Source organism: Aristolochia californica, unplaced genomic scaffold (assembly GCF_029961685.1).
Source record: "Aristolochia californica isolate CCGP_79_NKW_82.1479 unplaced genomic scaffold, dmAriCali1.0.hap1 SCAF_2, whole genome shotgun sequence".
NCBI classification, from domain to species: Eukaryota; Viridiplantae; Streptophyta; class Magnoliopsida; order Piperales; family Aristolochiaceae; genus Aristolochia; species Aristolochia californica.
In genome coordinates, this window is record NW_027181881.1 from 33,030,570 (window position 1) to 33,102,658 (window position 72,089).

General features: G+C 38.1%; 2 protein-coding genes across 3 annotated transcripts; both read left to right on the plus strand.

Annotated features, from left to right (window-relative positions):
• Positions 1-10,608: 10,608 nt before the first annotated feature.
• On the plus strand, positions 10,609-28,296 carry LOC137956794 (exportin-T-like). 2 transcript variants are annotated; one of them, XR_011113270.1, is made up of 14 exons: positions 10,609-12,773; positions 12,864-12,953; positions 13,202-13,291; positions 13,484-13,588; positions 14,130-14,189; positions 14,553-14,615; positions 14,704-14,799; positions 25,122-25,286; positions 25,414-25,587; positions 25,672-25,737; positions 25,855-25,953; positions 27,495-27,641; positions 27,742-27,938; positions 28,059-28,296. XR_011113270.1 is itself a non-coding variant. In XM_068804418.1 (13 exons), exons 1-13 carry the CDS (start codon positions 11,052-11,054, stop codon positions 27,829-27,831), a joined length of 2,967 nt encoding a protein of 988 aa, XP_068660519.1. In that variant the 5' UTR covers positions 10,609-11,051; the 3' UTR covers positions 27,832-28,296. The 2 variants fall into 2 exon arrangements, 1 of the variants encoding a protein (XP_068660519.1); XM_068804418.1 differs by having other exon boundaries at positions 27,742-28,296.
• A 3,981-nt stretch (positions 28,297-32,277) lies between these two features.
• LOC137956795 (serine/threonine-protein kinase RIPK-like) lies at positions 32,278-34,782 on the plus strand. The gene is made up of 5 exons (XM_068804419.1): positions 32,278-32,664; positions 32,771-32,906; positions 33,408-33,544; positions 33,782-33,905; positions 34,014-34,782. Exons 1-5 carry the CDS (start codon positions 32,278-32,280, stop codon positions 34,601-34,603), a joined length of 1,374 nt encoding a protein of 457 aa, XP_068660520.1. The 3' UTR covers positions 34,604-34,782.
• Positions 34,783-72,089: the final 37,307 nt, after the last annotated feature.

Below are 72,089 nucleotides of genomic sequence, written 5' to 3' on the forward strand. Positions count from 1 at the left end.
TCAACTCTAAAATTCTCTCCAATTCATGTACCAAGTTGGGGATGTACAATGTTTTTTCACCACCAGCTTGAAGGTGTTACGGTCCTGGATCTGACACGTGAGGAAGACGATGGCGATGAATAGGAATGGGATGATTGAGCTTTGAAGGAAGCTCAACCTGGATCTCAAAGGGAGAATCCGACCTGTTTACTCTAAGCTTACTCTAAATTTACTTCAATACTCAATGTCTCTGTTTCTCATTACTCTTATCCCTAAAATAGGGTTCACCCGGTTAGGGTTTACAATAAAATATTCTAAAAATACCCCTATAAATAAAATATTAAAAAAATACCCCTATAAATAAAATATTCCTAAAATACCCTGTAACCTAAAACTGAAATAAAATAAAGTAAATTAAATAAAACAACTAAAATAATAATGTTATTGCATGCATAACATTTAATGTTATTGCATGCATAACATTACACCCCCCCTGGAAGACGAGCTTGTCCTCAAACTCGGAAGCAGTATCTGCGCAAGTGTCAACCGCGGTATCAGAGAGCCTCAAGCCATTTCACGGACTTGTCTATGCATCGCCAAATATGGGTCTTTGATGGGCATCATGTTCATGCTCTGATACCAGTTGTTATGGTCCCATATCTAACATGTGAGGAAGACGATGATGATGAATAGGAATGGGATGATTGAGCTTTGAAGGAAGCTCGACCTAGATCTCACAGGGAGAATTTGACCTGTTTACTCTAAGCTTACTCTAAATTAACTTCAATACTCGATGCATGTGTTTCTCATTACTCTTACCCCTTAAATAGGTTCACCTGTTAGGGTTTATAATAAAATATTTTAAAAATACCCCTATAAAGAAAATATTCATAAAATACCCCTGTAACCTAAAACTGAAATAAAATAAAGTAAATTAAAGAAAACAGCTAAAATAATAATGTTATTGCATGCATAACATTTAATGTTATTGCGTGCATAACATTGTTATTACGGTCCCGGATCTGACACATGAGGAAGACGATGACGATGAATAGGAATGGGATGATTGAACTTTGAAGGAAGTTCGACCTGGATCTCAAAGGGAGAATCCGACTTGTTTACTCTAAGCTTACTCTAAATTAACTTCAATACTCAATGCATGTGTTTCTCATTACTCTTACCCCTTAAATAGGGTTCACTCGGTTAGGGTTTACAATAAAATATTCTAAAAATACCCCTATAAATAAAATATTAAAAAAATACCCCTATAAATAAAATATTCCTAAAATACCCATGTAACCTAAAACTGAAATAAAATAAAGTAAATTAAAGAAAACATCTAAAATAATAATGTTATGGCATGCATAACATTGTTGTTACGGTCCCGAATCTGAAACGTGAGGAAGACGATGACGATGAATAGGAATGGGATGATTGAGCTTTGAAGGAAGCTTGACCTGGATCTCAAAGGGAGAATCCGACTTGTTTACTCTAAATTAATTTCAATACTCAATGTCTGTGTTTCTCATTACTCTTACCCCTTAAATAGGGTTCACCCGGTTAGGGTTTACAATAAAATATTCTAAAAATACCCCTATAAATAAAATATTAAAAAAATACCCCTATAAATAAAATATTCCTAAAATACCCCTGTAACCTAAAACCGAAATAAAATAAAGTAAATTAAAGAAAACAACTAAAATAATAATGTTATTGCGTGCATAATATTTAATGTTATTATGTGCATAACATTGTTGTTACGGTCCAAGATATGACACGTGAGGAAGACGATGACGATGAATAGGAATGGGATTATTGAGTTTTGAAGGAAGCTCGACCTGGATCTCAAAAGGAGAATCCGACTTGTTTACTCTAAGCATACTCTAAATTAACTTCAATACTCAATGCATGTGTTTCTCATTACTCTTACCCCTTAAATAGGGTTCACCCGGTTAGGGTTTATAATAAAATATTCTAAAAATACCCCTATAAATAAAATATTCCTAAAATACCCCTATAACCTAAAATTGAAATAAAATAAAGTAAATTAAAGAAAACAACTAAAATAATAATGTTACTGCGTGCATAACATTACACCCCCCTGGAAGACGAGCTTGTCCTCAAGCTCAGAAGCAGTGTCTGCGCAAGTGTCAATAGCCGTATCGGAGAGCTTCAAGCCCGCAAAAGATTTTTTTTTTCTTGAGTTGACCCGGTCCGAGTTGGCCTGGGTTGACCCGGTCCCGCGCGTGACTTAGCTTCCTGTGCTGATCAAATTTTCCTAGCTTAGGAAAATTTGAATCGGGAGTCATCTTCCTCCTTCGAGGGAAATTTCGCCATCGGGTCTTCTGGGGAAATCGGAAATCTTCCTCATCCTCATGTCAATCCCGAACAGAGCGGCTATCGGACATTGTAGGAACCTCGGCTCCTTCCCTCACGGCACCGACTAAGGCGGGCGATAGTCGTATGTCGTCCTCACGGCACCGCACAGTGCGAAAATTTCGCCAAGGGAGTCTCCTGCTGCTCCGACGGTGAACAACAGCCCTTGGAGGCTTCACCTCTTGGAAATTTTCCCTCTCCCGTTCGGAACGGAGTGTGGTTTGTCGTGAGCAGGGGAGGTTCGATTTCAGGATTTCGGAAATCTCTTCCGAAAGGGCAAGCTTTCGGACTTGAGGAGGGACCTGGCAACGGTCTTCCGTGGGTGTCGCTGAAGGGATTTCGTGATATCCTTCCGATTTGGGACATGTTGAGTCCCCAATTTTGGAGGTTGCCGTCACGGAATCGACGCTGGTGGTTGGCGCTGGTGGAGGTGAGGGTGGATGGTGGTGCTGAGGTGTTTGGGGTGAATCTGGATTTGAGGTTTCCCCCAAATCCTCTGCAGGAGTCTCGGCCGGTAGACGGAACGAAGCCGAAGCCTCGGCGTTACCCTTTTTCCCGTTAGAGACAGTTTTTCCACGGGATGCTTCTCTATACCTCTTCATTCGCCATAATTTCACTCCGTCGGAGATATCTTCTCCAAGGAATGCCTCTTTGTACTTCGTCGTCAGCCAATATTGCACCCAGCCAGCACGCCACATCTGTATACTTTCTGGTGTGTCACCATCTTTAGCCATTTCACAGACTTGTCTATGCATCGCCAAATATGGGTCTTCGATGGGCATCATGTTCCTGCTCTGATACTAGTTGTTACGGTCCCGTATCTGACACGTGAGGAAGACGATGATGATGAATAGGAATGGGATGATTGAGCTTTGAAGGAAGTTCGACCAGGATCTCAAAGGGAGAATCCGACCTGTTTACTCTAAGCTTACTTAACTTCAATATTCAATGTATGTATTTCTCATTACTCTTACCCTTTAAATAGGGTTCACCTAGTTAGGGTTTACAATAAAATATTCTAAAAATACCCCTATAAATAAAATATTAAAAAAATACCCCTATAAATAAAATATTCCTAAAATACCCCTATAACCTTAAACTGAAATAAAATAAAGTAAATTAAAGAAAAAATTAAAATAATAATGTTATTGCATGCATAACATTTAATGTTATTACCTGCATAACAAAAGAGGAGTGTTGAAAGACATAGACAAGCTTAGGTGGCATTATTATAAATATCTTATGTTCTTTGTTTCTTCTTCAATCTCTCTAGGGTGAAGGGTATACATGTAACTTATGTACTCTTGATATCTATAAATGTTATAATGTGGGACCCACCATGGTGCTCGAACTGGTGGGATCCACCATGAGGACGTGGGACACCAAGAAGAGTCCTCACCCAAGCTAGCACGAGTTAAGGAGTTAAGAAGCACAAGATGAAATGAGTTAGAAGACTTGAAGATCAAGTAGGACCCACAAATATCCCACGAGCTAGCAACCTTATCAAGATAAGTTGGAAGATCATGAGGAACCCACAAGGATAAGGCCACGAGCTGGCCTCCTCCCTTATATTCACGTGATTGAAGAAAGAGTTCTAGTTCAACTCATATTAGTCTTCTAGTAGATTGTTTTGAATAGACGTATCTTAGAAAGTTAGAGTTAGAATGTAATTAGGAGATTGAAAGGCTAATTGTATAAGGACTCTATCTCTTCCGCTACTATAAATAGAGGTGTTGTAATTCAGAATTAATCAAGTTACACATCTCCTTCTTGAGTTAATCTCTCTCTCTCTCTCTCTCTCTCTCTCTCTCTCTCTCTCTCTTTGCTTGGTGCATACCTCTTTTTCTCTTTTCTTTTTTTCTTCTCTCTACCTGAGAGCTCTTCTTCCCTTTTTCTTCTTTTTTTTCTTCTTTCTCTTGCTCGGAATATTGGAAAAGGGATCCTAAATTCAACAATAAACAAAGGTTAAGGGAGAGGGTTTGGATATCTTCCAAAACCCTAATTCACTTCTATCCTCTCTCTCTCTCTCTCTCTCTCTCTCTCTCTCTCTCTCTCTCTCTCTCTCTCTCTCTCTCTCTCTCTCTCTCTCTATCGTTCTCCTCGTCTCTTCTTCTTTTCTCTTCCTTCCTTCTTCTCTCCAACACTCTAGTTGAAGATCTTAATAGTATGGAATCTTGAAATCAATAGTCCAAATCTCATTTTTAGTTTCAAAAACCCCTCACTATGTCAAGAATTCGCAAATGTAAATGTGACGAAGAATAAATTTGAAATGAGTTTAATGAGTGAACTCACATTCTTCCTTGGACTTCAAGTTATGCAAATCGAGAAGAGAACTTTCATAAATCAATCCAAGTACACCATTAGATTGCTAAAAGGATTTGAACTTGAAAATCTAAAATTGATTAGCACACCCATGCATTCATCCTCAAAAGCTTGATTTAGACAACTCAGATAGGGTCAATAAAAAATTATATAGGTATGATAGGTTCCTTACTCTATTTATCGGCCAATAGATTGGATATTGTATTTTTGGTATGCGTATGTACTAGGTTTCAATTCAATCCTAGAGAATCTCAATTAGTGGCTGTGAAAAGAATTTTCCAATATCTACTTGGAACTCCAACCTTGGATTTTGGTACTCCAGCTCCTCCATCATTGATCTAGTTGGTTACACTAATGTTGATTTTGTCGGATGCAAAATTGTAGAAAGATTATAAGTGGTAGTTGCCAATAACTTAGAAATATGATTGTTTCTTGGTTTTCCAAGAAGCAACATTGAGTCGCATTATCTACCACTAAGGTTGGGTACATAGTTACTGGAAGTTGTTGTGTATAACTTATATGAATGAGACAACAACTAGAAGATTATGGTTTGGAGAAAAATGAGATTCCAATCCATTTATGACAACATGAGTGTCATAAGCCTAAGTAAGAACCCAGTTCACCACTCTCGTTCAACACACATTGAGATTAGGCATCACTTTATCTGAGAGCTGGTTCAAACCAAAATAATTAGAATAGAATCTATTTCCCCATGAAAATTGATTAGCGTATATTTTCACAAAGCCACTAGGACTTGACTGTTTCTCTAAGTTATGAGGAGATCTGGACATGTACACCATTCTACATCTAAATAGCTAGATAAACATTGAACTAAAAATGACATCCCATATGATTCATGCCATGAGAGTGAAGTGGAATCACAAAATCAATTTAAATGGCATGATCAATCAATGCATTGGCATGATTGATCAACTTAAAATGATAAAGCGATCAATCCAATTCGACCTGTTGATCAACCACAGTAGAAATTGGATTTAAACTTTATTTCCAATCATTCAAATTATTGGAAACCCTAACTCCAAAATCAACCAAAGCCCATACAAGGTTAAGATAAATGACTTAAGTATGGAGCTTCGGCTTTAAATGGATATTGTGACCCATATCCTCAATCCGAGGAAGGGCACCTTCTTGAGGTTTACCACCATAGAATTTCTAGTTAGGGAGTGTGACGCTATAGGTTGGGCTAGGTTTCGATTACTACACAGCGCTTCAGATGATGGATGTCACAAACAATGCAAGGCACAATGGTTTACCATATGGCCAACAGATCACCATCGTCCTCCAATGCTACATCATTGATCTCATCAGTGAAGAATGTGTGGACTTACAAAGAAGATGTCTATCGGTGAAGTCAAGGTTGATAAATTCCATTTTGCCAAGCTACATGGCCAATGGGTCTCCAAGGTCAACATTGGGAAGACCCCTACTACTAAATAAACCTCTGAAGATCAACTGAGCCCTGATTGGTCTCAAGCATAGGAATTCTACTTTGTGAAGACAAAGAGAACCTATGTGTTAAGCACCTAGCCAATACTACCCAAAAGATCGGCCAATTAGGAGCGGAAGACATAGGTACTTAACCTAGGACCACAACATCACACCCCTCCTTCGCGGGCTGACGACGGCGCAACAACACTGGCCCGACCGTGATAATACCTAGACGCGACCTACCGGTATTTTAATCCAACCTTTGCGCCTGCGCAATGACACTGGCCCGACCCAGGGCTTATCACAAGGACCTACCAGTATTTTAATCTAGCCTTTGCGCATCCCAGGACTCAAACTTGCGACGTGGGAGCCCGCTCTGATACCAAATGTTAAGAACCTAGCCAATACTACCCAAAAGACCAGCCTGTTAGGAGCGGAAGACATAGGTACTTAACCCAGGACCATAATATTATGCCTCCTCCTCCTCTGGATTTGACCGATTTTAGAGGCTTGAGGATGACTTGATTGGCTTGAAGACTTCTATGGCAGAAATCAAGGCTAGCTAGAAGATTCAAGGAGAAACAACTCGAGCTTCTATCACTTCCACACAATATAATCGACATGATGTAGCCTGTAGCCCCTCCTCAGTGTTAAGATCAGCCTTCCTACCTTTAGGTTGACCTAGAGTTGACTTTTTGCCATACATGTATCTCATGTTGTAATCAAATCAAAATTTTGTATGAAACATTTATTTATGAATGAAAGGCCTCGAACCACTCTTTGAGCAAATTTACATACTTCAGTTGCATATCTTTTTGGATTATGGCAAACAGGAGGAGAAAGAATGTTAAAATTTGTGAATCTTTTATACATTAATTTCAGGGGAGCTAATTCTAACTTGAAATTCAATTATTTGATAGTTTTGAAGCTCCAATGCATATGAATCATGTTATTTTAGTTTTTTATATGTTAGATTTTATCATCATAAAAAGGTGAAGATTGTTGACCTATAGTTCACTCCCATCTTTAGTTTGATGATAATAAAACTTCATAGTATTGATAATTGCAAATTTAGCATTTCATATGGTTTTCCTTCAAAAGACAAAAAATTCAAAGTCTATGCAAATGAACCGATAAATGCATCTCAAGACCTCAAGTTCAAAGACATGTCAAGTCATCTTGAAGAAAGCACCTACATGAAGAAAAAAGAGTTGAAGACTAGATTCGAGTACATAAATTCAAGAACTTTAGCTATGTAAGAGCACAACTAATCCAATACGAAAAACCATTTGGTGCGAAAAGAAAAGGGTATCTCATGATCAAACGGCTAAGATAGTCGTTTTGCATGTTTTGCACCAAATGACTTTTCGTTTTGGATCAACCCTCATGTAAGAGAACAACCAACAAGGCTTCAATTCGAGGTAAAACAAGTGTTTTTAGAGCTTTAGGATAAATGCTTTTTAAAACATTTTTTTTTCCGATGCATATTAATGTTTTTAACTTGGTGGAAACCATTATGATCCATTTTATCACGCTTAGAAATCTAGTTCAGAAAACTAGCAATTGGCATGATAAATCATACTACTGGTAATGCTCGATCATCCAGAGTGCAAATTGGCAAACAATATAAAGCATGATCGATCACCCAGGTTATGCCCGATTGAGATATAAAACATGATTGATTATCCCAGTGGATTGATCAATCATACCTAGTCCAAGCATTGAAAACTATAAGGCATAATTGATCATACCTATAGTATTGATCGATCAAACAGAAGTATGCCTTTAATGGACATAAAGCATGATCAATCAGACCTCTTATATTGATTGATCATACTTAGTTTTGTATAGTTAGAGCTTCATTGCGTGATTGATCTATCAACTTATTTTTATGAAGGCTTGAAATTGCATTGATCGATTATGTGATTGATCTTATGCCTAAGGACTCCAAATAATATAGTCGTTACACTTGATTGATCGAGTATAGATTTGACAGAGATTCTTATAAATACCACAACAAACATACTTTAGACAATTGATTGAGTATTAACTTGCAATTTTCAAAGCATTCAATAGCCATCTACTTGAAATCACTTTCCAAACCCACTTTTGAGGGAGAAACTCTATTTTTAGCAATTCTTCATCATCCCTCTCAAAACCGCACAATCCTAGTTAATTCAAGCTCCTCAACACTCTTTATTGTGCTAAAATATTTGGACATTTGATTCTCGCTAGGAGTAGGTTGATTATCCCTTATCTAAAAAGTATGTTTTTCTTTTATTTTTGTATTTTCATTCTTTCTTTTATAGGTTCATCTAGAAGTTGGAATGTAGATAGGAAGACTAGCTAAAGTTAGAATCTTTCTGTACAATATCAAGGGAGATTTTTAAAAACAGTGTATTGAGCATTACACGTGGCTTAAAAGAAAGCCGAAATCTCTTTGTGTAATCTTTTTAGTTAATAAAGTTTATTAGTGGAATTTTTCAAGCAAAAGTTATTAGGGGTGAATACTAATAGAGGAACATCGATAAAAAAAAAACTGTGTTCAAATCATGTGGTCTGTGCATTTTTATCTAATTTTTGCTTTAATTTTTATTTGAGCACTAAATTTTAAATTACAATATCTCAATTTACCCCCTCTTAAGAAACCACTAGGCCAACGTTGTTTAACTTGTTACATAGTGGATTGAACTCCAAAGTGTAGAGACACTTTGAGAGTGTATTAGCCCCACTTGAAATTAGTAAAAAACAGTTTTGGAGTCGTGGAAACAAGTATATTTTTGGCCCCTTTGTTCATAATTGTCCCTTTTATTTCAATACTTATATCAATTTCCTACTTATCACATTATACATTGCCCCCTCCTTTCCAATCTTTTGGCTCTATCACTATGCGTTAGAGTTATAAAACTACTATAAATATTTGAGCTCTCTAGGTGAAGTGAATTTCCAAAGGCTCCAAATGCCCCTTTTAATATCCTGCAATGTTTTTCCCATGTTACTAAAGCGCCTATTGGACGATATTTCGCGCATAACATCCGATATGCATTGGGGGGGGGGGGGGGGGGGGGGGTTAGTCCACAATAAACTTAAAATCAAGTGAAGATTTCAATTCATCTTAAATGAATTGATTCAACTTCAACCCATCCTTGGGTGTTAGTATAGACGAGTTCAAGTGCACTAGAAAACAAATTCCAGTGTTAGTGCCCTAAAATGAAAAATATGATATAAACAAGAGAATGAGTAATTTTTTGTAATATACTTAAATAGAACATATGCCTAAACAGCTAATTAACGAAAATAAATATGGTTACTACACTTATAAGTGATTTAATGTGTAGTATTAAAATATATTAATAAACTAATTAATGAAAGACTATATTATTTTACTTAATGATTATAGTTTATTATAAATTAATATAATAATTATGTGTGATTAGAATAAATTATAAAAAATTAAATAAAAGTAAAAAATAACATAAGCGAATATAATAAAGAAATAAATTATTTTTAATATAACATGAGATATATTTTAACATTAAAACCACTAATTTAATACAGTAATAAAAATTAATATAATAAATAAATATATATATATATATAATTTTATCAATAACATAATATATATTTTTAAGTATTATTAATTAATAATATATTGTCACAAAATTTAAAACCATTGGTTTAATTAATTATAGCAATGGGATAATTAAACCAAAAATATTTATCAAATATTTATTTTAATAATATTTTAATTATGACTATTAAATTACTAATTTAATACAATAATTATAAACTGAATATATTGAATAAATAAAAACATTTATTTTATAAATAAAAATATGGATTATTATTTTTATGATGCTAGTTTAAGTTTTCCTAATTTAAGAAAAATTAAACCACTTCGTCTTCCTCACGGCGTGTGTCGTCTTCCTCACAACGTCGATAATGGCGGGAGACTATGGCAGGCCAGTGGGCAACGGTGACAGAGGTGGCGCTCCGACGATATGTTAAGAGGGAGAAGAAAGGCCGGGAGGCGGAGAGGCTCTGCAACGGAGGTCGAGAGAGAGAAGATAGAGGCAAAAACAATTCAGGGGAGGAAGGTCGGGGGAGAATTTTTTGGGAGAGAAGCGAAATGTGGGACGTGCGGGGGAGATGGATGATTCACAAAATAGGTATAAAACCTAATTCCCCCGTTTTTGCCTAAGTACATTACTTGACATAATTCAAATGAAAAGAAAATCATTTAGGACTAAGGGCCTAATCGAATGAACTGAATAATAAGGTTTAGGGTTTAGCGGGTTTAACATCGTAATACGGGAGTAATTCATTTTGGACTAACCCGTCCCCCCCCCCCCTTTGGAGTTCCTCCTCTTTAAGTTCATAGTTTACCTTCAAACACGCCGAAGTAGGGTGAGATGCGTAATTTTTTTCTCCCTATAAATTCTTCTCATTAGCTTCACCACCTCTCCCCACATAATCCTTTAAACTGCGGTCTTTCGCCTCGACCAATCTGTGCTCTCCCGAAAGAGAGAAGAAAAGCAAAAACCCAAACCAAATTTAAGTTATAGAATTGTTTCCTCTGTATATTCAAATCAATCCTCGAACCCTAAAATAAAGATCATTTTACCGAACCTCTTCTTAATCGATCGAGGTAAGTTTCCGTCGATCTCACGCAGCATTCTTTCGCTATTACTACCCGTATTCGGCCACTCTTTCCATCTCTGCGGTTTTTGTTTTTGGTGTTTATTCATTAATTTTTTCTGCACTTTATTCGAGTCCTTGCCGAAGTAAATTTCTTAAATAAATCTCAAGTTGGAACTTTCTTCTCATTGATTCTTCAGTTTCGTACTGCTTGCTGTTGTTCGTTTAGGGTTTTAGTCCTGTTCCTGTGAGGGTTTTGAGCTTATTTTCAGTGTTCATCTGCCATCATGGATGACCTTGAGAAAGCTATACTTATCAGCTTTGATGAATCCGGCACTGTCGATCCTCTCTTAAAATCCCGGGCCATCTCGTATTGCCACCAAGCAAAAAATTCTAATTCAATAGCCCTTGTTTGTATAGAACGCCTCTCGCACACTAAATTTGTACAAGTTCAGTTCTGGTGCATACAGACTGTCCATGAAGTCCTTCGTCTCCACTACTCTTCAATAAACCCTGAAGAAGTATCCTATATCCGGAAATCTATCTTCTCGATCGCTTGCCATGATGTTCCTGATGGTAAAAGTTCTGCTAGGGTTTTGGAAGGACCAACCTTCATAAAAAACAAATTAGCTCAAGTGGTTGTCACGCTAATCTACTTTGAGTATCCTCTTATTTGGTCGTCTGTGTTTCTTGGTTTCCTCCAGCATCTCGGCTGTAGTCCACTTGTGATTGACATGTTCTGTAGGGTTTTGACTGCTTTAGACGATGAGCTTATCAGCCTAGACTACCCTAGAAATTCAGATGAAATCTCTATTGCCACACGGGTTAAGGACTCTATGAGACAACAGTGTATTCCTCAGATTGTCCGGGCGTGGTATGACATTGTTAGTTTATATAGGGAATCTGATCCAGACCTGGCTACATTGGTGTTAGATACAATGCGGAGGTATATTACTTGGATTGACATTGGATTAGTTGCAAATGATGCTTTTATCCCTTTGTTTTTTGAGCTTATTTTAGTTGATGGAAGCTCAGAACAGCTAAGAGGAGCTGCAGCGAGTTGTGTTTTATCTGTTATTTCTAAGCGGATGGATTCGGCTTCCAAGCTATCACTTCTCCGAAGCCTTCAGATTAGTCGGGTATTTAGATTGGTAGTTGGTGATAGTGATTCAGAGTTAGTTTCAAAATTGGGAGCGTTAATTACGGGCTATGCAATGGAGGCTCTGGAGTGTTCCAGGCGTTTGGATTCTGAGGATGTAAAAGGGCTTTCATTGGACCTCTTGGAGGAAGTGCTTCCTTCTGTCTTTTATGTTATGCAGAACTGTGAAGTGGACATTACATTCAATGTTGTCCAATTTTTTTCATGCTATGTTTCTACTATGAAGACTTTTTCTCCTTTGAGGGAGAAACAAATCATGCATGTGAGCCAGATGTTGGAGGTGGTTCGCACACGCATTTTGTTTGATCCAATGTACACTCAGAATCTTAATTTACCTGATAAAATTGGCATGGAAGAGGAAGATCGGATGGCTGAATATCGTAAGGATTTCTTTGTATTGCTTCGTACTGTGGGTCGGGTTGCCCCAGATGTCACCCAGATGTTTATCCGAAATTCATTAGCTAGTGCACTTGGGTCTCCAGAAAGTAATGTCGAAGATGTAGAGGCTGCTCTTTCACTTCTCTATGCTTTTGGGGAGTCCCTAAGTGAAGAAGGAATGAAAAATGGTGGTGGGGTTTTGAGAGAATTGGTTCCAATGCTCTTGTCTGCTCGCTTTTCTTGCCATTCACATCGATTGGTGGCACTTATCTACTTGGAGACAATAGCCCGATATATGAAATTTGTGCAAGAGAATACTCAGTATATACCTCTTGTGCTGGCAGCATTTCTAGATGAAAGAGGTATACATCACCCAAATCTCAATGTGAGCCGAAGGGCTAGCTATCTCTTCATGAGAGTCATAAAATTGATGAAAGCAAAGCTTGTTCCTTTTATTGAGATGATTCTGCAGGTACTCAGAGCATTTTGCTTTGATCATGTGCATGTAGCCTGTATGTTTAATTTTTTCATATTTTTCAAGTTTGCTTCTTATGTCTGTCAGAGTTTGCAAGATACAATTGCCAGATTCACCAGTGTAGATTGGAAGGAGCCTAAATACTTAGGATCTGAAGATGGCACTCATACATTTGAGGTATATTCCCATTTAATGATTGTGTCTGCAGTTTCATTCAGCTTGATTCCTCTTGATGTTTTCTGAAGCCTTATCTCAGCTATGTTGGTGTCAGTCATATAAATCTTCCTCTATTCTGCACTATCTCAGCATTTATACTAGTTACATCACAGTTTTAATTTTTCATATTGGTTTACTTTTTTCGCTGTTTGTTTATCTTGTTGAACCATCACATTTGGGTTATGGATTATTTACTTTGCATTTTTTAGGCAATCGGGTTACTGATAGGGATGGAGGACGTGCCCCCTGAAAAACAGTCGGAGTACCTATCAGCATTGCTTATTCCTCTGTGTCGACAGGTTAGGGTGTAAATTATCGTTTTCCTTGCATACAATGAATAATTATAGCCTGCTGATTTCAAGTGATTTCAATCAAGAAAGAAATCTCTGTTTTGTAAATTTTTGGTTTATGTGGGATTTTCTTTGAACTATTGACTAGATGCTGTTCAGTAATTGGTGATTGACCTAGTTTAAGTTGTTTGCTTTATTCAGGTTGAATTGCTGCTTTCTGAAGCCAAAGGTCAGAGTTCCGAGGACTCTAACTCAAGAATTGCAAATATCCAGCAAATAATCATGGCAATAAATGCATTAAGCAAGGTTCCAATCTTTCTATTCAATGGAATTGATTTTACTTCTTGATTTTTTTTTTTATCTCTAAGAGATTGGAAGGTTTGAAATTGGTTTCTCTTGGCCTTTCGATATGAAGGTTTCCTCTTGGGAGCTGGGCCCTCCTCTCTCTTTCGGTGGAGAGGGGGAGGGGGACCCTTTCTGTACTTCCCTGCCTAGCTCTCCCCCTTCCACTCGTCTCTCCCGCTAGAGACACTCTTAGAGGGTGGTGAGGAAGGGGCAAGGGCCTTTCCTATCCTTTTGTAAAGGGATTGGGATGGGGGGGGGGGGGGAGGCAATTATCCAAGTCAAAATTTTTAGTAATATGGTTATATTTGGAAATACACATTTAAGAGGCCATATTTGAAAATATGACATCCAGGGAGCTGTATTCCCTCTCCCCCCTCTCCTAATTGTTGGCCTATTAATTGTTGAGTTCTAAGACTGGTCATTTGATGTATTCTGATGTTACTCTTGACTTGCACTTTAAGAATATGAAGTTTGCAATTTTGTCTTTTTCACTGGGATTCAGGGTTTCAGTGAGCGGCTTGTCACTGCTACACGTCCTGCAATTGGTGTCATGTTCAAGCAGGTATGATTGTGCCACACCTTTTCTCTCAGAACAGCATTTATTCTAGATATATGTATGTATTATGAAAATATTGAATGTAACTTTAAATTTGAATAGTTTTTTTAAGTTCATGTGTATCAGTTCCTTTCAAATAAAAAAGTCCATATGCGTTAGCTATAACTATTCTTGGCAATTGAGGTTATCATCGTTGAACACTGTCAAGGTGGTCTGCTTTCAGCTTAAAATGTTTTAGTTTTTTTTATATTCCTGTTTGGCATCCCCTTTGAACTGAATTTTGAAGTGTGTTGAGAATCTGTTGCAACATTTTAGCAGTTTGTATCTACTGTTATAAAAGTTCTTAAATGGATTCATTTTGTTAAACAGACACTGGATGTTCTACTGCAAATTCTTGTGGTTTTTCCCAAGGTTGAACCTCTGCGAAATAAGGTAAATGGATAGTTTTTCACTTTTTTTTCCTTTTGTTGAGTAGGCTGCACTACCTATTACCATAATTATATACCTTTGGCAAATGCAGGTGACATCATTTTTGCACCGCATGGTTGACACTTTAGGAGTGTCTGTGTTTCCTTACCTTCCTAAGGCATTGGAGCAGTTGCTTGTAGAAAGTGAGGTAAATTAACTTCTGTCCTATAATATATATATTGGCTTGTTCCCTTATGCATCTTTAATCTCATGGATGTGATTTTTTTTTCTAATGTCAGATTTTGTCACTCCACTTTATTGTTGTTCTTCTATTGTTAGAAACTAGCAATGGTTTTGAACTCCGTTTTTTCCCATTTATTTATGATTGTGGGAATAGTTCCACATAGATAAATGTTAAAAAAACTTGTTAGTTTATAAGGTTGAACAATCGGTCTCCTAAGTGGCTAGTTATTTTTGAATTGAACCAGATTGAATCTAAACATGGTATGAAGTAAGACATCTGCCTAAACTTGTGCCCAGTTTCTGCTCTAGTGGATTTACTTCATTGATGTTGTCGACGTCTTAGGCCTGTTATCTGTATATATAAGCGTGGACGTGAGGGATAGTGTTAATGGGAATAGTTCCACATAGATAAATGTTAAGAGAAGTTGTTACTAAAATGTTTAGCAATAAGCCTCCTAACTGGTTAGTCTTGGGATGGAATTGGGCTCGATCTTAACGATCCGAAAATAGTCTCTATGTAAAAAAAGCAGAAGTAGGTGTTCCGTAATTCTTGCTTCTCCTCTATTGTCTTCATTATCTGTAATACAGTACTCAAATATAGTTTCTGTTTGATCATACTTCATTATTTTGGATAGAGCACAAATTAGGAAGCTTTATGAAAGAATGAGGTTGGTGAACCAACCTTTTGTATTTTGTTTCAAAATTTTCTTTTCTCTTAATTAGATGTAGATCAATTAAACAGCTATAGGGACTATTAAGATTATAAATGTGAGATTTGATGCTTAGATGTAGTTCAATTGATTTACTTTAGTATCATTCAAAAATAAAACATTTACTTATTCTAGATTTTGCAGATTTTATGAAAATTTAAACACGAAAGTAGTGCTGTTGGAACACTTGCTGTTATTGTTTTGATGGTTTCCATGTTGTCTGCTGAGAACAATGCACTCATTCAGCACTAGAGAGTTTCATTTTTTCTTTTTGTTTAATTTTGAAATATTGTTAAAAAGAATCAATAGACCAGCATTTGTGTGTTTCCAGTTTATATATATTTTTGAACTGCTTTTCAATATATATTTTTATTCTTGGAGATCCATGAATTATTATTATTATTATTATACTATCATTTGATTCGTGAGAAAGAAACTTTGCTATGGACAATCGAAAATGCAAGCCTTTGAAAAGAGAGGAAAATGCCATAATGGGGGGAAAATCCAGGAGAATACCCAGGAATCTTTGTGTGATTGGCATTTTGTAGGGTGCCAGTAGATGGTCAAAGGTTGATATAAATCCACAATTGAGGGGGGAGAGTAAGAGGTGTGCTCTTTGGCTATAATAAGGGCATGACTGCCTGCTTCTGTAAAGTCCTATTAATGCAGGCAGCAAAGTATGCTTGATCAATCTTTCCATTCTTGTTCCTCGTGGTGCCCTGGCACTGCAGTCAAATAATGCTTGAGCAAGCCCTGTAACAATTCTCCAATCCTAGCTGTTGATTGGGAGACTTGAGCAAGCTCTGCAAGCTTGTGCCCCATCTCAATCCATTAATATGCCAACTTTCATTTACTTGGGAAAAATGAAATTGATCATCTTCTTTAGGTTTAACATTCAGATAACTCATGAATCCTGATTTTCCTAATGATGAAATAGAGTTGGAACTTCTTGGTGATGAAATCATAATAGCAAGTTCCCACATATGTTTCATCTCATGGTCAAGATAATTTTCTTGCAAATTTATGACTAGGTATATATTGAGCTTCTTAGCTTGCTTTAATTTAGTGTGCCTTCTTAATAAAGCTTCTAAATATATATTTTTTTTCAGAATCTTTTTGGAGGAATAAATGTAAAATACTATTTCAGCAAAAAGATTGTCGTTCTTGTTTAACCCAAGTAGCAATTTGATGTTCTGATGGAAAAAAAATTATGTAGGCAGATCTTAGATACTATGTTGGAAAGAGAGTCAACCTCTCTAAAATTAATTACTTTGCTTTAGTGAGCAGCTTCAGTAGAATGTGAATCTGTTATAAGGTTTATCCCAGATGACACTTTGATGCCTCCTTTGATTAGCTAGGCCTATTACATGTAGACTTAGGCTTGGATCACAATTTTTCACAAGGTGGTTGAAGTGGAGGCAAAAATCTAGTGTGGTGGAGGCACAAGTAGACTTCCAACTGTTAGACCAACTATGCTTTATGGTTCTGAAGATGGTATAAAAATGAAAGTAGAGATAGGCCAGTGAGAAGTACTGAAGGACATATTAGATGGAAAGACGAGACAATTGAGATGGCATGGACATGCTGGATGCGGGCATACATTGGAAAGGTTTATAAGTCTCAGCTAGGGGCAGACAAAAACAAAGACAGGCGATGATTAACTTGTGATGATTTGAAAATTTAACAGGTATTAGAGAGAGAAGAACAGAAAACAAGAATAGAGATCAGAATGCATAATTCACAGCAGTTTCATTAATTGGGATTAGGGCAAATAGTTCCACCCCTCTTCTCCTTAAGTACAAGATAAAGGGCTAAAAGACATAAAATACGTTACACATATGCAGGAAATAAAATGACTTTAAGTGACTTGACTAAACTATGCTTACATATAATAAAGAACTCCGTAAAGAAACATAAAATTGCGGCCTTGCCTTTTTTTATACTTGTTATTCAACACTCTCCTATAAGCTGGAGTATATATTTCGAGTAAGCCTAGCTTCATACATGAGATAGCAAACTCTTTCCTCGATAAAGGCTTAGTGAAGACATCTCCCAATTCCTCCGATTATTTCGCATAAGTTCTAGCAATCTTTTGTGACAACAAAACATCTCTTATAAAGTGACATCAACTTCTATATTTGGATTGCTGGCAATAAAGTGGCTGCCTTCTTGTCACAAAACATTTCTATGCGCCTATAAATGGCAAACACAAATTTAGTGAAAAGTCATTAATCCACATCAATTCATAGGCAATATGGGTCATTGCCATATACTCTACTTAAGCACTATAGTGATCTACAACATTTTGCTTCTTGCTTTTCAAAGTCACTAAGTTGCCCCCTACAAATGTACAATAATCAGTTTTATACTTCCTATCCATTTAGAGCCAACACATTCAGCATCAGAATAGCCTACCACATCTAGCTGTCTATGTGAACGAAACTCAAACCTTTTGATGGGAACATCCCTTGTGTGCCACCGATTACACGAGTCTATACTCAGAGATGCGGGACTACGACAAGACCCACCACATTGTGGTTGGGGAGTGAGGTGTTTAGGATGGATTAATTGTTATTATATTTATTTTGTATTGTCCTTAGAAGTAATTGTTTTATTTTTTTAGGGGCATTTTTACTATTAGGGGTATTTTGGTCATTTTGAATTGTTCGGGGTTTTGGGTTGCTATTTAAATCCATTATGTGTGCAATTGAGGATTATTGAATGAATTGAAAATTTTCTTTCTCCCTGTTATTTTTCTTCTTCCTTCTCCTTCCTTTATTTTTTTGTTCTCCTTCACTGCAACCATACACGGCACTTGTTCTGTGTCAAATTTGGTTATCAGAGCGAAGGTTCACACCCTTGAGTAGCCTTCGATACTGTCAGACGTCCTTCAGTACAACCAAAGCGCTGAGTACCACAGACCACACCAAACAAAGGCCATCGCTGGAATCTTCCTCCGAACGGTTGCAGCACCGCTGCCATCCACAGTCAGGCCTCGTTGTCATTTCAAACACAGGCAGTTGTTGGCTGTCGTCTACTTCTGCTTTGCAGCCATCGGTCATCGTCTACATCCACTTTGCAGCCGTCTGCGCAGAACTTCTTGACCGCTGCCACCCACAGTCAGGCCTCGCTGTCATTTCAAACATCGGCAATTGTTGGCCGTCGTCTACTTCTGCTTTGCAGCCGTCGGTCATCGTCTGCATAGCCGATGTCCACTGTCAGACTACAACCACCTCTCATCCTCTTGTTTCCCCTCCTATCATTGGGTTTTAGACAACCCATTGACGACCTGTCTTTTGCCGTATGATCGGCCGCTGGTGCAACCCGAGCCCAGTCGACGCCCTCCAGTTTCCATCTCGCTACAACTCTTACTCAGCCACCCTCAAGCATCATTGTCGCCGTAGAAGACACTCACCACTGCTTTTGTCAGTTGACATTGCTTGTGATTCCCCTCTTTTTTCCCTTCTCTGTGTCGACTTCGATTATTCATTACCTTTCTGATTAACCGGGAGCTCTAAAGAGGGAGTCTGCGCATATTGGCAGTCAGGAGCTCAAAAAAAGGTTCCCCCAAAAAAAAACACCTCGCATTCGAAGACTACCTGCTTGCTGTTTTCAGTTCCAGCTCATTGCCAATTTTATGTATGTCGACTTGACCAGTTCCAGGTTGGTTTATGAGGTGATGCCGTTCTTACTTCTTGGTATTTCATTGTTTGTCTTAAATAGCATCAATTATTTGTTGTGTTGGTAGTTAGCTTCTTCATTATTAGGGCCCACTTGAGCCGAATTTGACCACGAAACCCGTGTAAAAAAACCCATTCGAGTGATTTTAGCTCTTGTGTGTCAATCCTTAGTGTTAATTTTAGAGCCCAACCTATCAAAGCCCACACCCGCATATATTTTCTCCTCTTAGGAACCACACACCCTATAATCCCCACCATGAGGAGTCTAAAGACAAAATGCTGAAACACATAAAGGTTGAGGCCCCCTACATTCGATGGTCGCTTAGACCCCGAAGTATTCTCTACATGGGTTCTTGAGATGGACCGATTTTTCGAGTGGTACGACCTATCTGAGAATAGAAAATTTAGGGTCGCAAAAATGAAATTGACAAGCACTGCTCAACTTTTTTAGGAAAATGTTGAAAGGGATATCGTGAGAGGACGCGAGCCCTATTACTAGGGGTGGTCTTGAACCGAGCCGGTTCGCGAGCGGCTCGAGCTTGGCTTGGTTCGATTAGGTATACCTGGATCTCGAAGTTCGAGATCCAGATAAAGCTCGTTTGTGTTAATGAGCCAAACTCGATCGAGTCATGATTCGGTTCGAAAGCTCGCAAGCCGGCTCGTTAACGGGCTCGAGAGTCGGGGACTCGGGAGCAGAAGAGCGAGGGAGGGGGGGGGGGGGGGGGGGGGGGGATGTTGTGGACTCAATAGCACACCGAGTCACACAACGAAGAAGACAACAACAACTCACTCAATAGGATTTAATTCTTATATTTCTTTGAGTAGGATTTATTTCTTATATTGTTTTAAGTAGGAGTTATTTCTAATTACTTTATATGTAAGGGCATTATGGGGAATTATTGTAACCCTAACCCTAAAACTCCCTATTTAAGGGACATGTATGAATGAAATAGGTAAGCTTTGAGATTTTAGAATAACCTAGTCTAAACAGGTTGAGATCACCTCTTGATCTCGAGTTTAGGGTTTACTCCAAAAATCCAACCTATCCTTCACCCTCCATTGCCATCCATCTTCACCCAAATTCATCCCTCATCATGCATACTAAGAAAAGGGGCTTCCTACCCCTTTTCCGAGCCCAAAGAGAGGATCTTCTCTCATCACCAGCGTCAACAAGAAGTTGGGTTCAATCCCCTCTTGACGAGCAGCAAAAGAGGAGTAATTCTGGTTCTTTCACGTGAGGGATTAGAGCAACTCTTCTTGCTGGGAATTCATCACAAAAATAGAGCAAGGACAGCCATCAACGTGAGCCAAGGCTGCCCCATCAAGCTAGGTCTTCAAGTCCTAGAACGAGCTGCATCAAATCAGGGTTGAAACCCTGATTAACGTGAGCAAAACAGGTATTTCTCCATTCTTTCTCCTCCTGAATTACTTCCATTCTAGCTATACTTTAGCACTAGAATGAGATCATAAAAAGGGAGACTGATCACTGGTGGAAGAGTACCCAAAGAAGGGACCTTTAACCCTATCCTGCAACTCAGTACCAGTGCTGGATTCACAACTCCCACGCTGTGTTACTCGATCCATGACCCGGGACCGTAACAGGGGAATTCTTCCTCCCCCCCCCCCCAGCTCGCGCGAAGACGATTTCGCTAGTGCGAGATCATAAACAAGTTAAAAAAAAACTCTTTCTTAAACTCCGATTGTCCCTTCCTCGTGGCTCTTGAAGAAATTGAAAAGATATTTTAGTAGAAATACATTTCGAGAGACTAGTAGTGGTTTTTTCAAAAATGTTGAAAATACATTTTTAGTAGAAATACATTTCTAGGGACTATTAGTGCATCATGTTTTTTGGAAACATTTTTCTAATTGAAAATTCTTATAAAAAAATCATATAATTTTCTAAGTAAGATTTTCCTGCCAAAATGGGCAAAATTTTTGAATAAGTATTTGACAGTTGATGTTGTAATACTTTTAGCATGAGGCAATTTTCATAGCAATTTTGTGTTTGACATTTTATTTGATTAAAAATTTATCAATAAGTATGGTAATATATTAGATTGATTATTAATTTTTATTTATTTTCCTAGAAGAGGCAATAAGAGGTCCATTTAACTTTCCTAAGAAAATTTTAAAACATTTCTTGTAATTTTCTAGTAAGTCACTAATAGTAATAGGATTTTATTTAAAAGACTATTTGGAAATATGTAACGTAGGAAAACATTTTTAGTTTTTCCTAGAATATAAATTTTCAACCAGGGGCACTAAGGAGGTCATAGTAAATTTATGGCCAGATTCAAAAATTACAAAATAAGCTAGACAACATTTGGGGTAAAAAAGATTAATATTGGTGCGTTCTAATCCAATATCGAGATTCAATCCTAAACCTCCTTATCATTCTTTTTTTAAAATGTATGCATAATTTTATATATAATTTATTTGATATATATTTTATCTTGAGTATTAAATGTAGGTTAAGATCGAACTCGGCTAGAGCTCAAGCTCGAGCTCGAGCTCGAACTTGAACTCGGTTAAAATTATTAGGCTCAAGCTCGAGTTCGAAATATTTAAATCAAGCTCGGCTTGCACATAGGAAGGTTCGGACTCAGCTGGATTTGATGCCACCCTTATGCCCAATTTTAAGTAGAGGTCATACCCAATTTTAAGTAGTGGTCATGCCTAATTTTATGTAAAATGTATGCCCAATTTTATGTAAAATGTATGCATAAATTTATATATAATTTATTTGACATGTATTTTTTGAAAAGTTTTAAATGTATGTTGGAGCTCGAACTCGAGACATGTATTTTTTGAAAAGTTTTAAATGAATGTTGAAGCTCGAGCTCGGTTAAAATTATTGGGCTCGAGCTCGATCACAATTTTAGGCTCGAGCTCGAGTTCGAAATATTTAAATCAAGCTTGGCTCAAACATAAGCAGGTTCGGGCTCGGCTCGGCTCGATGCCACCCCTACCTATTACTTACTGGGAGGAAATAAAACTCAAGCTCTAGACAAAATACTTTTCCCCTTCCTATAGAAGTACTCTTCTAGATAAGTGGCACAATCTTAGGTAGGTGAATAAATCAGTTGCCGAGTACCTTGCTCAATTTGATGAGTTCCAAATGCGGTTTTCTGTTATGGAAGACGAGGTCATCACTTTAAGCAGGTTTTGAAAGGGCCTAAATGATGACCTTAAACGAGAGCTGATGCTTCGGGGTGTCACCAGCATGGAGGATGTTTATGCAATTGCACATAATTACGAGTTAGTCTCCAAGTTCACACCCACATGAGAGTCAGACACCCGTACAATGCCTTTTAGGTCTTCCATCATTAGTCCTCAAGTCTCACAAAAGTCAATTTTAAGAACCCCCCCTTAGAAGCTGAGTTGCAATCTGGATACGCCTCCATTAGGGGCAGGAAAAGAATTGTCAAAATTCAATTCGAGGATTCAGTGTCATAAATGTCAAGGATTTGGGCATATCGCATCCAGTTGTAGCACTCGAGCTCCCCCTTAGAAACTGAGTTGCAATCTGGACACCCCTCCATTAGGGGCAGGAAAAAATTGTCAAAATTCAATTCGAGGATTCAGTGTCATAAGTGTCGAGGATTTAGGCACATTGCGTCTAATTGTAGCACTCGAGCCCTTCTTATCGAGGATAAATAATGCCCATAGGAAGACCGAGAAAAATGGAGCAGGAAAAGAATTGTCAAAATTCAATTCGAGGATTCAGTGTCATACGTATCGAGGATTTAGGCCCGCTCACATTCAACAACATGGTAAATGTTGTCCGATGTGTGTTGACTCAACCAAGGAGTCTGATGACTAGCGTCAGACTACTATCTTTCACACCTACGTCAAGTATGGAGATAAAGGCTGCAAGTTCATCATTGATAGCGGCAGTTGCATCAATGTTGTATCATCTTGCACCATTGCCCACCTCGGCCTAAAGACGGTTTCAGATCCCAGACCTTATCGAGTTTTGTAGGTCGATGACACTTCTATTTCAGTCGAAGGTGGATGTCGGGTTCTCATTCAATTCCCCGAATACAAGGAAGACATTTGGGAGGAGAAAAAAGAGAGTGCTTTAGGAAGAAAATACCTTTCCAAGAATAGTTATAGATCATAGAGAAGGTAGGCAGGCAGAAAATAGCAATTTTGAAACAAACACAAACCATTAGCCTTAGGTAACAGTACCAGAAGCACACCAAGAAGATGCAACTTAGAGTTGCTACAAAACTCTCCCCTGGACATGCTGCAGGTAAAAAAACAGGCAGTAGAAGAACAAACTTCACTCAGCTTAATTAGAAAACACCTTCACTGAATCCAGAAGCAGCAGAACACAGCCACAAGAGTACTGCACTGACTGAACCTGGCAGTATGAACCCTGTTGCACTCAGAAGTACTTTATAGACAAGGCAGACAGAAGAAGATATCATCCACAGGTGGGCGATAGGCAGCAATCCATCACCTGAGAGTGATAGAATAGGAAAAAATAGAACTTTTGAGGTCTGCTATAATGATCTATGGATATTTCTGTCCCAGATGAATTTAGAAATGGAAAATAAAGAAGAAGAAGAAAATAAGAGGGAAGAAAGGTTAAAGAACACCTATTCAGCCTACTGGTGCTCTGACACCCTGGTGATTTGAAAAACTAGAGGTATTAGAGAGAGAAGTGAGAACAAGAAGAGAAGCCAGAATAGATAATCTGCAGCAGTTCCATTACTCTGGATTAGGGCAAATAATTCCACTCCTCTCCTCTTTAAGTACAAGATAAAGGGCTAAAAGACATTAAAGCCCTTACACATGCAGGAAATAAACTGACTTTTAGTGACTTGACTGAACCACCAAAGTCGAGTGACAGCTTTGCCTTTTTGTATTGCGCCACTCAACAACTTGGAAGGAAAAAATGAGGAGGAACTTAGAGAGGCAAAACTAATGCTATATTTTGAAGATATAATTTAATATGGAGGAAAGGGATTACAGCCATTTTTAATATAGTTAGTTACCACGTCTGGTTGGAAGATGGTTGTTGATGATGATGATGTTGATGTTGTTGTTACCAAGTCTGGTTGGAAGATGGTTGTTCACATGTAACTTAGTGACATACTTAATTGTATGTAAAGTTGGTATTTCTTTTTTTACATAGATTATTATTTTCTTTAAACATCATTCAAACCAAGATTCATCTTTTCTGTTTTGAAAGTTATGATATATTCCTCGGCTGATAGATTAGTGTTTTGAAACCATTTCTTGTACTTGGAATCATATTCCTAGATCAGCCAATTCCTTGGCTGATAGATTAGCTAAACTTGGAACCTCCCTGCAAACTCTCATTGTATGAGACGGTCTCCCCACCTTGTAATTATGCTATTTGCAGCTTTATAATATAACTCAGCCCTATTTCAAAAAAAAAAGTGATGATTCATCATTCAGTGAGCCCACTCTTGGGTGCTTCATTATAATGCCAGTTTGTTGTTACCAGAGGTTGCTGGTCTTTATTCTTTTTCATACAAAATTGTTGCAGAATGTAATAAGGAAAGATGATCGATATGAGCATATCCTTCTTTTTAGGGGTATTGGATGCAGAGAAAGAGGAAATTCATTTGATATCAGCATTTTAAATCCTAGGTCTAGCAATTGTTGGTATGAAAGGAACCTTATTCTGATTCAAAAGTCTTATGAAACTTCACTTCTGATTTAAGCATATACATTTGACGAACCTATTGAACCCTGTAAAGCTATATTGTAGCTTATAATGAGTTTGTTATTCTAGATGATGAAGTTTTGAGTTTGATGGTTTGCTACATTAAATAATATTTCTTGCATTCCCATTATTTATGAGAAACAAGCTTGTGTTTCTGACTTTTTCTTCTGTTTTGATTCGATATCTATGAATTCAGCCAAAGGAAATGGTGGGCTTTCTAGTACTGATAAATCAACTGATATGCAAATTCAGTACATCGGTTCGTGATATACTTGAAGAGATCTTTCCTGCCATTGCTAGCAGAACATTTGACATTCTACCAAGAGATGCATTGCCTTCAGGTCCTGGGAGCAATACTGAGGTATGTTAATGGATTTTATTCTTCTAAGAAAATAAGGGCTTATTTTTGTCTAAAGAAAAAGTTGCAAAATGTGAACTGCATGAAAAGTCTCTTCTTCTTCTTCATCTTATTTGCACATTCTTGGCAGGAAATCCGTGAACTGCAAGAGCTACAGAAGACATTGTATACGTTTCTCCATGTAATGGCTACACATGATCTGTCCTCTGTGTTTCTTGCTCCTAAATGCAGTGGCTATTTGGATTCAATAATGCAGCTACTCTTGTACACTTCCTGCAACCATAAGGATATACTTGTACGGAAGGTATCGATAACAATTGCAACTGCTGTATTTCTATTATTAATTTCTGGCAGTGTTTTACCTTCTTACTAGTGAATAATTCTGCAGGCATGTGTACAAATATTTGTTAGACTTATCAAAGATTGGTGTAACATATCTAATGGTGAAGAGAAAGTAAGCAGATACTATCCTAGTTCTGTTATGTATTTCTTTTTTATACCATTTGAAAGATAAACACACCTTTCATGTTTCTAGCTTTTTTTACCGATATTCTTGTCAATGTTTGGTCAGGTGCCCGGTTTCCAGACCTTCATCATTGAGACATTTGCAACCAACTGTTGTCTGTATAGTGTACTTGATAAATCATTTGAGTTTCGGGATGCAAACACGGCAAGTTCCACACCTATAAACTGCTTTTGAATTTTTTATTGTAAAATATTTGTTACAGGCAATCAAAAGAACATTTGTTTGGGCAAAAAATATACTTTTACTTATGTAAGTGATGATATATCATTGCTAAATTCGTAGATAGGAGTACAATATGACTTTTGTTAAGTTGGGTCCGTGTCCCATCCCAAAATGACTAGCCAACTTAGGAAACCTCTTTCCTAACTAATAAACTCAAGACCTTTGTACCCACTAATCCATGTGGGACTATTCCTTAACACTACCCCTCGCATGTAGGCCCTATTTTGTGGCTCTACAAGTGGATAATTTAGGTGTAGGCCTTCTTTTGTGGCTCTACAAGTAGATAATTTTAGGTGTAGACCCTCTTTTGTGGCTCTACAAGTGGATAGTTTAGGTGCATGCCCTCTTTTGTGGCTCTACAAGTGGATAGTTTAGGTGTAGCCCCATATATGAGTACCTGCTCTGATGCCCAATTTAAGTTGGGTTGAAGGTCTATCCCAAAATGACTAGCCAACTTAGGAAAACTCTTTCCCAGTTAATAAATTCAAGATCTTTGTACTCACTAATCCATGTGGGACTATTCCTTAACAACTTTATTTATTTTTTCTAAGGTAGAAAGCTACTAACTGATTATTTGCAGTCTCCACCACCTTGAGTTTTTGTGCTTGCTGTTTTGTATTTTATATAAAACATGTTCAAGATATGTTTCTTCACAAGAGGGTGAGTGAAGCAGTGTATGCTTGTCATGTTTAAAATGGTTTTCTAGTGGTTGTGCCATTGGAATCACTTAAGTATCAGTATGCTATTTGGGCAAAAGAAGCGTTCGAATCTGATTCTGATCTCCACACATTGGAGTCAAATTACAGAAGAATCTCTGGTTCACTACCCCTTTTCTCTTGCACGTGTTCGACAAGATTGTTTGTTAGGGAAGCTGGTCTATGAAGTTGAACATTGAGTACAGTGATGAAATATCTCCAGAAGAAGTAGGTTGTAAGAGAAGGAAAATGTTGAGATGGATGTTCATATATTTTAGTGGGATAGAAATTATTGCTTGATGATCTTAGTAACCTTGCTGTTTTGTGTTCACAACTCATGAGTCGTCTAAGATGTTCATTTGAATCAGACAATTTAATGTAAATCCTGGTAAAGATACTTGGATTTAACTTGGTTGAGAATGCTTATTTTGCTCAAACTTTTATGCGCCCATGAATTTGTCTTTTTGCAAGTTGACAGACATAGGATTTCTAATAGAGTGCTCTAGATATGCACAATGTACTGGTAAGTAGTAATTCGTTTTTGAATAGAGTGCTCTAGATATGCATAATGTACTGGTAAGTAGTAATTCGTTTTTGAAGCTTAAGAAATATAATGGTGTGGTATGATGCACATTTTTTTGTTTAATTGCCAGTTCTTGTTTTTACTATAGAATTTTGCTCGGACCGTGATTTTGCCTAGTAGGAACTATAACTGCTGCTACTGTGGGTTCAATTATTTGCTGATGTTGTCTATATTCAATTGTGCAGCTTGTTTTATTTGGAGAGATTGTGATGGCTCAGAAAGTAATGTACGAAAAGTTTGGCAACAATTTTCTCATGCATTTCGTTTCTAAAGGTTTCCCTGCTGCACATTGCCCACAAGATTTAGCACAGCAGTACTGTCAAAAGTTGCAGGTATTTTCGTGTTATTAGCTGATAATTGTATTTTCGTAATTACTGCTTCAGTTGTCACATTGCTTGTGCTGAACTAGGAATTTCCTTTTGATGTGTCCAGGGTAGTGATATCAAGGCTCTGAAATCATTTTATCAGTCTCTCATTGAGAATCTAAGATGTCAACAGAATGGGAACCTCTTACTCAGATAGCATTCGAGTTCAACTCATTAGCTTTTAGCAAAGAGCAATTACAAGACTTTGAAGTGCTCTGGCTTCTGGATTTCTCGGGAATGGCTCCTTGTTTTTAATTGAAACAGGTAGTTCGAGATTCTTTTAATATTTTGCAACCATTTATTAGTTATTTTTATTTTTTAAAAGTGATAGTGATGGATGGTAAAAAATGATTCGTTATTTAGTTTAGCGTGTAATCTACGCAGGGTGCTCTTCTGCTGTATATAACATCTGCAAGTTGCTTGAGATGAGGTATTTTTATTCTTTGATATTTTATGGAGCATATGAAATGCTTCTCGATGTATATACTGAATTTCTGTGTTCTAAACGAGGTGTAAATTTTCGGCTATGATTTTATTAGACCTTGTTACAAGGGGGAGTGCACAGTGGAGTATAAATTTGAAATTGCAGAATAGAGAGTTTTGAGTGTTTGTTTATTTCTGGGGTTGGATAGACGGGTCTGGGTTTTTCTGTTGGTTGATGAATTGATTTATTTCTTTATAGGCAAGAGAGGCAAACCTCGTGCCTTGGTATTATGCTTAGTAAATTATTGCCTCTCCAATCTGGTCCTGGTTGAATTAGGGAGGCAATCCTCGTGATTAATCAATTTTAGGAAGTTTTGTGAATTAGGGCATTCATTTACTGAACAGCTTGAGCTCTATTGTGGACTAGAGGAAGTGGAATTCATCATGGGTCTTGCTTCCGTTTTTTTGTTTTTTTTTTGTTTCAGGAAGTAGGACAATGTACTATGGTCGATAGAATACTAGGGACTCTCACACACACTGGCATAGCACCTCTCACCCTGGATACGTTGTGGGGATTGTTATTGAGTCCGACTCCTGGCCCTGTACGTTGAGACTTCTTTCCTCCTTTTTATAACTTAGTGGACGTGATCCTGCAAAACCTTCCTCTCTGAGCGCTCCATCAAAATTGGGCACATGAGCTATTCGCTGTGGTTAATAGATGTTTATAACAAGAGTGCCTAAAATGTGGTATCTTGGGGGTGCGGCAATTAGTTTCCTTGGTGTTTATTCTGCATTCGCTTGAAAAACCAAAATTTTTTCTTTGGTTGAAAATGTCAAGATCATAAAACCCTATTGAGTGTCTACGTTTCGTAGAGAGAATTTTGTGCAAGTGGGATGGTGGAATTAGGTGGAAAAACCCGTCGTAATATTAAGCGGTGTATGAGTAAATGGTAGAAGACAGCTGGCTGGCTGGCTGCCAAATCTGATGCGTGTTGAACGAGTTCAGTTTCGTTTCGTTCCGTTCCCTATTCCCTTGCAAAGGACAGTTTCCTTGGGGCTGGGGTTGGTATTTGAATATAAAATTTTTAGTGTGCACAGGAATCCATCGTTTCTCCACAATTCCGTGGACCCGAAATCTGGAATTTCGTTCTTCCACACGTACTGGAAACGCCAGCAATGTCCGAAGAAAATTATAAGGATTGGGTCACAACTGCGTTGACTGGGGAAAAATCAAAGTTGGATCTCTATAGATGAACAAGTCCGAGCCTTGGACACCAAGTGATTGCGATGGAATCTGGCAATCTTTGCCTAGTCTACGGATGGATTTGTTACTCAACGAACTCTCTCAACTCGGAGCCGCTCGCCATTGGTTAAAATTTGCAACTATAGGGATGACGTTATCGCCTCGTTTGGCAAGGAATAAGCGGCACTCCAAATTGGTGAAGATAGCTACTTAACATGATTCTATACATCTCTCTCTAAAGGCTGCTTAACAGCTATTTCCACGTAGACAGTTAACTGAGAAACAAGCTTATCTCGTGACTCAAGCTTTAGTCCAGTTCCACTAGATCAGGGTGGGTATTTGTCAAGCTTGAATCCCATGAGATGACCAGTAGATTAGGTGATTCGCCCCCCACCTGGAAAAGAAAGGGTTTGATTAAAGGCGTGGAGGGTCGACTACAGTGGTTAGGTGAATGGTTCGGCGTCGCGCCTAACTTCATAACTTTGCTCTATAAGACTTATTTACGTATTATTAAGTCTGCTTCTGGATGTTTAGAAACAGGACAGGGATAAGAAAATGTAAAACTAAGACTATCCTGTATCTCGCAAGCGGCCATATTTGGTATTTTCCCAACGGAAAGAAGGTTCGGTGGTTGAGGGTTAGTTTAGGAAGACTTTGGGGCGTTTTGATGAGGTGGGAATTAGGAAAGTAGTCACGAGAAGAAGTATCAAAGGGAATCAGGCATCCGCTCTATGCTCAAAACAGATGAAAAAATATACGCTTCATCTGAGAAAAAAAGATGGATGGACAGGAAAATAAGGAGGAAGGAAAGAGAGGCGATAGTGCAGATTCTCAGGAATCCACGATCACATCGCCTATCAGCCGATGATATTGAGAATCTGGGAGTAGCGGTCCTGAAGAAGCCATGACTCAGCGACGTCTAACCCCCTTTTGTGTTTTTCTTCTGAAAACTGGTTCAGTCACCATGCCATCATGAATCATCATCATCGTCAGGGTGGTAAATCCAGTTACCTGAGTTAGTGTGATGGTGTGCCCACGGGGAAGGCCGGCGATGCAAAGTGAAAAACCCAAAGATGAAAGAAATTAAGGTTTCTAATTAATAAGAATTTTTTTATTTTATCTAACCTGCAAGTAAAATGGATAACAAAACGACTTCTCCCATATTATGGTCAAATCATGACCGACTTGCCCCCCATGTCCAGTCACCATGATTTTAATATGTTAAAATTTTAAATAATACTGAATTTTTTTTCAAATCATTGACACAAATAACAGTCTGAACGCCAAGAAATGTACATTGGATTTCATGAGTTTTCTTGCCAACGACATCCGATGGGTATTACCAGTTCACGTTTGTCACACTTTACCTACTGCACAAGTGGCAAGTTTTACCTCCCAGATCAAGATTCCGGCACCAGCAGTCTGCAGTTTGTGAGGTGGTCGGCCGGAGTGAGAAGAGAAAGGTTCCTGTGAAACGCGTTGACGCGGTCATCCTTAAGTTTGCCTCCTCCCTTCTTGACTTTGTCTCCATATCTGACCCACAGATTGAGCTGTCCCCTTCCTCCTTTTGTTTCTGCAAATGACTTTAGATTAGATTTTCTCAGACTATTTTGTTTTTTGTTTTGTTAAGAAGCACAACCTGTTCTGAGAACTGTCGTTGTTCTCTAGAAGCTTGCTTTATTTAATTCTCCTACATCACCTCTTGGCTCTAACAATACATGTTTGGCATTATCCGATCCTCTAAAGATGGGTCCTCTCGGATGAACTTGTAAAGAATCATTGCTGACGATCTACGACGTGGTGCCTTCTCCATAAATCATCTTCCACGACGGAGTCATTTCTGCAATCCTACCCTGCCTGCAATTTTATCATTACTAAACACGCAAGAACTGCACCCCAATTACGTTTATCATCTTTCAGATAAGCAAAGCTATATAATCCAAGGGCGATGTGATCGATGGAAGCATAAATGAATCCAGGTGCTTCTCTCTAATGGCTGCATGAATCAAAGATGGGAGCTGTGCAGAGTTGATTGTAATTCCTTTTTATATATGAATATAAAAGAAGACGAAAAGTCCACCTGGATTAATGGCTAAAACCTTGTTGTATGGGGATGCATTTAGGCTCATAATAGATACAGATCGGTTATGATTTCGATCTTTCTAAAATAAAAAAACAGAAACAGGATTGCCGGAGTCTCTTTTGGAGTCGAAAGAAGATTTCCGTGCATGCATTTATGATTAACGGTTTGTTTTCGTCTTCTCCAAAGAAGATGACTTCACAGACCTGTGTTGGTTTCTCCCCTTCATCTTGCCCTCCCTCCATTATTTCTGGGAAGGTTGCTGCCACTGGGATATTTTCCCTCTTCTTCTTCTTCCAGAAATAGACTTCCAAGGCTGCGTCATTGCGAAAGTCAAATGGACAACAGACGTCACTTCATTTTACCGAACTACCACAGTTTCTTTTCAGACTCGTGAGCTTTAATCTCCATCTTGAACAGTTCATAAGGACATGAAAAAGAAGACGATTAATGTTATTTTTTTTTACTCTTAGGTCAAGCATTATTTTAAAATCTAATTTCGTTTATATTTTAAGACAGAGTAGGAGGGATGAAGAAATTCTTTTGTGTCGGGTGTAGTTGGTGACGCTGCATTATTGACAATCTCGGCCACGATCGCCCTTATATATGTTTCCTCCATTTCTCCTCCCCATTTTATCTTTACATACTCGTCTTCTCTCGACGGGCTTCTTATTTTTTTTCCTTCCTCTCTTCAACTCGTCACAGAAACAAAACACGCCCCTATCAATCTGCTCTCTTCTCCTTAATTCAGATCACTTGGTAACTCCATCGCATATTCCTGGCAAGCCGAATATTGGGTTGTCCTACCTCAGATTCTCCATTTCTATCTGCAGATTAGCAGACGGACTTCCATCAACATGGTCTGCAAGATTGCATGGAGGTCGCTCTTACCTGACTGTCTCAATATTCCCAAGAACCCCTCATCGGTGGAGCCCAAGAAGCTGGTCACCAAACAGACCTCCTTTCAGAGGTTGTCTTTCTCCGACATCAGTAATCCGGTCTCCCCGCTCTCCCCCGAGGACTTATCCATCTCTCTCGTAGGCTCCAATCTCTATGTCTTCACGCTGGCGGAGCTCAGGGTGATCACCCAGAGCTTCTCTTCTAGTAATTTTCTCGGGGAAGGAGGGTTTGGACCCGTTCACAAGGGGAAGGTCGACGACAAGCTGAGACCTGGACTGAAAACCCAGCCCGTCGCGGTCAAGCTCTTGGACTTGGAAGGTGCACAGGGCCATAAGGAGTGGTTGGTGAGCATTCATGTTTACGATTACAGATTAGCTAAATTTGTATAATTTCTTCTAGAAATGCTTGTTATCATTGAAATGTGGTTCCGATTCTGCTGCCTTCTTGCAGGCGGAGGTTATTTTTCTGGGGCAGTTGCGGCATCCCCATCTGGTGAAGTTGATCGGTTATTGCTACGAGGACGAGCACCGGCTTCTTGTCTATGAATTCATGCCCAGAGGCAGCTTAGAGAATCATCTTTTCAAGAGTAAGCCTTCCTCATCTCTTTCACAGTTCTCTCCAATATTTATTGCTATAGAACCGTTAATTTGCAGCGAGTGAACGAATGCCGATTGGTTGACATCTTTTACATCTCCGAATTTCTCTAGTTTACTTGGTAGAACTTGAGAGAGTCGGCGACGGCTCATTTTTCAGAAAGACAATAAATGGGTGAATGAATCAGAACCAGATCTATCTTTTCCGATAGAAGTCCACCCAAAACAGAGAAAGAAAATGAAGAAAGAACGAGTCAAATAGGAAGTTGGGTTTTTAGTCTAAATTGAACTCAGTTAATTTCTTCTTCGAATTAGGTAGACCAGCACTAAACTAAGTTTTGATTTGAATAGACTGATCCACCATTGTTGGTATTGTTACTATTATTATTATTACTATTACCAGTAGTAGTTTTTTAAAGAAGAAAATATTCCTTGAACTTGCGCGTTGATTTCAATATCGAATGCGGGTAGCTGATAATCGTTTATGTACGCAGGGTTCTCAGGTTCTTTGCCATGGTTGACGAGATTGAAAATCGCGGTTGGTGCCGCTAAGGGTCTTCAATTTCTTCACGAAGCAGAAAAGCCCGTCATCTACCGCGATTTCAAGGCTTCCAACATCTTGCTGGACTCGGTAATCTTCTTCTCGTCTTCAACAAACTCCCGATACCTAAACTCCACACGTTCGTTTTGTTTTGTTTAGCACATATACAAGAAAGTCAAATTCTCATCACTTCTTACCAGAAACGTAATACCTTTCTCTTCAAGTTAAATCTGGGTAGAAAAATACGGGGAAACTGATCTAAGCCTGCATCTTACAATATTCCAGATCGCAAACCAATTGAACAGTTTCCGTTTTTTGAATTTGCAGGATTATGAAGCTAAGCTTTCCGATTTTGGGTTAGCTAAAGACGGCCCTGAAGGAGACGATACTCACGTATCCACACGAGTGATGGGAACACAGGGTTATGCCGCACCAGAATACGTCATGACTGGTAATTAATTAAACCGATGGGGCATCTGTAGCCATCTGTTGCTTGTTAATGGAGTCTTGGTTTAATTGATTTAAAACTAAAACTGGTGATCGGATGCCCAAATTTCAGGCCATTTAACAGCGAAGAGCGATGTGTACAGCTTCGGCGTGGTGCTACTGGAGATCCTTACGGGAAGACGATCCATGGACAAGACGCGGCCAAGCAGAGAGCAGAACCTGGTGGATTGGGCTCGGTCGAGTCTGAACGACCCTCGGAAGCTCACCAGGATAATCGACCCCAAATTGGAGGGGCAATACTCCCCCAAAGGAATTCAAAAGGCTGCCCAATTGGCATACCAATGCCTTCGTCACAACCCGAAATCTCGACCTCTCATGAGCGCCGTCGTTGAAACTCTCGAGTCCCTTTTGACCGTCACCGATGACATACCCATCACCCACTTCATCTATACTGCGCCCAACGAAGCTGTTAAAGACGAACAAATCAAGAAACCCAACGTTTTTAAAGAAGATGAAGCCAAGAAATCTTCTTTGCCTCGAGAGAAGGGCAGCCATTACCAGCATCGCCGGCCTGATCATCTGCGATCGCCCAGGTCCCCTAAAACCCTCACCAAGTTCAGCTTTTCGGACTCTAACCTTCGCAAGAAGGACTACGCTAGGGTGTACCAAAATGGGGCCAAGGAGAGGAGCAAGGGAGCTTGACCGCGCGCTCATAACTCAGTACATAAAAAAAAAAAAAACAAGGATTTTTGACACGAAGAAGATCGATGAGGAGCTCCACTACTTAAATTTTGTTCTCTCATTCTTTGCACATAATTTCAAAGATATCCATGTAAATGCTATTTCTTTTTACATTTTATCCACTTTTCTAGCTATACCAACTCAACTCCTGTAACTTATCTTTCTACCACTCACACGATTTAAGAAATCTCTCATGGCAGAAGCAGAAACCAGACTGGTCATAATTCTTAAACTTATAAAACCCTTTAAAAAAAGTTAAAATTCTTAAAAGTCGAAGTATAATAATGAGTCAAATGACATGTTGTGGCTAGGTAAAGTCAGGTAAAGGGGAGATAAAAACCGTTCCAGTTTCAGTGAGAACACAAGACACGGACAAACCTCCTCAAATTCATTAATGCATCCAAATTTATTGCTTCCATTGACATTTTGCAGACTGCTACCCGATGTTTAAGTGACAAGACAACAATTTAATGTATATATGGAAGGTCCGAAATGCATCAGCTTATGACATTTCCTTTTAATGTTTCATTTTGGTAAAAACGACAATGAGTAGGTCCAGTTGAAAACTCTGGTAAAATCGGTGTGACATCATACTGATATTATAGTTTTTTTTTTTTAAAATTAAGTTACATATCTTTAAATATTATATATTTTTTGCCCTAAAACTGATTCCATTGATTGGTCCAATCCTAGTTTTATAACATCAATATGAGGAGAATACTTAATGCATCGAAAAGTCACTTGTAGCAAATGGAACATTATTCGAGTTGTAATTGTATTTATTTGATTATTTTTATAATATTATTAAATGTAATTAAATATAATCAATTTTTAAAAAATGCAATTATAAAATATAAAAATTAATTTTACCACTGAATGTGGAGATTTGCTGGTAGAGGGTTTTACCCCTTTGCAAGCGAGTTTCAAAATTTTCTGGCAAAGGGTAAACTTATATATTTGATCAGATTTTATACTTTAATTAATTAATTTTATGTTATTATTAAATTTAATTTAAAAATTAACCATTTCCCAAAAATATATAATTAATTTTTTTAAATATTAATTACAATTTTCTTGCAAAATTTCAATATTCATGGGCATATAAATAGACTTTTTGCTAGCAGAGGTGTACAAACTTTAAAATTAGTTGACAAAGATTTTGATTTTTGCCAACGAATTTAAAAATTTGCTGGCAGAAGTTTTACCTGCGAAAACTTGTCAATGTCTTATGCTAGTGAATTTTTCTCTGGGAGAACTTCTATTAGTGAAATTTGGACTTTTGCCAATAAAAAATTTTGCTGGCAAAAATCCATTTTCATGTAGTCGATTTTAAAATTAGTGTTCTTAAAAAATAAAAGCAGTTTTATTGTTGATTTAAATCCTTAAAAGATTGAACCCATTTATACATTACCCAAATCTAACAATTGAATGGATAATCCATTCAACCAATAATGAATACCACTTGCTATTGGTTGGAGTTTGGGTATTATAATTATAAGTAGGGATGTAGATGGGTCCAAAGCTGATCCATAGTGGAAAAATAAACTCAACCCATTAAGAAACATGTATCCATGTAACACTCTTTATATGATATCAGTCAACCAAATTAAGCAAAGTTGAGTAATTGGGCTTAGTTGAGTCATAATTGATCCCAAGAGGTTAACAATTTAGTGAGGTAAAGTTTTTAAATAGAAAATTACAGACACAATGTTGTACTTTGAGTTTATAGAAAATCTCACACACAAATACACATGTATGGACATATATATGAATACTCACTCACACTCACACATACACGTGTGAGCCCATATGCTTGCACACATACACTCTCACACTCACACTCACACTCATGTTGACACATTAACACATACACATACACGAAATTGACACCCTCATGCACACACATACATACACATAAACAAGCAAGCCCCTCCCCTTCTTACACAAATAAAAGAAAAGTATAAAAAGTTATTTTATAAAGTCATTTATTAATAATATTAATAAGGAATTTATTAACATAATATTTATATGAAAAATAAAAAGAATTTATTCATGCTATCTAATCAATAGGTTTATGTTATTTAAGTTATTTTTTACATATCGATTTATGTAATAATGATAGTAGTATAATACCATGATAATATAAATATAAAGCATAACTTAAAGGGTAATATCATAATTTGATTTACGATATTGAATTTTATGATGAGATCTGTAACATTGTGTTTTAGATCTAAACTAAAAAAAATTTAAAAGTCGATATTATGATAAAATATTTATTACATACGAAGTTGAAACTATATGTTAAAAATAACTTTCTTAAAGACTTGGTAATTCCCACTAAGAACTCATTATTCTTATTGAGTTTTCAATGGTACCCACATCCGACCCCAATAAGCCTATTTGGGTCTTAATGGATGGAAATCCATTGGTAAACCCACCCCAGCTTATAAGGGCTAATGAGCTTATATTAAGCCTAATATGTTTGTTGGGTTCTTCATGGAAACCCATTAAGAACCTTTTAAGAAAGTTAATTTTAATATTAAAACAAATAGTATAATTTTATAATTCGAAATAAAACACCTTTGAAGCTCTCTTTTATGTTTTAATATGAGATGAATTAAAATATACACATAACATAGTCTTCGTAATGACTGAAACTTAACAAATCATATGTAATGAAATGGAATGCTGAAAATATGGTTGAAATTATATTTTTTATTTCTAATATCCAGTAAATTAAAAACTATACACTAAACCATAGTTGGAAACTTAGAACTCAAGATTTGATTGGCCAATTTAAAAACATTTCCTTGGATGACTTGGCTAATGTAAATTTTGACTTTATACAATACACACATGTACACACAATATATTATGTAATATAAAATTAGTTACATGTACTTTAATTTTAATATTATTGATAGTTTTATATCTAAATATTTCATTTGTATTTATTTCTCTTCTATATTAAATATTTAAATAATATTATTTTTGCTTATTTCAGGTTTTTAATCCTAAACTTTAAAAATTTGAATGATTAAATACATTTCCAAATATTTTTTATATTTTCTTGATATTATAAATTTCAAGAGTAAATAAACAATGCTTAGTTCACATGATTATAATTTGAATTTTTTATTTTAATTATTCAAAATATAAATTGTATCATTTATTGAATTTAAATAATTTTTATTAATGGAGAAACCAATAAATTGCCATTTCATTATATCTTGGTTGATCTAAAATATATAAAAAATGAAGAAAAAAGTAGTAAAATCTAAAAGCAATAAATGTTCTATACCATGTGGTTTATCATTGTGTGATGTGAATACGTGAATTACCGATAATAAAATTATTTTGTAAAGACTAAAAAGTGTAACAAATGTGGATAAAGGTGTTGGTCTCAAGATTCTCATCGAATATGGTTTTGATGATAACAAATATTTTCATCAAACATTTTTCAGAATAATTGTGTGCCTTGGAAGAATTTTGGATAGATAGTTTAAAGAATAAACAAGTGCTACAATATTTATGGTTTTCATACTAATTGTGTGCCTTGGAAGAATTTTGGATATATAGTTTAAAGATTTAAAAAGTTCTACATTATTTATGGTTCAGACATATTTTTTAACAAACAAATGCACTGGAGAAAAGATGGTCAAGTGTTGGAAGTGTTAGAAATTAGATACCCTAATTCCAAACTAACGAGAGCGATAATAATAATTTTGGAAGAAAGGAAAAACAAGCACGAAAACAAACAACAAGATTTATACAGGTTCGCCTCAAGGTGAGACTACGTCCTGTCTTTGGCTGCTGCAGTAATCCACTATAAAGATGAAATAGTTTACAAAAAAAATTGCACACAATTACAACTGTTTTCTCTAACCACTCTCGGGCTGCAACTCCAACTCCTTCTCGGTGATGATCAATGATAAAACCCTAATAGTGGCACCCCTCAATTATAAAGAGAAAATTAGGACAACCGCTTTATAAGAGTAAAATTTCCAAACTGCCCTTAATGAAACAACAATTAATATATCGTGGTCAGGGACAGGGGCTTCCTACCACCCTTCCAACCCTAAACCCTAAACCCTTACCTCAATGGTTGATCGGTGTATTGACTCAGCATAGGGCATTGATTAGGCTCCAAAACTTAACAAGAAGATGGGCCCAAGCCCACATGACCAAGGAAGGCCCACACGTCAGAGTGTGTGGAAGATGGGCTCAAGCCCATAGACCAAGGCGAAGGCCCACAGGCCCACAGGCCCACATAGTGGTGGCATGATGGTAAATAAAGATTTATCCCATCAAGATGGCATTGATGCAATTACTTTATGATTTACATCTCTTATTCACTCTTACTAGGGGGAAGGGTATTTTTGTAATATTATTACTTTTGATATTTATAAATACAACTTAAGGGGGAGGGTTTGGAGAAGTCCATTACCCTAATTTTCCAGCCTCTTCCTCCTCTTTTCTCTAAATTCATCACTCTTTCTCTCATCCTCCTAAAACCTTCTCTCCACAACTTTCTTTTTCTTTTCACCTCTTAATCCTCTTCTACTGTGATTATACATCATGAAATCCTAAGTTTCAATGTGGTATTAGAGTAGGAAATGATCGGAGATGTAAAAGTAGAAGAAGATGGAGAAAAATATGAACAAAAAAGGGAGGAAGAAGAAAAAAAGAAAAAAAATGAGTTTCTCGTTTTTCCTTAAGTCTTATTTTTCAAATTTCTTCATTTCATTGGATATTTCACTCTCTTGTAGTATTTTGTTTTGTTGAATTTATGGAAAAGTGAAATACTTCATTGACATCAACAACTTGTTGTAATCAGAGTACAAGTACCTTTATTTATAATAGAGGAAGGTAGTAAAGTCCAATTACAATAAAACTACTCTTGTCCCAATTACACCCAAACTCTAACACTTAAGGTAAGTCCTAACATAATTAGGTAACTCAATATTGATAAAAGACAAATATAACTTAAACTAAAACTCTTCTTGGTCGTGACCCTAAGATAAAGATACTTTTGTGAGTCCTTCTTGATCTTCCAACTGATGTGATAAGGATGCCAGCTCTTGGTAATCATTATGGGTCCTACTTCTTATGGGCATGGGCCCATATTGTGGGCCTTCCTTGGTCATGTGGCTCATCTTATAATAATCTTATATATGTGGGCCTTCCTTGGTTGTTTGGGCTTGATCTTATCTTCCAACATGTTTCGTATATAAAATATATACAGTTGGGAAAATATTTGAGTATAGTTTTCATCTAAAAAAGAATTGTTGAAATCAGATTTTTCTACAAAGAGAAATTGACATATGAAGCATCAAAGCTAAAGTAGTAGAAAAATTTTGTGCAGTGGCAGAAAGCTTCAACTTTCGAGCAACTTATGCCATAAAAAATGAGACTTTATATGGATAGATACATATCAAAAGAAATATATGTAACTCATTTGTCTTACCTATTCAACCAATTCCAATTCTTAATTTTTTATATGGAGATATCAATCTCGGAAGAGTCGATGGTCATTCAGGGCAAAGAAGAAAGTGTCATCAATTCGGCTCGATAACAGTCTCTAAAATCTATCAGATTATTTATATCAAATGAAGTATATTTCATGAAGAATAGTTATACTTTTTTGAAATTTATTTAAGTCTAGTTTCATAAGGTAAATTTTTTATGTCAACCTGATCTATATTTAAGGATATATTCACATTGGAAGAATCAAAGGTCATGCTGGTATACTTTTGTATACGGAGATCCAGATTTAAGTTGAATCTATTGCTTAACTTTTTGAGTTGTTGTTATTTATTAAAAATATCAGGAAAGTATCTCATGATCTACCCTTGGAAAGTTTTGTTTATTAACTTACAATATCTGGAAAGAATCTTAAGAAGATCGTATTATTTTTAGAAACTTTCCTTGATTTATTTATCAAAGATTGCCTTGCCTGAAGATTTCAAGGAAAAAAAAGGCAAGGAAAGGTGTCTTCTTTGATTGCTAAGCTGGCAAAAATTGAAGGAGGAAACTACCTTATTTAAAACATTTTTCCAACCAAGAATTTTGTGAGATTTTGTTGGTATTTTGAAAGATTACAAACAATTTGATTTTGTTTCCTTGCCTAAAGTTTTGAGGCAAGAAACGATTGAAATATTTGGATTGGCTTGAGTTACTTGGTTTACAATGTTTGAGTTAGTGAAGTTGTTGATATTAGCTTTCTTTTACTTGATCATACAAGAGGTAGATTAACACTTGAACTTGCAAAATATTTTTTGACTTCAAGTTGGGATCATTGACATTATCTCCCAACTTGAGGGGGAGAATAGAAGTAGAAGTATGAAGGATGAGTACATTGGAGATTGTTTAATTTATTGATTATCAAACAACACTTATTATTGGCAGTCTATTACTCGGCTTGATACACATAATCACTGTCAAAGCTACTATTTGTTATTTGCTATCTGCTTGACTCCGGCTTGATTATTACTTTGAATTATCCTCAACTTATTACTTGGTGCATAGCTTTCTTACTCAAGGATGGACTTGCTGTAGATTATCTTATGTGTCCTTATTGTTCTTAAAGACATTTACTACCTACTGGTTATCCACAACTATATAAATGCCTATTTGGTATGTGTTATTTGGGTCCATGCCCATTTCAGCTACTGCTAACGTGTCTCTCTGATTGAGACACTATTATTGAAGAATGACTTCTCGGTTGCTAATTGTTGTCAACATTGGTTATTTTTATGAAGAATAAAGCACATGGTGGCCCCATAATATTATCTTCCAGTGATTACTCTTTAACCCCTTTATTTGGTCTTTTTACTCATACCATCTGAGACTTGGTGCCCTGTGGAGGGACATTGTGATGAAGAAGTTTATTACTACACTTCTGAGCAATGCTTATAGACCCACTACCTACAGAGGATAAGATTGTACCCAATATCCAGTGTAAATCAAGTCTATTATTCACCCAAGAGGTGTTTTTTTTTAGCTACCCTGAGAAAATGGGTAGACTCTGTGCCCCACAGTAGGGCTACTTTTCTGCCTATGAAATTAAGCGAAAAATATTTTAGACTATGACCATTAGACTGGAGTATGGAGCGATGTCTTATGTCTAGAAGTGATTTTACTCTCTTTTATATTATGCTAGCTGGATCTCTTGGAAAAAAGAGACCACCAACTTGAGGGGGAGTGTTAGGAGACATGGTGAATTGCCATTTATACAGGTAGATATTATAAACCATTTGCAGCAAGCAAGGTGTTTATGATGTTCTCTCACCCCCAGCTTGAGGGGGAGTGTTGGAAGATGGGCCCAAGCCCACACGATTAAGGAAGGCTCACACATCAGAGTGTGTGGAATATGTGTTCAAACCCATAAACCAAGGAGAAGGCCCACAGGCCTACACAATGGTGGCATGATGGTAACTAAAGAGTCATCTCATCAAGATGGCTCTGGTGTAATTAGTTTATGATTTTTGTCTCTTATTCACTCTTACTAGAGTGCAGGGTATTCTTATAATATAAGTATTTTTGATATCTATAAATACAACTTAAGGGGGGAGGGTTTGGAGAAGTCCATTACCCTAATTCTCCAACCCATTTCTCCTTCTCCAAATTTTTCACTCTTCCTTTTCTTCTCCTAAAACCTTCTATCCACAACTCTTCTTCTTCTTCTTCTTCTCACCATTTAATCCTCTTCTATTGTGATTATACATCATGGAATCCTAAATTTCAACATCAAACAAAATAAATTTTTTGAACAAATTTTTGTATCTTGAAACCCTTGAAGAGAAGTGTGCAACCAACAAATTTAGGGAGCAAGAAGCCCTAGGAGAAAAACGTTTCCATGTTCAATCAAGTTCTGTTACAAAAGTCTAAAATGCTCTAATAAAACAATTTGTTAAAACAAATCCTAGAACAAAATGTTCAAGAAAAATATTTGTTTGAACAAACTTTAACATAGAAGCTATGTATAGAACAAAACAATCAAGCAAACCATGTTGTTTTAACTATGTGGTTTAGAAAGTTGGAAAGGGATTCCAAGCTTCCATGCAACTTTTGTGTCTTCAAAATTTGTTTGTTACTTATTGATATATTTAGCAACACAAGGAAATAAAGGTATTTTTTAAATTTTAATCTAGTTTTCATTGAGTTTCACTTGTGAACAAGACATCCCTTTTAGAATTCGATGATTCAATTTCTTAATATTGAGAATATTTTAGAATTTAGGATCCCATGTAGAGGACTTAGATCAACAAAGAAGAAGAAGAGGAAGGAGAAGAGAGGAAGAAGGGATCAACTACAAAAGGGAGAGAGCTTGGACTAGGAGGAAGGAGAGGTGTGCCGACCAAGGGAAGGAGGGAGGCTGGATTAATTTGGGAGAAAGAAGGAGAGAGCTTCAATGCTCTACCTCTTACTTAGCCAATGCCTTTATTTATAACTTTTACAATGGCATTAGGACTACCTCTTTATAAAAGAAGAGGCATAAAAAGGACATGTATTTACACCTTCATGCCATCTTTATGAGAAACATCCTATATTACCCATATGCCATCACGTAGACGTGTGGGCTTCCTTGTCTTGGACTTGTGGGCTTGATCCCATCATCTAACACTCCCCCACAAGTTGGAGGAGAAAAACATCATATAAAAGATAGGATTTAAGATGTAACTGGTTTAGTGAGGATATCTGCTACTTGTTCTTGTGATGAAACATGTTTGAGGGAGATTATACCTGCTTGAAATTTTTCCTATACAAAATGGCAATCCACCTCAATGTGTCTAGTCCTTTCATGGAAGACTGGATTTGAAGTAATATGAACGGCTACTTGATTATCATAGTGTAGATTCATGGGACCTCCTTTATAAAATCCTAATTTGTTAAGAAGGCTCCTGATCCATAGGAGTTCACTAACTGTGTGGGCCACAACTCTGTATTATGCTTCGATGCTAGATCTTGCAACCACATTTTGCTTCTTACTTCTCCATGTAACCAAGTTCCCTCCAACAAGAGTGCAATATCGAGTCATAGACTTCCAATCATCAGGTGATCCAGCCCAATCTGGGTCTGAGAAACCTTCTATGTTGAAGTGGCCATGTTTTTTTATAAAGTAATCCTCTTCCCGGAGCTCATTTTAAGTATTGTAATATTTTCTCCATGGCCTGGTAGTGGGTAAGTTGTGGTTTATGCATGTACTGACTCACCGCGCTTACATATATGATATGTCTAGTCTTGTTACCGTGAGGTAGATCAATTTTCCCACAAGTTTTTGATATTTACCAATATCAATATCTTTTCCAGTCATTGCACATTCGTATTTATAGGTGTGTCAACTGGTCGACACTCCTTCATTCCTGTTTCTTTGAGGAGGTCTAAAACATACTTCTGTTGAGACGATATTATCCCATATTTGTATTGAAGAACTTTTATGCCCAAAAAATAATTAACCAGTCCCAGATCTTTAGGTTTGAATTCCTGACATATCATATTTTTTACCTCTTGTATGTTATGTGCATCATTGCCGGTTAAGATAATGTCATCAACATATACAACCAATAATATTTTTCCTTTTGAGGTATCTTTAAAGTATACTAAATGATCTACCGTGCAACGTCGGCCAAACCGTAGTAGAGCTTGGCTAAAATTTTCAAACCAGGCTTGAGGGGACTGTTTTAGCCCATATAAGGATTTTTGCAACTGGCATTCAGGCTCCCCCTCAACCACATAACCAGGTGATTGAACCTAGGGGTGGCATCGAGCTGAGCCGAGCCGGAACCTGCCTATGTTCGAGCCGAACTTGATTTAAATATTTCAAACTCGAGTTGGAGCAGAGCCTAGGCTCGAGCCTAAAATTGTTATCAAACTCGAGCCTAATAGTTTTAACCGAGTTCGAGTTGAGTCGAGCTCCAGCATACATATAAAAGTTTTCAAAAAATATATGTCAAATAAATTGTATATAAAATTATGCATACATTTTAAGTAAAATTGGGAATGACTTCTACTTAAAATTGGGCATAAAGGTGGCATCGAATCCAGTTGAGTCCGAACCTTGTTCAAGTCGAGCTTGATTTAAATATTTTGAACTTGAGCTCGAGCCGACCCTAGCCTCAAACTTAAAATTGTAATTGAACTCGAGCCTGCTAATTTTAATTGAGTTCAAGCTCGAGCTCTACCTGAGTTCGAGCTTAACCTACATTTAAGACTCTATATAAAATATATGTCAAATAAATTATATAAAAAATTATGCATGCATTTTAAAAAAATAATGATAGAGGAGGTTCAGGATTGAATTTCAATAATGGATTAAAACACACCAATATTAATCGTTTTTCCTCTAAATGTTGTTTAGCTTGTTTTGTAGTTTTTGAATTTGGCTTAAATTTACTATGGCCTCCTTAGTGCCCCTGGTTGAAACTTATATTCTAAGAAAAACTAGAAATGTTTTTCTTATGATACATATTTCCAAAAACAACTTTAAATAAAATCCTATTACTATTAGTGACTTATTAGAAAATTACAAGAAATATTTTCAAATTTTCTTAGGAAAGTTAAATGGACCTCTTATTGCCTCTTCTAGGGAAATAAATAAAAATTAATAATCAATCTAATATATTACTATACTTATCGATAAATTTTTAATCAAATAAAATGTCAAACACAAAATTGCAATAAAAATTTCATCATGCTAAAAGTATTACAGCATAAATTGTCAAATACTTATTCAAAAAATTTCTATACGATTTTCTAGCCCATCTTGAGAGGAAAATCTTACTTAGAAAATTATAAGATTTTTTAATAAGAATTTACAATTAGAAAAATATTTACAAAAAACTTGAGACACTAATAGTCCCTAGAAACTTATTTCTATTAAAATATATTTCAATTTCTTCAAGAGCCATGAGGACGGAGAGTTTAAGGAATTTTTTTTTTCACTTTATGATCTTGCACGTGTGTAATCGCACGTACAAAATCATCTTCGCACGCGGGGAGGAGGGGGGGGGGGGGAAGAAATTATTTCTCCCCTAAACTTAGGTATTCTGTCGTGGACGATGCGGAGGAAGGGGGTTACGATGCCGGTGTCGTCGGGGATGACGGCGACAATGGATGCAACGGTGACGGAAGTGGCAATGATGTAAACAGAAGCAAAGGCGAGGGGAGGAAGAAATAAAACTTTCGACGACAGAGACGGCGACAACAGCGGACGGGAGGGCTCAACGGTGATGAGGGGAGGAAGAATGTTTCCTCCCCTCACTCTTGCTCTCACTGCCACTGCCGCTCCCCCACTCCTGCTCTCGAGTCAGCTCATTAACGAGCTGGCTCGCGAGTTGTCGAGTCGAACTTGGATTCATTCGAGCTCGGCTCGTTAATTTAAACGAGCCGATTCCTGAACTGGAGCTCGGCTCGAGCTCGAGAGATACCGAATCGAACCGAGCCGGCACCAAGCCGGCTCGTTTTGAGAAACATCCTCTATTACCCATATGCCATCACTTAGACGTGAGGGCTTCCTGGCCTTGGATTTGTGGCTTGAGCCCATCGTCTAACACTCCCCCACAAGTTGGAAGAGAAAAACATCATAGATACCCAGTTTGCAACATATAAAGGATAGGATTTTAGATGTAACTGGTTTGGTGAGGATATCTGTTACTTTCTCTTGTGATGAAACTTGTTTGAGGGAGATTATACCTGCTTGAAATTTTTCCCATATAAAGTGGAAATCCACCTCAATGTGTCTAGTCCTTTCATGGAAGACTAGGTTTGAAGTAATATGAACGACTAATTTGTTATCATAGTGTAGATTCATGGGACCTCCATTATAAAATCCTAATTCGCTAAGAAGGGTCCTGATCCATAGGAGTTCTAGTGTGGGCCACAACTCTGTATTATGCTTCGGTGCTAGATCTTGCAACCACATTTTGCTTCTTACTTATCCATGTAACCAAGTTCCCTCCAACAAGAGTGCAATATCGAGACATAGACTTCCAATCATCAGGTGATCCAGCCCAATCTGTGTTCGAGAAATCTTCTATGTTAAAGTGGCCATGTTTTTTTATAAAGTAATCCTCTTCCCAGAGCTCATTTTAAGTATTGTGATATTCTCTGCATGGCCTGCTAGTGGGTAAGTTGTGGTTTATGCATGTACTGACTCACCACGCTTACATATATGATATGTCTGGTCTAGTTACTGTGAGGTAGATTAGTTTTCCCACAAGTCTTTTATATTTACCAATATCAATATCTTCTCCTGTCATTGCACATAATTTTACATTCGTATCCATAGGTGTGTCAACTGGTTGGCACTCCTTCATTCCTGTTTCTTTGAGGAGGTCTAAAACATACTTCAGTTGAGACAATATTATCCCATGTTTGGATTGAAGAACTTCTATGCCCAAAAAATAATTAACCAGTCCCAGATCTTTAGGTTTGAATTCCTGACATATCATATTTTTTACCTCTTGTATGCTATGTGCATCATCGCCGGTTAAGAGAATGTCATCAACATATACAACCAATAATATTTTTCCTTTTGAGGTATCTTTAAAGTATACCGAATGATGCACCGTGCAACTTCGTAAACCAAACCGTAGTAGTGCTTGGTTAAAATTTTCAAACCAGGCCTGAGGGGACTATTTGAGCCCATATAAGGACTTTGGCAACCAGCATACAGACTCCCCCTCAACCACATAACCAGGTGGTTGAACGTAGGGTGGCATCGAGCCGAGCCGAGCCCGAACCTGCCTATGTTCGAGTTGAGCTTGATTTAAATATTTTGAACTCAAGCTTGAGCCGAGCCTAGGCTCGAGCTTAAAATTGTTATCGAGCTCGAGCCTAATAATTTTAACCGAGTTCGAGCCGCATCGAGCTCCAACATACATTTAAAACTTTTCAAAAAATATTTGTCAAATAAAGTGTATATAAAATTATGCATACATTTTACATAAAATTGGGAATGACTTCTACTTAAAATTGGGCATAAGATGGCATCGAATCCAGCTGAGTCCGAACCTTGTTCAAGCCGAGTTTGATTTAAATATTTTGAACTCGAGCTTAAGCCGACTCTAGCCTCGGACCTAAAATTGTAATCAAACTCGAGCCTGATAATTTTAACCGAGTTCAAGCTTGAGCTCTACCAAGTTTGAGCTTAACCTACATTTAATACTCTATATAAAATATATGTCAAATAAATTATATATAAAATTATGCATACATTTTAAAAAAATAATGATAGAGGAGGTTCATGATTGAATTTCAATAATGGATTAAAACACACCAATATTAATCTTTTTTACTCCAAATGTTGTTTAGCTTTTTTTGTAATTTTTGAATCTGGCTATAAATTTACTATGACCTCCTTAGTGCCCCTAGTTGAAACTTATATTCTAGGAAAAAATAGAAATATTTTTCCCATGATACATATTTCCAAAAAAAACTTTAAATAAAATCCTATTACTATTAGTGACATATTAGAAAATTACAAGAAATATTTTAAAATTTTCGTAGAAAAGTTAAATGGACCTCTTACCAAAAAGTGTTGGTAAAGACCGCGTCCCGATCACTAATAATAGATTTTGGAATGCCATGCAAGCAAACAATATGCTCTAGGAAGGTCTGTGCCACTCAAGATGCTGTATATGGGTGTGCCATAGGAATAAAATGTGCATACTTGGAGAACCTATCGACCACCACAAATAATACCAATTTACAGATGTCTAGGGAAGACCATCAATGAAGTCCGTAGAAATATCGGCCCAGACTTCGGTAGGGAGTGCGAGAGGTTGAAGAAGACCTGCTGGACTCAAGTGTTCAGCCTTGTTGTGTAGACAAACTGGGCATGCTGTGACATATCCTGCAATGGTTGTCTTCATGGCCTACGAATAGAAATCTGCTCGAATGCGATTCAAGGTTTTTTGGATGCCTTCATGAGTGTTGTCATGGTAGGCAGAGAGGATTGCTGAAACCAACTCGAAAGTGTGTGGTATATATAAGCGCAATTTATAGCAAATAAGAGAATCCTGAATTGACCACCTAGAGTCCATTGCCCCCTCTTTAATTTTTGTGTGCAACTCTTGGAGGACCTGATTGCTGGTATTTTTCTCCTTAATCAAGTCTAAGAGAAGAAAACGAGGTTGGCTGATGGCATAAATGAGTTGCTGATTCTCCAAACGTCATGACAAGGCATCTGCCGCCTTGTTTAACCGCCCGACGCAGTACTCCACTAAAAAGTTGAACCCCATCAATTTATTAATCCAGTGTTTTTGGGGAGAATTAGTGAGGTGCTGCTCAAGCAAATATTTAAGACTTTAATGATCAGTGCGAATGAGAAATGCACGACCCCTTAAGTAAGGTTGTTAGTGTTGGACAACCTTGGCCAAACCTATGAATTCGCGTTCATATGCTGCCAATTTGTGATGCCATGCTGCCAATTGCTTGTAGAAATATGCAATAGGATGGAAATTGTTAAACACCTAACCAATACAACCCAAAAGACCGGCCTGTTAGGAGCGAAGACATAGGTACTTAACCCTAGGACCATAGCAGTACACCTCACCTTTGTTAGCCAACATCCATGACGGCTTAACACTTAGCGACGGGAGCCAGGTCGGGATCCCATAATCCCTTACGGCCGCTGTGTCCGGGGTTTGTGATCACCCGTGCCGGGGAACTCCCTTCGGTGATTCGAACTCGCGACGTGGAACCCGCTCTGATACCAAATATAACGTACCTAACCAATACTACCCAAAAGACCAGCCTGTTAGGAGCGGAAGACATAGGTACTTAACCCCAGGACCATAACAGAAGTGCTGCTGTAGGACGGCCCCAATGCCCCCACCGGACACGTCGCACTCGACCACAAATAATTCCTTAGACTTTGGGTGTTGCAGAACTGGTGCGGATGCAAGAGCTATTTTGAGATCTGTGAAAGATTGTGTGGCCTGGTCATTCCAAATAATTTTTTTTTTCTTGAGGAGGCTTGTCAATGGTGCTGCTAATGGCCCATAATTTTTTATGAACTTTTTGTAGTATCCAGCTAATCCCAAAAACCCTCTCCAAGCGGAGTTATTCGTAGGTTGTGGCCAATCGAAAATGGCTTGAATCTTCTTGGAATCAACTGCGACCCCTTCATGAGAAATAATATGGCCGAAATAGGCTACATGTGACTTCGTAAAAAAGCATTTAGATTTATTTAAATATAACTGGTGCATGTGTAACAATTGAAATACTAACCGTAAATCATCTAAATGCTGATCGTCGAACTTGCTGTAAATGAGTATATCATAAAAAAACATGTACAAATTTGTGGAGATAGTTTCGGAATACCTCGTTCATTAACGCCTGAAAAGTGGATGGGGCATTTGATAACCCAAATGACATGACAAAAAATTCAAAATGGACGTGATGAGTGCAGAAGGCAGTTTTCTCGATGTCGGCTGGGTGCATACGAAGCTAATGATATCCGTAATGCAAGTCCAATTTGGTGAATACCCATGAACCATGTAATTCTTCTAGGAGCTCCTCCACCACATAAATATGGAACTTATCTTTACAGTTTAGGCATTCAAATCCCTATAATCGACACAAAATCTCGATGTACCATCATGTTTCTTTAAGAGGAGGACTGGTGAAGAAAATGGGGAATGACTGTTGCAAATAAGGCTCTGTTGCAGCATTGCTTTGTACTGTATTTCTATTTCATCTTTCTGGAGGTGTGGATACCGGTATGGTCTGACCACCACCTCATCTGAGCCAGATTTTAAATAGATCCAATGGTCACAATGCCTCAAAGGAGGCATTCCTGAAGGCTCTTGGAACAAGTCCAAGAATTATTCTATGAGTTTGTCTAAAGTGCTGTCCAGATGGTCCTGTTTGTGGAGTGTATAAATGTAATGTGGCTTGTCAACTTGATTGCCCTGTAACAACACTTGGTATCTGCTTATTGCAAAACTCATAGTTAAAGAAAAGAAGTCCCATAAAATGAGGCCCAAGGTTTGCAACCATTTAATATCCTATACCATATCGAACCCAGCTAAAGGTATGACAAAAAAATCTATATGAACGAAAGTTGTACCGATTGAAAATTGTACTGCTTTGCTGATGCCATAGCTAGGAACTTTCTCTCCCATAGACAACCAAAACTGTGGCTGTTGGGTGGGGAAGGATCTGCCGTTGAAGGTGTTGTGCAGTTGTTTAATTGAGAAAATTTTGTGTACTTCATGTATCCACGAGGCTGACAAGTTCCTGGTCCATCACCCTAGCCCAGACTTGCATAGTTTTGGCTGATTTCTGGTCGGTAATGGTGTTCAGAGAGATTTTTGGTGCATCCTCCTCTGTAGTATCATCACTCTATTATGGTTTTGTTACGTCATTGACTTCTAGCCTGAACAACCATTTACACTGATGGCCTACCCTGTATGGTTCATCACAAGTTCTTTGCCCTGAAGTCAACCATCTCCAAACTTGTTAATTTTTAGGTATAGTGGGCTGGTGGGTTGCTGGGGCGTGTATCTGCTGCAAGAGTAGTAATTTGATTATTTCTGGCCAGTTGCACTGCTGGAATAGTTATCTGAGGTGAATTGTTGCACCTCCCTTGCCAAGTAGTGGAAGTGTTCTGATCCCCTTGCCAAGTTGTCCTCTGATTTTGTACTCTTTGTCTTGTTTCCAGTGCCCGAGCCAAATCAGCAGGTGCGTGGAGCTCCACCTCTAACCTTAAGGACTCATTAAGGCTACCAGTAAATAAATTGACCTGCTGGTCTACGCGAACCATCCGGCTGGCTCGGGACAATTTTTCTTGGAACTGTTTTTGATATAGTTCCATTGGCCCCATATGTCATAACAACACCAAATCCCCCAACAGGTTACTGTGTGCTGGAGGTCGAACCGTATAGTGCATAATTCTTTGAACACTTCCCAATCTAACCCCAATCTGTCCTGCTCGACTTGATGAAACGAAAGTTGTGCTTCATCGAGCATGTGGAAGGCAGCCAATCCCACCTTATCCATTTATGTTGTTCTTTGATGGAGAAATTTTTTTCCGCACCTATGTAACCAAATCAAGGGGTCGTCTGACCCATTAAAAGTAGAAAATCAAATTTGTATACCTGGGTACGGTGCCTCCACCCTTGTTGAAATATCCAGTTTGCTCAGGGAAACCAGTGCGCCCTGCAAACTGGCCCCTCCCTCTGCTGTGCGAGTTGTCCTCTCCTCTTTTTTCTGGGGTTGAGTTCCTTCCAGCTGTAATATTTTGCATCATACCAAAGAGTCTATAGATCTTGAGATTTATATTTTAGATTTGTTCCAACTTCTGCATGATTACAACAAACCTTCTCTCATTCTCTGCCTATGTCGCTGCTTGCACATTCTACCCTCTGATCATCAACTCTTTTAACTCACCATTGCTGGGATACCCAGTGTTACCTTGCTCTGATACCATGTTGTTATGGTCCCATGACATAGATCTAGTAACTCGATGTGGGATTGGTGAATCCAGAATTTGAAGAACGAATTCAGCACTGGTAGGTGCTGCTCCTCTCGGTAAGAGGTATAGGAACCTCTTATTGAATTCCGAAAAGAGATTAATGGTTCCCTTGCTGCTTACGGAAGAGAGGTTGAGAAACCTCTTGCTATTCATGGAAAGAGAGGTTGAGAAACCTCTTTCTGTTCACGGAAAAGAAGATTAGGAACCTCTTTTTTCTCGGTAAGGGTTTAGAGAACAAGAGAGATAAAAAAGGGTAGGAGAGAAATCAGATTCAAGAGGAAACCTAGACCTAGACTTTGTCAAGGAGAATTCCAAACCCTAGAGCTCGTCAAGGAGAACTCTTAACCTTGTTTAACCTAAAATCAAACTTGTCTTTTCCTTCATTCCTCTTCCCTCTAAGTAGGGTTGACGTCAATAGAGTTTTGGGGGTTTAAAAATTACATTTTTGCCCCTACAACATCATGACTTATACAATTAATGAAAAATATAAAGTAAAACCAATATAAAATATGAAACTAAAAGCAATTAACTCAGGGAGTCAGTGGCACCTCCTTTGGATGACTTGATTACCTATTGAGTCCTCAACAATAGGTACCGATTTTAACTTGGCAACAAAAGAAAAGGTCTCTTCATAATCCACCCCATAACACTGAGTATATCCTTTAGCAATGAGTTGAGTTTTAAGATGAGCAACGAACCCATCCGGGTTATGTTTAACCAAAAAAGCCCATTTACAATAAACTGGTTTTTTCCCTTTTGGGAGCGGTGCTAAGTGCTTGGTTTGATTCTCTTATAAGGCATGCATTTCCTCATCCATAGCTGCTTCCATCTTGGATGCAGTAGGGCCGCATGATAGGATTGCGGAATTGAAGTAGAAGAAAGAAAAGCAAGGAACTGAGAGCAAGCGGAAGACAAACGATGGTGAGACATAAAAGTTGGATATAGAGTGAGAAGTAGTACATGAATGCCGTTCCTTTCTTAAAAAAATAGTCTGAGTATCAAATTCTGGACCAAAGATAGGAGGGGATGGACTTACCTCAGGTGGATCAGAAAACTCCACAGGTGAGGTGTCGGCCGGTGCATTAGGGGGTTGAGTAATATCGACATTGAAGGGCACAAGTGGACAAGGAGTGAAAGGAGGAAATGACAAACCTAGAAGAGCATCATTCGAGGAGTAGAATGAGGTGTCCTCAAAGAAGGTCACATTCCGAGATACAAACATCCTGCGAAGGATAGGATTGTAACAGACATACCCTTTTTGGGTGTGAGAGTACCTCAAGAAAATACACTTCATAGAACGAGGAACAAGTTTATTCTTTTTTGGAGACGTGACATGGACAAAGCATGTACATCTAAAAACCTTGAGGGGGAAGAGAAAATGGGTCTTCACCAGGAAATAATACAGAGTAAGGAGTTTTATGACTAAGAACAGATGAAGGTAACCTATTGATAAGAAAATAGGTCGTAAGTATAGCATGAGGCTAATAAAAGTAAGGTACCTTTATGGAGTAGAGGAGGCCCTGAGCAACTTCAAGAAGATGACGATTCATTCTTTCAGCAACACCATTCTGTTGAGGGGTATATTCACATGATGTTTGATGGATAAGCCCATTACCCTCACAAAATGATTGGAACTCACTAGACAAGTATTCCTTACCATTATCAAATCTAAGGATTTGAATTTTTTTGCCAAATTGAGTTAACACCCTAGCACGAAAAGTTTTAAAGATAGTAAGTATTTTAGATCATTCTTTAAAGTCCCAATTACACCCAACCTCTAACACTTAAAGATAAGTCCTAGCATAGTTAAATAACTCAATATAGGTAAAAGACAAACATAACGCAAACTAGAATTCTTCTGGGACGTGACCAGAAGATAAAGATGCCTTTGTGAGTCCTTCTTGATCTTCCAACTTATGTGATAAGGATGACAACTCGTTGTAATCATGGTGGGTCCTACTTCTTATGTGCTTGGGCCAATCTTGTGGGCCTTCCTTGGTCGTGTGGGCTTGGGCCTATCTTCCAACAAATATGTACTCCTATGATGTTCACTTAATTGACAAACCTCACAATTGAAAGTAGAAAGGATTTTAACTAAGGAAGTAAATGACGAAGGGAAGGTGTAGAAAGATGGCCAAGCCGGTTTTGCCAAAGTTGTGCCTCAGATGTAGTGAATGATAAGGCAGCTAATGGAGGAAGGTTGAAGTAGTACAATCCCCCTTTTTCATAGCTGCCACCAATCACCCATTTCGTAGTTAGATCCTAAAATGTACAAGAAGAGGGTGAGAAGGTGACAGAGCAATTCAATTTTTTTTGTGATTTGGCTAACCGAAAGCAAATTTAAAGGAAATTGAGGGACAAATAAGGCATCTTGAAGAGGGATAGAAGATGTTATAGATGAGGAACCCTTGCCAAGTACTTTGGTTTGGATACCATTAGCAATAGTAAAAAATTTATGGGGAAAACATGGAGATAAGGAATGAAGCATGTGTTTGTTACCTGACAAGTGTTCGGAGGCCCCAAAGTCTATGATCCAAGAGGAGGAAGAGGAAGTGGAAGAAAACATACTTGAAGCAATGGTGGTAGCAGCGGTAGGTACCGATGGAAGGGAAGACTGCATAAGGGACTTCATCTTCTAAAAACATGGCCTAATATTCAATAGTAAAAGTTATTTTTCCAGATTGGGAGTCAACCTTTTCTTCCCATTTATCAACATTAACGGAGGTTGGGGTAGCCGTGGCCCAATTAGGCTTGTCATGAAGCTTCCAATAGTTTTCACAAGGTGGTTCTGACCACCACAATAGGTGCATATGCGAGGATAAATGCGTGAATAGGTAGGACCTATTTTACCACCTCTTGTCTGACCCCCTCTAAAATGTCTGCCGCCTCCGTGGTTGGAGGATGATGTATACCTATTACAGAAGTACATAGCCAATGGAGCATCAATAAGGGAGCTAGTAGTAGAAGATGGGCCTAGGATCTGTAGCAACGTAGCACTGATTTCATCAAAGGATGGAAGTGAGGATGAGCTAAGGAGTTGGGTCTTAGCAACCTCAAGATATGACTTGATATTTGTCAAGCAAATGGCTGTTGCCAAGGCCTCCCGTTGGCTTTCTTGAAACACAATATCTGTTGAGTACGGTTGAGTGATATTCCATTCTTGAAGAAGTTCCCGAAACCGGGTCAAGAACTCATGAATATTATCCCCTTGATTATTATTCTACATATTTTGTAAGACATCTAATAATTTTTGCAAGGAGATTGTGCCAGAGAATAACTTAGCACATGTGTCCCAAATATCCTTGGCTATTTCCAAGTGAACCACATTGTTGGATACCTGTTCTTCCATGCTATTTATGAACCAACTAATAACTAGATTATCATTTTTAACATACTTGAGGTAGGCTACATCTACTTCATCAATTGGAGGAGAGGGTTTGTTTAAGTGACCAAGAAGATCATGAGTAATGAAAACCTATCGTACCGATTGTGACCAGCTAAGATAATTGAAGAGGCCCCTCATAGTAGTAATTTTGTGTATGTCACTCTTACTACTTTTATGTCCAATCTCCATGATGAAGGAAATAAAATTCTTAAATCACACCAAGATCAATTGTAACGGGCTTCTATAAAAAAAATCCACTAATGCAACTTGGAGATCCTCCGACCAAATCAGGCACTTACAAAAAGAGATATAGAATTTTTGCCACAAGAATAGGCACTAAATCATCAAAGAATTTGTGCTTATGTCAAGTGGAGACATCATCCACAAATCAATTTTTATGGTCCCTTGTCACGGATCGAGTAACTCGGCGTGGGATTGGTAAATCTAGAGTTGTATGAGAGCTGCTGCTCTCGGTTGGGAGGCAAAGAGCCTCCTTTTTGCAGCTAGGCTGCTGTTCTCGATAAGGGGGTTGGGAAGCCCTTGCTACTGCTCTGATTAGAAGGGAATGGCCTCTTGCTGCTCACGACTGAGAGGGGTTAGGACCCTTCTTGCTACTGTTTGTTATGATCCTGAGGTTAAGTTCGTATGCCTTCTGCTCCTAACAGGCCGGTTTTTGGGTAGTATTGGATAAGTGCTTAACATTTGGTATCAGAGCAGGCTCCCACGTCGTGAGTTCGAATCCCCAAGGGGAGTTCCCCGGCGCAGGTGTCGTGTGACCTGAATGCGGTGGGCGTAAGGGATTATGGGATCCTGACCCGTCCCCTGTTGCTAAGTGTTAAGCCACCGTGGATGTCGGCTCGCGAAGGTGGGGTGTGATGTTATGGTCCTGGGGTTAAGTACCTATTGCCTTCTTCTCCTAACAAGCCAGTCTTTTGGGTAGTATTAGCTAGGTGATTAACACTTTTCGAATTAGGGACTGAAAAGCCTCTAACTTGGACAATCCACGGATTGGAGGTTAGGAGTTCCTAACCTTGTTGATTGTTGGTTTAGAGGCTGAAGAACCTATGACCTTTGCTGCTCTCAGTATAGGGGCTGGAAAGCCTCTACCTTTTCTCGAAAAAGAGAGAGAGATAACCTCTTGCTGTTGTGCATGGATTAGATGCTAAAAAAGCCTGTTGTTGATCTCACAAAAGAGGAAGAAACCCTCATTGTTTTCGGAGAAGGGCAAGGTAAAACAGAAAATCAAAGAGAGAAGAAAGAAACTCAGATTCAATAGGGAACCTGGACCTAGAGCTCGTAAAGGAGACCTCAGAACCCTAGAGCTCATCAAGAAGAACTCCAAATCCTGTTTAACCTAATTCAAGACTTTCCTTTTCTTATTTTCTTCCCCCTCTAAGTAGGGTTGACGCAAACACAGTTTTAGGGTTTAAACTTTACAATTATGCCCCTACGACAATTTAACTTAAAATAATGCATAAAAACGAATTTAAAAAAATATGGAAAGAAAGCAATTAACTCAGTGCGCCTCCTTTGGATGACTCGGTTAGCTATTGAGTCCTCAACATCAGCACACCCCTCCCCCCCTCCACCCCCTCCTCCCCTTTGAGAAAGAGCTTGTCCTCAAGCTCATAAGCTGGGTAGACCTGTTTGAAGTTGTCAAACTGTTCCCATGTAGTTGTGGCGTGTTCAGTGGCTGTCCAATGGATAAGAATCTCCCATTGGTCATTAACCAATTTGGCTTGTAACACCATGGCTGGGGTAAGGATGACCCATTCGTTGTCCAATTGAGGAAGGAACGGAGTGGTCAGGGTTTAGGGTGGTGAGCCCTGACAGGGTTTCAGTAGGGATACATGAAACACATCATGCAGCTTGGCCGTGGCTGGGAGTTGTAGCTGATAAACCACTAGTCCCACATGCCGAATAATGGGGAAAGGGCCAAAGTACTTTGGTGAGAGTTTATGGCACTAGTGTCCTGCAATGGAGTGCTGTATGTATGGTTGGAGGCGTAGCCACATGTTGATTTTAAGGACTCCATGGATTTAGTTCATGGAGAAAAAGGGAGAGGTATCATTAAGAGAACACAAGAGGAAAAAGAGGTATGGACTTAATCCAAACCATCCCCCATAAGGTATATTTATAGATATCATAACTACCAATATTACAAGTATACCCTTCACCCTAATAAGAGTGAAGAAGAGACAGAAAACATAAACTAATTACATTAGTGCCACCCTAATTACATCATATATTCCAACACGCCCCCTCAAGCTGGGAGGTAATGGCAGTGATCCCAGCTTGAACCAAATAACATAAATGTAATAATAATCTCCTCCATCACGGTGTCCCAAGGATAAGTACGAAATTGGACACAAACTCTCAAAAAGTAAAAATGGGTGATAAAACATAAGTCAAAACCAAACTCGAAGGATTTCAAATGAATATGGAGATGATAATCACTAAAGTGGGTAATGCCTGTCATTCACAAGATGGAGATAAAAGACCCACGGGTACCAATAAAAAGACTCAATGGACTTAAAACACCCGTATGAATAAAAGGGACAATCAAAGCAATGCTTTAAAAAGGTTGGCCAATAAGGGTAAGTGAGAGTTAAATAAAGGATGGTAGGAGAAAGACTGCCAAAGGGAAATGGGTAATGAGTAAAGAGGAATATACAATGCTAGGGCCACCATGTGATTTATTTTTCTAAGAAATTCAAAATTTGCATCAAACGAACCAATGCCAATGACAGTCAGCAAATAATGAACCAAGGCAAGCAATCGAGGAGTTATTCTTCAGAAATAATGTCTCAATCAAAGAGACACAATAGCAGCAGCAGAAATGGGCCAATGCCCAGATAGCATGCACCATATGTACAGTTGTATAGTACCGGATAATCGGTAAATAATAGAGGTCCTTACAAATAATAAGGACACATGAAATAGTCTGCAACGAGTCCATCAGTAAATAAGGAAGTTGCACCAAATCCGAATAATAATCCAAGATAATAATTCAGCCGAAGACCGAGAACCGAATTGAACCGAGTCAAATAATAGACCAATATAGCCGAGTTGTGGGAGGAATCAGCATAGAACTCGGGATCCAGACATGAATAACGAGGCAAAAAATATAAGTGGCCATGGCTGAGTTGACTCACTGATTTGACCCAGACTGGGTTGACTCGGTTTGAGTTGATCCGAGTTGACTCGGTCAGGAACAAAACCAGTAACTACCTTCAGGTTGCGTCAGGCGCTGAATTGGCGCCACATTAATTTTTTCCTAACTTAGGAAAATTAAAATTTCCAACAGTGTCTTCTTCCCATGGCGCCGAAAAACTAGAGATCATGACGAATAGAGAAAATCAATCCAGGTAGCTAATCAAGCTCTAACCGAATTTACGGAGCAGATCAATACGGCTTCTAGAAAAATGGATAGTTGCGGAATATCTCATTCATCAACGTCTAAAAAATGGATGGGGCATTTTATAACCCAAACGACATGACCACAAATTCAAAATGGTTGTGATGTGTGTGGAAGGTAGTCTTCTCAATATCGGATGAGTGCATACGAATCTGATGATATCCTGAGCACAAGTCCAATTTGGTGAAGACCAATGAACCATGTAATTCATCCAAGAGCTCCTCCACGATCGGTATAGGAAATTTATCCTTCACAATTTGGGAATTTAATTCCCTATAATCGACACAAAATCTCCATGTGCTATCATGTTTCTTCACAAACAATTGCAGCATAGACTTGCATTGCCGTTCGATTTCATCCTTCTAGAGGTGTGGATACCGGTACGGCCTAACCACCACCACATCGGAACTTGGTTTTAAACAGATTCCATAGTCACAATGTGTTCTGCACATAATAAAATTATTATTTTAATTATTTTTCTTTAATTTACTTTATTTTATTTCAGTTTTAGGCCATAGGGGTATTTTTGGAATATTTTATTTATAGGGGTATTTTTAGAGTATTTTATTTACAGGGGTATTTTTGTTATATTTTATATTAAACCCTAATAGGGTGAACCCTATTTAAGGGGTAAGAGGAATGAGAAAGACAAGCATTGAGAATTAGGTTAAATCTAGTGTAAACAGGCTTAGAGTTCTCCTCAACGAGCTCTAGGGTTTTTAAGCTTCCTTTTGGCTTGATCTTGGTTCCTACGGCGGCATCGAGGTCCTCTCCTCTTTGTTCCGGATTTGTGTTCCTTCCGGTCCTAAGACCAATTATTAAGCTGTCCATCCTTCTATTGAAGCTCTCCTGAACTCTCTCCTGACCTCTGAGAATCTACTCCAACCACTCCAGTAATTCACTTTCGCTGATCTCTGTCGTGGAACCCTGCTCTGATATTAATGTGTTCTTGTTGTGATACCAGTTGTTACAGTCCTAGATCTGACACAAGGATTCGTTGTTGACTTTTCGGTTCGGCCATGGGGAATTGTAGAAAGACATGGTGGAATTGTAGGGAGAGATGGAGAACAAAGATCAAACCAAAACGAAGCTTGAAAACCCTAGAGCTCGTTGAGGAGAACTCTAAGACAGTTTACACTAGATTTAACCTAATTCTCAATTCTTATCTTTCTCATTACTCTTACCCCTTAAATATGGTTCAACCTATTAGGGTTTAATATAAAATATTACAAAAATACCCCTATAAATAAAATATTCTAAATATACCCCTATAAATAAAATATTCCAAAAATACCCATGTGGCCTAAAACTGAAATAAAATAAAGTAAATTAAAGAAAAATAATTAAAATAATAATATTATTGTGTGCATAACACAGTGCCTCAAGGGAGGCAATCCTGAAGGCTCGTGGAAGAGGTCCGACAATTTGTCGAGGAGTTTTTCCATAGTGCTGTCTAGTTGGTTCTATGTGTGGTGGTATTAAGGTTGTGGGGCTTGTTCACTTGACTGCCCTATAATTGCACTTGGCGTCCGCCCATTGTAAAACTCATAGTTAAAACAGAGAAGTCCCACAATATCAGTTCCCATGTTTGTAACCATTTAATGCTTAATACCATATCAAATCCTGCCAAGGGTATGACAAAAATTCCGATTCAAATAAAGTCTTACCAATTGAGAATTTTACCGCTTTGTTGATCCCATAGAAAGGGACTTTCTCCCCATTGGCCACTGAAACCGTGGCTATTGGGTGTAGATGGATCTGCAGTTGAAGATGCTGAGTAGCTGTTAAACTTGAACTCTGACTTGCATAGTTTTGGCAGATTTCTGCCTAGTAATGGCATTCAAAGAGATTTTTGGTGGGTCCTCCTCAATAGGACCATCACTGTAGTCTATTTCTTCGATTTCCTCTACTTCTAGCCTGAACATGCGTTTACATTGGTGGCCTGCCCTATATGGTTCATCACAGTTGTAGCACAGATTCTAGGACCTCCATTCCGCCATCATAAAACTTGTTAATTTTCTAATATACTGAGCTGGTGGATTACTAGGTTGTGTATAAGCTGCTGGAGTAGTTATCAGATTATTTTTGGGCAGAGGTAATGCTGGATGTGCCACCTGAGGGGAAGTATTTCGCCTCCCTTTCCAATGCATGGAAGTATTCTGGTCCCCTTGCCAAACTGGTCTTTGATGTTGAAGTTGTTGCCTTTGTTCCATTGCACGAGCCAAATCTGAAGGTGAGTGAAGTTCCATCTCTAACCTCAGAGATTCATTGAGGCCTGTTGTAAATAAGTTGACCTGTTGGTTGACTCGCGCCACTCAGCCAGCTCGAGCCAATATTTCTTGGAACTATTTTTTATACAGTTCAATCAACACCGTTTGTCTCAACAACACCAAATCTCCCAAGGGGTTGCTGTGGGCTGGAGGGCTAAATCTAATTGTGCATAACTCTTTGAATTCCTCTCAATCCAGCACTAATCTTTCTAGTTCCACTTGATGAAACAATAGTTGTACCTCATCTAGCTTGTGGAAGGCGACTAGTCCCACCTTGTCAAACTCATCAGTCCCTTGATTTGAAAAAAAATTCTCACATCTATGCAACCAAATTAAGGGATTGACTAACCTAATAAATGTAGAAAAATCCAATTTTGTATACCTGGGTATTGTGCCTCCACCCTGCGGTGCGCCCAACAAACTGCTCCTTCCTTCGGCTGTGGAAATTATTTCTCCCCCTTGGGTTTTGGGTAGTGTGTCTCTCTTCCATGATATTAGACATCATGCTAGAGAGTTGTTGTAGTTACAAGTTAATTGCCAGGAAGTTGTCGTAGCTGCTCTCATTGTTCTTCTTGTGCATCCTGCACTTCTTGGATTATGCTTCTCAGTTCTTCATTGCTGGATGTATCCCCCATGTTACCTTGCTTTGATACCACATTGGTAAATCCAGTGTTGTAAGAGACCTTCTGCTCTCGGTTAGGAGGAAAAGAGCCTTCTTTTTGTAGCTAGGCTACTGTTCTCCGTAAAGGGGTTGGGAAGCCCTTGATGCTGCTCGGATTAGAGGGGAGTGACCCCTTTATGCTCACGGTTGAGAGGGGTTAGGACCCTTCCTACTACTATCCAGATTAGGGGCTGAAAAACCTCTAACTTGGACAGTCCACGGATTGGAGGTTGGGAGTTCCTAACCTTGCTGCTTGCTGGCTTAGAGGTTGAAGAACCTCTGGCCTTTGCTGCTCTCCGTATAGGGGTTGGAAAGCCTCTACCTTTGCTTGGAAAAGAGAGAGAGATCCACTCTTGCTGCTGTGAAATGATTAGAGGCTAAAAACGCCTCTTGTTGATCTCGGAAAAGAGGAAGAAACCCTCCTTGTTTTCTATAAAGGGCAAGGTAAAACATAAAATCAAAGAGAGAAGAAAGAAACTCAGATTCAAGAGGGAACCTGGAGCTAGAGCTCGTCAAGGAGACCTCCAAACCCTAGAGCTCGTAAAGGAGAACTCGAAACCTTATTTAACCTAATTCAAGACTTTCCTTTTCTTATTTTCCTCCCCCTCTAAGCAGGGTTGATGCCAACATAGTTTTATGGTTTAAATTTACAATTTTGCCCCTGCCACAATTTAACTTAAAATAATGCTTAAAAACGAATTTAAAACAATATGGAAATAAAGAAATTAACTCAGTGACTCAATGTGCCTCCTTTGGATGACTCGGTTAGCTATTGAGTCCTCAACATCAATCAATTCTTCTTATATTCTTTAAAAAAGAGGATAGATTTGAACCCTTATGCCTTAATCCAAACTCAAAAAAACTGTGGTCAAACACTTAAGAATCACAATCTTCTTTTGAGATCCTTAGTAACAAGTTTATAACTCCTTAACTCATGAGAACAATCCAACTTGAAAGAAACAAGTGTTGGAGTTCAAGGACGTAGAAGGGGCAGCAGAATAATAGAGACAAGTTGACGCTAGAATTTGAACCTTATGACGATTATCCAGCAAAATAAAAAGACCCCATGAATAGAATCAAGTGTGAGAGAACTTATATCAACATGTGCTGGAATTACAACTCATAGAAAATTGATCCAAGTTACATGTAGGTAACCAAATGGCAAATCATTTTCATCAAGACATCAATCTTGATGAAACAATAGCAACAACCAATCTTAATCAAGATTGCAATTTAGCTACTAGACGATCAAGATTATAACATCACAAGAGCTTAATCTTCATAACTTCTCGTATGAAGATCATTTTGTCTTGATGTAAATCAGAAATCAAGACCTCAACTTATAGAAGGAGAATATGTAAATAATGACTAGAATTGACTTATCTCCATGGTTAGACTCCTTTCATGATTAAGTTCTTGTATAGATCTTCATAAATATTTTCTTGTATACTTCATCAAGGGGGATCCTAAGCTCCTTGTTCTGATACCATGTAGAATTTAGGATCCCATGTAGAGGACTAAGATCAATCGAGAAGAAGAAGAGGAAGGAGAAGAGAGGAAAAAGGGATCAACTACAAAAGGGAGAGAGCTAGGAGGAAGGAGAGGTGCGCCGACCAAGGGAAGGAGGGAGGCTGGACGAATTTTGGAGAAAGGAGGAGAGAGCTTCAATGCTGTAACCAATGCCTTTATATATAACTTCTACAATGCCCTTAGGGTTACAACTTTATAAAAGAAGAGACATAGAAAGGACAAGTATTCACACCTTCATGCCATCTTTACGAGAAACATCCTATATTACCCATATGCCATCACTTAGACATGTGGGCTTCCCTACCTTGGACTTGTGGCCTTGAGCCCATCTTCTAAAAAATATTAAGATCCACAATAGTAAACTAATTTTTTTTTTTTTTGGGGGGGGGGGGGGGGGTGGACGGGTTTTGGGATTTACTTATAAAAAGGCAATTCTATTACAAATGATTCAACAATTAAAATCAAGCTCTATAGATATCCATGCACGATGACCACATAACGAATTTATAGTGGTTCAGAAGTCAAACTTAGGTTGTTACACCACTCCCAAGGTGTTTTCACCTTAGAGTTCAATTTACTATATAAGCCAAACAACATCTACAATTAAAAGACATCAATGGTCAAACTATAATAATTGCCCTTACCAAGACTTGCAACTACTATGTGAACTAGCTTAGGCATACAAAGAGATTAAAAACTTTCAATAAGCTCATATAAGTGAGTCTAATGATTGTAACGAATTCTTGCTTTACAAGGGATGTACAAGTCTACGTCTCAACAAGTTGACATTACAATACAAATAGCATAGATTCCTTACATTGTAAAATCATTAAATTAGCAATTTAATCTATTTATTTGATCTTTTCTACTCTAATACATTTACATTACAAAAGAAAAAAGAAAAATTACAATTTAGGGACAACCAAACTGTTAAGCCAAGAACTAAAATCATATTGGTCTCCATTATTTTGATGGTAACAAAATGTGTAGCTTAAAAGTGTGTTACTAAGGGTGTTATTAGTCTTTGTAGACAAAAAAATATTATGTTACAAATATACATGGTCTGCTAAAAGTAGTCTTGTAATTAGTCTAAATTATTGAGTTCATATTTATTTCATTGATAGGCTAGGGAAAAATTGTAATTATTGTTGATTTTCAGGACTCCATGGATTTAGCTCATGGAGAAAAAGAGAAAGGCACCCATTGGGAGAAAACCAAAGGAAGAAGAGGTTATGGACTTGATGTTCCTAACCCTTCTCCTGAAGCTCAATTTATAGATTAATCAAACTATATTATTACAATAATACCCCTGAAACTTAAACTAATTACATATGTGCCATCTCTATTAGATTACTCTTTTTTTACCTTTTTGCCATCATTGTATGGGCCTGTGGGCCTTCTCGTTGATATGTGGACTTAGGGCCCATCTTCCACATCTCTTGGAGGTGTGGGTCTTCCTTGGTCTTATGGGCTTGGGCCCATCTTCCAACACACTTGGATATGTGGGCCTTCTTTGGTCCTATGGGCTTGAGCCCATCTTCCTATACTCCCCCTCAAGCTGGGGGTGAGAGAACATCATGAACTCCCACCTTGCTGCAAATGGTGTATAAAATATTTTTGTATAAAATGGCAATCCTCCCATCTGCCAAGACTCCCCCTCACATTGGTGGTCACTTCCATTAGGCTCAGCTGACATAAGATAAGTGAGAGTAAAATCAGTCCAAGCCATATGACATTACTCCATACTCCAGTCTTATTCCATGTTGGATGTAGGGCACACTCCTATCTTCTGTAGGTAGTGGGTTTATACACAATGCTCAAAAGTGTAATAAAACTCCTCCATCATAGTGTCTAAACCCTAAATATCGACTCTCAAGTGGTAGGAGTAATAAATGCCAATTAAAGGGGGTAGTGGGTCCATTGATACTGAGGCCACTTCTTCTTCAATAATAATGTCTCGTCCAAAGAGATACAATAACAACAGATGAAATGGGCCTTGGCTCATATAACACGAAACAAAATAATCCTTGTAAAATGACCCATGAAATAATCCAATGCAAGTATTTGTACCAAATAATATACTGACCAAGGAATAAGCTGTCAATATTTCAAAATAATAATCCAACCAGAGAAAAGTACCAAGTCGCGGCATAAATATGTATAAAACTTGGACACATATACCGAGGCAAAAAATAAGTGGGCCATGTTTGAGTTGACTAACTGAGTTGACCCAGACCGGGTTGACTCGGTCTGAGTTGGTCTGACCCGCTGGATGAGCGGACAAAATGAGTCTTGGCGCCTGCCCACTGGGTTAACTCAACCCGGTCCAGATTGTGCAGAATAGGCCCCGCCTGGCACTGGATCAAATAAGTAACTTAGGAAACATCTAATTTGGCAACAGTGACTTCTTCCTCCTCTCGGTGCTGAACAGAGCGGAAAACCAGAGCTCTTCAGAATGCAACTTGCCAGAGAACAACTAAGGATCTTACAAAAACAAAACACTGAGATCAATTAACGATGATAATCTGCTATCGGCGCCTCGTGAGAGATTCAAAATAATGGCAAATATCGTGTTGTTGATGGCAGCCAGACCAGCAGAGAGACAACAACTTTGGACGACAATTACAACCACATTTTGAAAGAAACTTTCAGAAAATAGCTCGATCTTGTAGAGAGAGGATTAAACAACAACTTAACTCAAAAATATCGTCTAGATTGATCTGCATAAATATGTGGGACTTCCTTGGTCTAATACCATGTTGATTTTTAGGACTCCACAGATTTAGTTCGTGGAGAAAAAGAGAAAGATTCCCATTAGAAGAACACCAGAGGAAGAAGAGGTTATGGACTTGATCATCCTAACCCTTCCCTAAGCTCAATTTATACATTAATTAAACTACATTATTACAATAATACCCCTAAAACTTAAACTAATTACATATGTGCCATCTCTATTAGATTATTCTTTATTTACCATCCTGCCATCATTGTATGGGCTTGTGGGTCTTCTCCTTGATATGTGGGCTTGGGTCCATCTTCCACATCTCTTGGATGTGTGGGTCTTTCTTGGTCTTATGGGTTTGGGCCCATCTTCCAACACACTTGGATATGTGGGCCTTCCTTGGTTGTGTGGGTTAGGGCCCATCTTCCAACAATTATATTTAAAAGTTTTATTATAAATGGGAACATTAAGAGGATCTCGTGTATGCCCTAAGAGGGAGCTCTCTCTGTCTTTCTCGTTCACTTAACTCTTCTCTTGTGAACCCCAACTTCCTAAGCCTTCTCTCTTGCTTCTTCATCTTCTTCATTCTTATTGATTTTCAGGACTCCATTAATTTAGCTCATGGAGAAAAAGGGAAAGAAACTCATTGGGAGAAAGCATGAGGAAGAAGGGTTATGAAATTGATTATTCCTAACCTTCCCTTTGAAGATCTATTTATAGATTTATGAAACTAAAATATTACAATAATACCCCTGAACTTAGGGTTTAGGGTTTTAACGCAGGAACTTTAACATAATACATCAATGTCATTTATATGAGATGTATATTGAGGTAGAAAATAAGTGGCCTGAGTCAGGTTGACCAGGACCTGAGTTGACTCGGTCGAGTTGGTTGACTCGGTCGGCTGGGAACTCGGTCGCTGGCTTGACTCGGGCACACTGAGTTGACTCGGCCCAACTTTAATAAATCATGTTTCCTAACTTAGGAAACATGAAATTTGCAGTCCTCTTCTTCCTCACTTCGGGGCTGAACAGATCGTTGTTTTGTTCATAAAAAAAATTTGGATTTTGGATTCTCTAAAGGTAAAAGAAAAATGGAAAGAACGTTGATCCTGGCTTCTAAAAAGAGCAGAAAAACAATGGGACACTTTTCGGAATAGACTAGCCGACAAAGACGATAACAGCTCCCGAAAAGGCAACGTATATCTCTTCTTCCGAAATGGCAACACGACTTGAGATCACGGAGAAGCAGTGGACGAAAGATCTATCAGTAGAGGAATTTTCGGAAATAGAAATAGAGATCTTGTTTAACGCAACAACAGCATGAGCACTTCCAGAAATAAACTAATTCGGGAGATACAATCTCAGAGAGGAAATAAACTAATTCGGGAGATACAATCTCAGAGAGGCAGCAGTGAAAAATAAATAAGCAGCAGAAATCAGGAGGATGACTGAACTTCGAAACAACAGCGAAAGAGACTTTTCGATCAATGATAAACTCCTGATAAACAGAGACGGGACTCGCTGAAGGGCAGCAATGCCGGGGAAGACGAGCACTACTGGAAGGGAAGAATCTTCTCTGTTCTATGGTAGCACAAATAGTGGCCACTTGCATTCTCTGACAGCGTGGCAAAAAATTGACAAGATGCCAATCTCTGTTTCCTATCCGACGGTGCAGGGTGATCCAGAAAGAAGGAACCGTAATGAAACCAGACATCACAAAGAGCAGAGCAGCTCTGGTGGTGAGATTCCAATGGAAGGAAACCGAGACACAAAGGAGGTCTTGTAAAAAAAAACTAATTAAAGAACCAATCAAAACTAATAAGATGACGGGAAAAAACAAATCAAAGAATCAATAAAAAACTAACAGCAAGATGATGAGAAAAAAAATTAAGCACCAGTAGAACAAAGAAAATATGGGTTTTTTAATCCAAAATCCATAGATATGAATCCTGAAAATCAAAACTCTGATACCATGTTGATTTTCAGGATTCTATGAATTTATCTCATGGAGAAAAAGAGAAAAAAACCCATTGGGAGAAAACAGGAGGAAAAAGGGTTTTGGAATTGATTATTCTTAACCCTCCCCCTGAAGCTCTATTTATAGATTTATAAAATTATAATATTACAATAATACCTCTGAACTTAGGGTTTAGGGTTTTAACCCTTAAACTTTAACATAATTACTTCAATGCCATCTCTATGAGATGACCCTTTATTTACCATCTTGCCATCACTGTATGTGGGCCTATAGGCCTTTTCCTTGATTTGTGGGTCTTGATCCCGTCTTCTATTTTTCTTGGATCCATGGGTCTTCCTTTGTCTTATGGGCTTGGGCCCATCTTCTAATACACTTTTATATGTGGGCTTTCCTTGGTCGTATGGGTTTGGGCCTTATTTTCCAACAATTCTTCTCTTCTTCCTTCTTCTTTCCTCTTTCTCTACTTAACTTAAATCATAATATAAAAAGGTCATAGAATTCAACATAGTATTAGAGTAGGGCCTCTAGGACCTGGATTTTACATCTCAAATTAATATTTTTGGTCCATGGGAGAACAATATTTGATGGCTAAAATAAGCAGAGAATTCGATTTGTTTGTTTGCTACCAATCAATAATTGGTGTTTTTTTATATGTCCAAGTTTTTTATATTCCAAGTAGTATTTTATTCTCCCACGCATCTTCATACTCAACATACATGTCATGTCCTCTAGCCTATGAAATTTTTTGTTCCCTATTCGTACTATGCAAACCATCGCGGAGTTGACATCCTTAGCTTCCATTTGATTTTCGAAAATTCCAATCAAGTTTCTGACGTTGACATTGAGTATCTTAGTTGTTTTTATCTTTTTTTTTGGAGTCAAAACCCTAATTTAAGGTTTGAAGTTTCTGAATTTCAAAAATTTCAGTTGCATTGAAACTATACCATTTCATCCTTTTATGTGGATAAAGAGTAAAATTTTGTAAGCTGTTTCTCCATCCTTTAGGGATCACAACCAATAAATTATGGTTCTTTCTCATGACCTTTCTCTCTGTTGACTTCTGAAGGCTGGTTTGGCTCCTCCTTTTTTTTTTAAAAATTTATTTGAAACATTTTACAATTGTTATATAGTTTTATATGTGCTGTAGAGTTCCTACTTGATTTGGTGCCTTATAACTCAATTCTTCTTAAAGTTTAGTTAGTCATTGACTATCACGAATACTGTAAAACAGAGTAAGCTCAACCCAGGAACGTCTAAACAACAATCAAGAAGAAAGTCAATATTGATGTTTATTGAAATACAAACTGATTTCGTCCCACCACACACTCTTAGAAGAGCTTGAATGGCTTATGGACTTACAAAAGAAGAAACTAAAAATAAAACGAACAGGGAAGATGTATGATTCTGGATTTCGATTGTTGCTGAAGAACACCTCAATCGAGGAAGACAACTAGGAGACAGCTACAGAAATAATGGTAGGAAGCTTCCTTTCTTTTTCGGCGTCGATGGAGGCCTCTGTCAGCTGCGATGGTCAGTATAGAGTGCGCCTCTATTTTTTGCTGCATCCATTAATTCCCATTCACACTTGGGTGATTCAATTTTTCCGTTCATACTTGGGTCTCCCAATCGTGACAAGGGCATACCGTGGCGGCCGGCCCCCTTGGACCCCGTCTTCTTAATTCATTTTACAGTTTCTTCACAAAGAACCATTGCGGTCACAATTTGACCTCATCAACGTCTAAGACGGAACCGCTAACTAATTTACTCACTATCGACATTGGCGCTCCTCATAATTGGGGGCCAGTGAGTACATTACATTAACAATAACTTGTGAGAGATGGGCATTGACACACTAACAAATACTTCATGTTGAGTATGGCTGAGAGTTCTTTAATCTTTCATCACCCTGGGAAACTTTATTTTTTTGAAAATTACCACTATACCATTGAAAATGTTGAAGTAGTTTGAGTAGTATTCTATGTAATTATGAGAGTGAGGGGCTTAAGATGTAATTATTGGTTAGTTTAAGTGTTCTTTTAGATTCTGATGTATTAGGGCATCCATGCCCCACCTATATAAATAAGAAAGAGAAGGGGATGAGCTAAAATTCATGCTCTCTTAACCCCTAAAGTTTCTCTCCTCAACTTGTGTTCTTGCCTTCTCTTTCCCAACTTCTCTTCTCAACTTCATTCTTTCTTCTTCTTCTCAAACCAACTTATCCATGGATTAAACCCTAGAATTCAACATGGTATCTGAGCTGGAATTATAGGGTTTAAAGTAAAGTTGTTCAATGTAGAATTTAGGACTCCATCATATTGATCTTGAGCAAAGGAGGGAGAGAAAAAGAAGTGGAAGAAGAAGAAGGAAAGAAGAGAGTTTAGATCTTGGCTACCAAGAGAAGGGAGAGGAGTGCTTGGATGATTTTGAGAGGAGAGGAGAGGACTTAATGCTCTACCTCTCAGCCAAGGGCCTCTATTTATATTTGTAGAGAGTGTGTTACAATGACCATAATGCCCTTAGGGCTAAAATCTTTACAAGAGAAAAGACTTAAATAGACACATGTATCTCTTACACTAATTACATGTTCATACAATCTTTATAAGAAGACTTCTTATTTACCAAGATGCCACCTCTTAGACGTGTGGGCTTGAGTCCATCTTCTAACACTCCTCAAGCTGGAGGAGAGAAAACAATATAATTACCCAGCTTGCCACATATAAAAGATAGAATCTTAGATGCAACCGGTTTTGATGAACATCTGCTACTTTCTCTTGTGATGAAACATGTTTGAGAGAGATAATACCTGTTTTTCTCTTGTATAAAATGGCAGTCTACCTCAATGTGTTTTGTCCTTTCATGGAAGACCAGATTCAAAGTTATATGAATAGATTCTTGATTATCACAATATAAATCCATAGAACTCCTTTTATAGAAACCCACTTCGGTAAGAAGGGACTTGATCCATACGATTTCACTGACTATATGTGCCATAGCTCTGTATTCTGCTTTTACACTAGAACTTGCAACCACATTCTGCTTCTTGAATCTCCATGTAATTGGATCCCCTCCAACAAGAGTGCAATATCTAGAGGTGAACTTCCTATCATCAGGTGATCTAGCCCAATCTGCATATGAAAAACCTTCTATGTTGAAGTGGCCATTTTTTTTTATAGAGAAGCCTTCTTCATGGGGCTCCTTTTAAATATCGTAATATTCTCTCCAAGGCTTGCCAAAGGGTAATGTGTTTTATGCATGCACGGACTCACCACACTTACTACATATGAGATGTCTGGTCTAGTTATGGTGAGGTAGAGAAGTTTGCCCACAAGTCTTTAATATTTACCAATATTGATATCTTCCCCAGAAATTGCACATAACTTAGAATTAGCATCCATAGGTGTGTCCACTGGGTGACACCCCGTCATTCATGTTTCTTCAAGAAGGTCCAAGATATACGTCCTTGTTGAATTTAGGATCCCTTGAATAATACCTCGAGCAAAGGGAGAGAGAAAAAAAAGAAAAAGAAAAAAGAGAAGAGCTCTCTGGTAGAGAGAGAAGAGAAGGAAAATAAATGAGAGTAGAGAGAGAACACTTCACACGAGAGAGAAGAAAAAAAATTAAAAACTTGCTTGATGAATTCTGAGTTACAATCACCTCTATTTATGGTTGAGGAGGTGACAAAGTCCATGTACAAGTAATTTTAGGACTCCTAATTACATTCAAACTAGAACTCTCCAAGATAAGCCTATCATGATAAGATTACATTATCTATTTAAGAGACTAATATAACTCAACTACAAACACCTTCTTTAAGGACGTGAATCAAGCTAGAGAGCCAACTCTTGGTCTTATCTTGTGGGTCCCACATGATCTTCCAGTTCATGTAGATAGAGATACCAGCTCATGGTATATTTGTGGTCCCACTTGATCTACAAATCTTCTATTTAATTCCAGCACATGTTCCTTATCTCTTAGCTAGAGCCACTTTGTATGAGG

Coding starts and splice junctions, on each gene's coding strand:
- LOC137956794 (XM_068804418.1), top strand. CDS start 11,052: ATGGATGACCTTGAGAAAGCTATACTTATCAGCTTTGATGAATCCGGC. Junction 12,954..13,201: donor ATGGCACTCATACATTTGAG/GTATATTCCCAT, acceptor TGCATTTTTTAG/GCAATCGGGTTACTGATAGG. Junction 14,190..14,552: donor TTGGTGTCATGTTCAAGCAG/GTATGATTGTGC, acceptor TTTGTTAAACAG/ACACTGGATGTTCTACTGCA.
- LOC137956795 (XM_068804419.1), top strand. CDS start 32,278: ATGGTCTGCAAGATTGCATGGAGGTCGCTCTTACCTGACTGTCTCAAT. Junction 32,665..32,770: donor AGGGCCATAAGGAGTGGTTG/GTGAGCATTCAT, acceptor GCCTTCTTGCAG/GCGGAGGTTATTTTTCTGGG. Junction 32,907..33,407: donor AGAGAATCATCTTTTCAAGA/GTAAGCCTTCCT, acceptor TTATGTACGCAG/GGTTCTCAGGTTCTTTGCCA.